The 72,089-nt window shown below is 41.6% G+C and overlaps 1 protein-coding gene and 1 pseudogene across 2 annotated transcripts; both read left to right on the plus strand.

The window, feature by feature from the left end:
• The first annotated feature begins 23,021 nt into the window (after nucleotides 1-23,021).
• Nucleotides 23,022-40,187, plus strand: Uqcrfs1 (ubiquinol-cytochrome c reductase, Rieske iron-sulfur polypeptide 1). 2 transcript variants are annotated; one of them, XM_063276184.1, is made up of 3 exons: nucleotides 23,022-23,152; nucleotides 35,563-36,105; nucleotides 39,296-40,187. In XM_063276184.1, exons 2-3 carry the CDS (start codon nucleotides 35,892-35,894, stop codon nucleotides 39,904-39,906), a joined length of 825 nt encoding a protein of 274 aa, XP_063132254.1. In that variant the 5' UTR covers nucleotides 23,022-23,152; nucleotides 35,563-35,891; the 3' UTR covers nucleotides 39,907-40,187. The 2 variants fall into 2 exon arrangements, with proteins under 2 accessions (XP_063132254.1, NP_001008888.1); NM_001008888.1 differs by lacking the exon at nucleotides 23,022-23,152 and having other exon boundaries at nucleotides 35,837-36,105; nucleotides 39,296-40,114.
• Nucleotides 27,716-30,391, plus strand: Gyg1-ps1 (glycogenin 1, pseudogene 1; annotated as a pseudogene).
• Nucleotides 40,188-72,089: the final 31,902 nt, after the last annotated feature.

Below are 72,089 nucleotides of genomic sequence, written 5' to 3' on the forward strand. Positions count from 1 at the left end.
CTCACTGCTACCTTATGAATGCAATTTTGCTACTGCATATTGAAAATATCTGATATGCAGATGGTCTTAGGCAACTCTCTGAAAGGATCATCCAATCCCTCAAGGGGTCAAGACCCACAGGTTGAGAGCAGCTGGCTTAGAAAAACACAGCCTGTTACTCGAAATATAAGCATTCCGTTCCTGGATGAATTCATTTTAGAATGTTGCCGAACTATACGATGTTTCACCAGACAAAACACAGTATTGTAAGCCACTAACAATAGGAATTCTGTCATTAGAAGCAAGCCCTAAATGGCAATTAGGCCAAATGACCCGAGATCCTCCATTCTGATGCCAAGGCTGAACTGTGCTGAGACTATAGTTCCTTTCTTGGGGGATATTTTAAGAACACAAGGGGGTGTTTTAGCAATTCTTTCTGTGACTTTCATAAAGGAAATGAAAGAAGCATGGAAATTAAAACGATTTTGCCAGGTGTCTGCATGGATTTGGGTTCATTTGAAGCGAGGTAGCTGATTTAGGCCCTATTTCCTTTGATTTTGTTTGTGCTAAAGACCTTATGCTATTACAAGGCAGTTTTTATTTATTTTGACCTTCCACACAGAAGGTCCCCCCCCCCTTTAACCCTAGCAACTGTCCCACATGTACTTTGAATATGGAGTGTGGTGAGTCGTCACTTTACCTCACTCTCTACACCCTTTCCATTTCCCTTATGGAAAATTGATTTTTAAAGCTAACCTCTATATAAGAAGTCCCCCAGCTGCTCTTCCTGCTTTTATATGAATCTCTTATGGTTTAACAGCTAAATGCTCAACAGAGAACTTAAGTGGTGCATTGGACACATTATCCCCCTCAAACCTGACTAGTCCACACAGGAGCGATTCTTTCCCCGACAGCTCCCTTCACTGTGCAATTTGGGTCCACTCCGCGCACCCCATCCCGCCATCTTCTGAGGTGCATCTCTTTGTCTGCTTGGGTTAAACGTTTACCCCATGTACATCCCTCAATAAGCCATGGTCTGGCAAGGACTAATTACCCTCCTTGACAAAGATATTGTTCAGCATTGGCCAGACCACGTTTCAGGTGTTTATGGTCTCATGGATACGCGCTGTTGAACCTAGAAACCCCCGTCCACTTTGACTCCTTCCAGCTTCACGGGAACGAATCCCATACACTTAACTTCTGTGCCTGTGAAATTGCATTTGGAGTTCAAAACTGAAATTACATTTGAAAATCATAGGAAAAAACTATTTGTAATTGTGGCGATCCCTGAAGTTTTTTTTTTTTTATTTGAAATGAATGTTACCATCTTCCCACTCTTTCTGATGCTTCTCCATGAAATCTAAGGGGCCAAGGAAAAATACTGCTTTTACTCTCATTTCTGAGTTTTCAGAACTTCAATTATGCACTACACGAACTTGTCACTACTTGAATTCATTTTCTATATCATTTCTTAGGCAACTTGAAGACTAAGACAATGCAATGTGCCAAAACCTAAACTCATGAATATTATGGATTTTGGTGGCAGCCATCGACAGGTAAAACCTGATTTTTGCCTTGGGGGTGGTGTCTAGGAATATATTAGTTCATCTAACTCTTAGTCATTTGTTCGTTCATTCATTCGTACATTCATTCATTTGCACACCCAATTTATTTATTTAGTTAGAAAACACTGAGCTCTCTTCCCGCATAATTAATTTTACACTTTCTGGAAGAGCCCCAGCAATCTTAGTGGATTCTTGAAAGGTAAGGGTGCTCAACAAAGACTGCAGTCCTGGGACACATAACACATATTTAGAGTGAGACACATTCCAGCGTATGGTGGCACATGTGTGCAGAGAGGTGGCAGATGATGTGCCTGGAGCCTGGATGTTGGCCTGATCTGATAGGTTAGGTCTAGGATGATGCTTAGGCGAAGCCCAACTGTATGGCTAGGAGGAATACTAAGTAGAAAGGCCATTCGCCACCGGGCACATGAAAGACAGCAAACAGGATTAGAGGCAGAATTACAAAGTTAACTTGAGATTGTCTCCAAGTGCCTACAGTGAGTAGGTTTGAGGACATTGGAGACAAAGTCTCATGAGACCAAAAGCACTGGATGCATGAGACAGTCTAAAGGAAGTCAAAAGACAGGGAGAGAACAAAGAGGAGAGGACAGAAGAGAAGACAGGAGAGGAGAAGGAGACGGGGAGGGGAGGGGAGGAGACGAGGAAAGAGGCTCAAACCAGAAGGGAGGTATGCAAATATCCTTGTTTTGCAGGAGAGGGGAAATTGACCAGTTTAAATCAATGGTCAGCAGATTGTGCATGGATTGAAGGAAGGCGTGCTTAGCCTTGATCTGTTCTGACTTTCCCGTTATGGAGATCCATAAGGAAAAAGAATCAGGTTAAGGCCAACACTTCCATATGGCTGAGTTCTGGGTGAAGAGGAGGGGTGACTAAGAAAGTCTCTGCATCAAGGCTTCTATAAAAGATTTGGGGGACTAGGGATCCAGTACCCAAGATGCAATGGGCAACAAAAGCTGCCAATGAAAATTCACCTTCTACTGGGAAGGCCCAGAGCTCATTACTCAAGGCAGGTGCAGTGCTGTTCAGAAGTCAGGCAGTCTCAGAAGTTCCCCTTCACTCCCCTTCGAGTGGGGGAAAAACTTGCTCAGGGCTGTAAAACATATCTGATCTGTGTTTCCAGAGAACACCTGGAGGTGCTTTGCAAGGGGCAGCTGTGGCCCATCTGGTTGACTTCTTTATAAACACGAATCTCTCTACTAACCATGCCAAGCCTGGCAGGTATGTCCAAGCATCCAACCTCATGCCAGACATGTGGAGCTGTTCTTGAGAATCCACTGTTATGCAAAACCCTTCATTCTCTTCCTTCTGTTATTTCCCCTTGTGGGACAAAAACGGAGGCAGCTTTCCACTTTTATTTGTGGGGGGATATTTAATAAACCAATGTAAAGAATGAATTCAGGATGAAATGTTTCAGTAGAAAAGTTTTAGTGCCCAGCTAGCTCAGTCAATACAACATGAGACTCTTAATTAATCCCAGGGAAATGGGTTTGAGCCTTAGGGCAGGCACATTGCCTTTGTTTACTTGGCTGTGATCAGTATACAGGTTTCGATAGTTCCACATTCTATCATTGTAGCAATTGCAAGTAAACCTATTTAAATTTTCCAAAGAGTGATAGCATGTTCATTTTCTTGCTCATTGTTTGTGCATTTATGGTTACGGTGCATATAGAATTTTGAAGCAATAATTTTCTGATATTTAGGGGTAGTGAACAGTGTTTTGACTTACATTTCCTTGATTGCCGATGACATTGGGGACTCTTTCACATTTATTGGCCATTTGTTTTACTTCCGTAAATTGCCTGTGGACATCATTTATTAATATGTTTAAAGAGGTCACGTATTCCATATTAACGTTAGGAACTCTATGTAAAATAGATAGCAGCCCTTTAACCAATTGTTGAAGTGAACAGTTAGTTGTCAAAGATTCAGTGCTTCCCTTCCTAAAACGCCACCTTTAAAATAAATTTCTGTGTATAAAGCTGATATAGAAGACACTTTGTTCTGTTGGTTGACTTATCAAAAAACATTTTTGTCTATTCTTGTATCCTCCAAATCTTCTCCCAATTGTTTTCCTAAACTCTGTATACTTTTATTTAGTGTTAAGTATTTTATGTCGGGATTGTTGAGTGGTTGTGGGCTTGTGGCCGTCACTTTACTTGCTGGGTTTTGGCTTTCAGTAGGAATAATACAGCTTCATAAAAGTAATTGTGAAGGATCTCATCTCTTTTATTTTCTGGGATGTGTATTAAGTTGGTATTAATTCCTTGATACTTTTTAACTCTACAGTATTATTTTCTTGATCTAGAATTTATTTTTCATGGTTATTAATATTTTTAAACCCAGCCCCATCTGTCCCACTCCCACTGCCAAAAGATTAATGCATCTCTCAGTTCTCATTGGAGAAGCTTTTTTAATCCTCCTCTGATGGTTAGTTCTGATCAAGGTGCAGAGACTAAGAGATAGTGGACTACTTTACTCTAGATTGACTAGTTATATCAGAATCCCAACAGTCAGGGATCACAACAGAAGAAGGGGCGGAAAGACTAAGAGTCAGAGGTTACATTTGCCACAAATCTTCATTTGCTAGGCACAACAGCGGTATGGCATACACGAATGCACCATGACTGTGTCTGCCCACACAAGACCCGAACAAAATCAATCCAGCCCAAATGTCATGGAGGATAGGGAAGGGCTTGTTGTTGTAAAAATGTAAAAAAAAAATTGTGTCTTTTACCTCACTAGGTCTAGCACCTCAGTGCCCCAAGATATCTGCTAGATATCTTTTTTTTTTTTTATTAACTTGAGTATTTCTTATATACATTTCGAGTGTTAACTCCCTTTCCCGGTTTCCGGGCAAACCTCCCCCTCCCCCCTTCCCCTTCCTTAAGGGTATTCCCCTCCCAACCCTCCCCCCATTGCCGCCCTCCCCCCAACAGTCTAGTTCACTGGGGGTTCAGTCTTAGCAGGACCCAGGGCTTCCCCTTCCACTGGTGCTCTTACTAGGATATTCATTGCTACCTATGAGGTCAGAGTCCAGGGTCAGTCCATGTATAGTTTTTAGGTAGTGGCTTAGTCCCTGGATGCTCTGGTTGCTTGGCATTGTTGTACATATGGGGTCTCGAGCCCCTTCAAGCTCTTCCAATTCTTTCTCTGATTCCTTCAACGGGGGTTCTATTCTCAGTTCAGTGGTTTGCTGCTGGCATACGCCTCTGTATATGCTGTATTCTGGCTGTGTCTCTCAGGAGCGATCTACATCCGGCTCCTGTCGGTCTGCACTTCTTTGCTTCATCCATCTTGTCTAATTGGGTGGTTGTATATGTATGGGCCACATGTGGGGCAGGCTCTGAATGGGTGTTACTTCAGTCTCTGTTTTAATCTTTGCCTCTCTCTTCCCTGCCAAGGGTATTCTTGTTCCCCTTTTAAAGAAGGCGTGAAACATTCACATTTTGATCATCCGTCTTGAGTTTCATTTGTTCTAGGCATCTAGGGTAATTCAAGCATTTGGGCTAATAGCCACTTATCAATGAGTGCATACCATGTATGTCTTTCTGTGATCGGGTTAGCTCACTCAGAATGATATTTTCCAGTTCCAACCATTTGCCTACGAATTTCATAAAGTCGTTGTTTTTGATAGCTGAGTAATATTCCATTGTGTAGATGTACCACATTTTCTGTATCCATTCCTCTGTTGAAGGGCATCTGGGTTCTTTCCAGCTTCTGGCTATTATAAATACGGCTGCAATGAACATAGTGGAGCACGTGTCTTTTTTATATGTTGGGGCATCTTTTGGGTATATGCCCAAGAGAGGTATAGCTGGATCCTCAGGCAGTTCAATGTCCAATTTTCTGAGGAACCTCCAGACTGATTTCCAGAATGGTTGTACCAGTCTGCAATCCCACCAACAATGGAGGAGTGTTCCTCTTTTTCCGCATCCTCGCCAGCATCTGCTGTCACCTGAGTTTTTGATCTTAGCCATTCTCACTGGTGTGAGGTGAAATCTCAGGGTTGTTTTGATTTGCATTTCCCTTATGACTAAAGATGTTGAACATTTCTTTAGGTGTTTCTCAGCCATTCGGCATTCCTCAGCTGTGAATTCTTTGTTTAGCTCTGAACCCCATTTTTTAATAGAGTTATTTGTCTCCCTGCGGTCTAACTTCTTGAGTTCTTTGTATATTTTGGATATAAGGCCTCTATCTGTTGTAGGATTGGTAAAGATCTTTTCCCAATCTGTTGGTTGTCGTTTTGTCCTAACCACAGTGTCCTTTGCCTTACAGAAGCTTTGCAGTTTTATGAGATCCCATTTGTCGATTCTTGATCTTAGAGCATAAGCCATTGGTGTTTTGTTCAGGAAATTTTTTCCAGTGCCCATGTGTTCCAGATGCTTCCCTAGTTTTTCTTCTATTAGTTTGAGTGTGTCTGGTTTGATGTGGAGGTCCTTGATCCACTTGGACTTAAGCTTTGTACAGGGTGATAAGGATGGATCGATCTGCATTCTTCTACATGTTGCCCTCCAGTTGAACCAGCACCATTTGCTGAAAATGCTATCTTTTTTCCATTGGATGGTTTTGGCTCCTTTGTCAAAAATCAAGTGACCATAGGTGTGTGGGTTCATTTCTGGGTCTTCAATTCTATTCCATTGGTCTATCTGTCTGTCTCTGTACCAATACCATCCAGTTTTTATCACTATTGCTCTGTAATACTGCTTGAGTTCAGGGATAGTGATTCCCCCTGAAGTTCTTTTATTGTTGAGGATAGTTTTAGCTATCCTGGGTTTTTTGTTATTCCAGATGAATTTGCAAATTGTTCTGTCTAACTCTTTGAAGAATTGGATTGGTATTTTGATGGGGATTGCATTGAATCTGTAGATCGCTTTTGGTAAAATGGCCATTTTTACTATATTAATCCTGCCAATCCATGAGCATGGGAGATCTTTCCATCTTCTGAGGTCTTCTTCAATTTCTTTCTTCAGTGTCTTGAAGTTCTTATTGTACAAATCTTTTACTTGCTTGGTTAAAGTCACACCGAGGTACTTTATATTATTTGGGTCTATTATGAAGGGTGTCGTTTCCCTAATTTCTTTCTCGGCTTGTTTCTCTTTTGTGTAGAGGAAGGCTACTGATTTATTTGAGTTAATTTTATACCCAGCCACTTTGCTGAAGTTGTTTATCAGCTTTAGTAGTTCTCTGGTGGAACTTTTGGGATCACTTAAATATACTATCATATCATCTGCAAAAAGTGATATTTTGTCTTCTTCTTTTCCGATCTGTATCCCCTTGTCCTCCTTTTGTTGTCTGATTGCTCTGGCTAGAACTTCAAAAACTATATTGAATAAGTAGGGAGAGAGTGGGCAGCCTTGTCTAGTCCCTGATTTTAGTGGGATTGCTTCAAGTTTCTCTCCATTTAGTTTAATGTTAGCAACTGGTTTGCTGTATATGGCTTTTACTATGTTTAGGTATGGGCCTTGAATTCCTATTCTTTCCAGGACTTTTATCATGAAGGGGTGTTGAATTTTGTCAAATGCTTTCTCAGCATCTAATGAAATGATCATGTGGTTTTTATCTTTCAGTTTGTTTATATAATGGATCACGTTGATGGTTTTTCGTATATTAAACCATCCCTGCATGCCTGGAATGAAGCCTACTTGATCATGGTGGATGATTGTTTTGATGTGCTCTTGGATTCGGTTTGCCAGAATTTTATTGAGTATTTTTGCGTCGATATTCATAAGGGAAATTGGTCTGAAGTTCTCTTTCTTTGTTGGGTCTTTATGTGGTTTAGGTATAAGAGTAATTATGGCTTCGTAGAAGGAATTCGGTAGTGATCCATCTGTTAGATCTTGGCGGAAACACATCCCAACTTAGCTGCGGTGACCCATTGTCTCCAGCCGCTGTATATTTTCCTACACTCAAACCCTCACATAAAAGAACACACAACACAATAATCTTAGATCCACTTGATAAGATATAATTGCCCACTTAAACATACAAAGCTCGGTACCATCCAGCCCTTAAGAACATTGATAACAACCTGTAAATACATAGAGTGGAATCTTTATGTCAGCCTCCATTGTCCTGCCACCACGGTTTCTTTCTCTCTCTCTCTCTCTCTCTCTCTCTCTCTCTCTCTCTCTCTCTCCCTCTCTCACCCTCTCTCTCCCTCTCTCTCTCTCCTCTCCTCTCCTCCCCTCTCCTCTCCTCTCTTCTAGTCTCCTCCTCTTCCTTCAAACTTCTCTCCCACCCATCCTTCCTTCTCCTCCAATAACAAGCCTCCTTCTATCCTGTACCTGCCCCTCACCTGTATTTTACAAATGCAATGGGGTGGTTTTGGTGAAGTCACCTGATTCCTGAGTATGTGACAAGGCAGCTGTCCTTGGGGCATTGGAATTAGCATCAAAATACAGACTACTCCAGGGCAAACCACCACAGGGTCTCTTGAAGTCCAACTTTTAGCTGAGAATCTGTTAGCAATTGATGTCTTGGTGTAGGGGGTGTCAGCTTTCTTATGTATGTGACTCCTAAATGGCTATCAGTAGCCAGCCTGGTTCCCATCGTCCCATACACATATAGGTAGCATTAAGTAAACTCTGTGTGTGTGTGTGTGTGTGTGTGTGTGTGTGTGTGTGTGTGTGTGTGTGTGTGTGTTTAAAGACCACTTGAAGGAAAAAATGGTGAGAGAGACGGGAAGAATTGAAGAGAGTGATAGGTGTATTTGGTCAAAATACATTCTATGTATGAAATTCTCAAACAATAAAAAGTTAATTCAGTTGTCTTAATAGTTGTAAGAATTTTCAAGTTACTTAATGCTATCAGGTCCTGAGAACTGTGTTCAGTGGATTACTCCATCTTATCGTGTGCCCCTTATCCGTCTCATGCCTCTATGGGATATAGTGGTTTCTCTTTTTATTGCTGATATTGGAAATTTGTGGCATCCTTGTTTGGCTCATGTTTGGGTCGTCATGTTGGTGGGACTTTATGGATACAGCTTCTGGCATTCCCAGGAGACACAATCTCACAGCTCACCTCATAACCTGACTCTTACAGCTGTTCTGTGCCCTCTTCCACAATGATCCTGAGCCCTAGGTGTTGGAGTCGTGTAAGAAACGTTAACCTTTGGATCTGGCCTCTACAACTCTGCATTTTGATAGTTTTTAAATCCATCTTTAAGTTATTTTGACAAGGTAAAAGATAGAGATCTAGTTTTATTTTTTTATATATATATATGGTTATCCAGTTCCCAGCATCATTTGTTAAGGAGTCTGTGTTTTCTCAAAAAAAAAGAAAAAAAAAAGAAAGGAAAAGAAAAGAAAAGAAAGAAAAAGAAAGAAAGGAGAGAGGGAGGGAGAGGCAGAGAAGGGAGGGAGAGAGAGAGGGAGAGAAGGAGAGAGAGAGAGGGAGAGGGAGAGAGAGAGAGAGAGAGAGAGAGAGAGAGAGAGAGAGAGAGAGAGAACACTTTCTTTGTCCGGCGGTTTCCTCCTGGCTCTTCTATTTAACGCTCTGTTCCCCTTTGCTGTGTCAGTGCCATGTTTTCTTTGTTGTTAAAGCTCTGTAGTTAAACTTGAAATCTCGTACTACAAAAGCTCCAGCATGTTTCTTTCTGCTCAGTATCATTTTGGGTATCTGGGATATTTTCAGATGAATTTTAGAGCTTTTTTCTAGATCCATGAAGAATGTTGTAGTAACTTTACGGAGTTGCATTGAACATAAAGATCATGTTTGATATTGTAGCCTCTTTTGCAGGATTAGGTGTGTCAGTAAATGAGCACGGGAGGTCTCTCTATCCTGTAGTGGGGGGATGGATGTCTTTTGGTTTCACTGTTTTATAGTTTATAGTTTTCCTTAGAGAGGTTAAGACTACAGCAAAGTATTCTTGTAAAGCTATTGTGACTAGAATTGGTTCCCAGTTGTCTATTAACCTGATCTTTATTGGCATATAGAGAAGCTACTGATTTTTGTAAGTTGGTTTTGTGTCGTGAAACTTTGCTGAAAGTGTTTGTCAATATTAACATTTATGTGGCTGAGTCTTTGGACTCTCATATAAAGTCACATCATCTACAAATGGGGGCAATTTGACTTCTTTCTTTCCTGTTTGTATCCTTTTTATTTCTTTATCTTGTTTTATCGCTCTTGATAAAACTTGAAAGAAAGAAAGAAAGAAAGAAAGAAAGAGAGAGAGGGAGGGAGGGAGGGAGGGAGGGAGGGAGGGAGGAAGGAAGGAAGGAAGGAAGAAAGAAAGAAAGAAAGAAAGAAAGAAAGAAAGAAAGAAAGAAAGAAAGAGCTGGCAGATGGAGAGATGGGGATCTGGTGCCACCTTCTGGCCCCTGAGGGCACCAGGCATGTTCATGGTGCTCAGACATACAAGTAAAAACATTTCACAGAAAATAAATGAGTCTCTAAAAAGACTCCAAGTATTAAATATGAATGGAAAAGTGGACACACTTATCTTGCTTCCAAGTTCAGTGAGAAGGCCTTGAGTTTCCCACTTTGTATAATGTCATTAATGACTCATCATAAATAACTTCTATTATGATGACATCTGATCTTTGTGTTTTTAGTTTCCTTTTTATTTATGATAAAGGATGGTCAACTTTTCTGCATCTACTGGTGACCACATGATTTCTGTCCTCGAGTCTATGTGATTTGTTATCTGTTATTTGAACACTGAAGTGTTCTTGCAGCTCTGGAAGAGAATTCACCTGGTCACAGGAAGTGATTCTTTTAATTTGTTGGATTAGGCTTACAAGTATATTGTTGAGAATTTTTGCTATTGTGTTCATCAGGAAGATTGGCCTATAATTTTCTTTTTATGTTGTGTTCTAATCTAGTTTTGGTATCAGATTTTGTGAAGTTATCCCAATAGTATTCTTTTATTAGTGTTGGCTCCATATGGCCTGATAAAATCCAGGGAATCTCTCTGGGCTTTTTAAGAATCACTGCTTCAGTGTTGTCATATGTCTGTTGATTATGTCCTCTTGAGTTTTTTTTTCCCACCCCCCTCTTGAGTTTTGATATGTCACATATGTCTAGAAATTTCTTAATTCTCCTGTTCCTTTATTGAGCTATGCATTTTCAAATCATGTCCTAATGGTCTTCTAAATTTCATTGGTTATAATGTCTCCCTTTTAATTTCTAATCTCATTAGTTTGGATCTTTATTCTGATTCCTTAGGTTGTACTAAAAGTTTATCAATTTTATCTTTAAAAAAACAATACTTTAATCTTATATAGTTCTTTCCTCTTTGTTTAATTAACTTTTGCTCTCATCTTTATGATTTTGAGAATATTTGTTTTTCTAAGAATTTGAATCGCATCGTTAGATTATTTAATTTCTCTGACTTTTAACACATCCCTTGTAAAACTATTTTCATTGTATCCTATAGGTTTTTACATATTTTAATTTTCAGTTGGCTTCAGGAATTTTTAAAATTCCTCTATTGATTTCTTAAATTTCAGTTTCATCGAATTAATAATTTTTGTAGCTTTTGCTATTGATTTCTAATTTGGTTCCATTGTGATAGGAATACAAGAAATTACTTAAAAATTCCTTTTGTTAAGATTTGTTTCACTTAAAATGTGGCCTACTGAGAAGAATGTGTGTTTTGTAGTGAGTGGAGTCTTCTGCAGGTGTCTATTAAGTCCATTTGACCTAAGAACATCATTTAACTGTTTATTAATAGGAGATCTATTTATTGCTGAGTGAATATTGACGTTTCTAACTACTTTTTTTTATTAACTTGAGTATTTCTTATATACATTTCGAGTGTTATTCCCTTTCCCGGTTTCCGGGCAAACATCCCTCTCCCCCCTCCCCTTCCTTATGGGTGTTCCCCTCCCAACCCTCCTCCCATTGCCGCCCTCCCCCCACCAGTCTAGTTCACTGGGGGTTCAGTCTTGGCAGGACCCAGGGCTTCCCCTTCCACTGGTGCTCTTACTAGGATATTCAATGCTACCTATGAGGTTGGAGCCCAGGGTCACTCCATGTATAGTCTTTGGGTAGTGGCTTAGTCCCTGGAAGCTCTGGTTGCTTGGCATTGTTGTACATATGGGGTCTCGAGCCCCTTCAAGATCTTCCAGTTCTTTCTCTGATTCCTTCAACGGGGGTCCTATTCTCAGTTCAGTGGTTTGCTGCTGGCATTCTCCTATGTATTTGCTGTATTCTGGCTCTGTGTCTCAGGAGTGATCTACATCCGGGTCCTGTCGGTCTGCACTTCTTTGCTTCATCCATCTTGTCTAATTGGGTGGCTGTATGTGTATGGGCCACATGTGGGGCAGGCTCTGAATGGGTGTTACTTCAGTCTCTGTTTTAATCTTTGCCTCTCTCTTCCCTGCCAAGGGTATTCTTGTTCCCCTTTTAAAGAAGGAGTGAAGCATTCACATTTTGATCATCCGTCTTGAGTTTCATTTGTTCTAGGCATCTAGGGTAATTCAAGCATTTGGGCTAATAGCCACTTATCAATGAGTGCATACCATGTATGTCTTTCTGAGATTGGGTTAGCTCACTCAGGATGATATTTTCCAGTTCCAACCATTTGCCCACGAATTTCATAAAGTCATTGTTTTTGATAGCTGAGTAATATTCCTTTGTGTAGATGTACCACATTTTCTGTATCCATTCCTCTGTTGAAGGGCATCTGGGTTCTTTCCAGCTTCTGGCTATTATAAATAAGGCTGCGATGAACATAGTGGAGCACGTGTCTTTTTTATATGTTGGGGCATCTTTTGGGTATATGCCCAAGAGAGGTATAGATGGATCCTCAGGCAGTTCAATGTCCAATTTTCTGAGGAACCTCCAGACTGATTTCCAGAATGGTTGTACCAGTCTGCAACCCCACCAACAATGGAGGAGTGTTCCTCTTTTTCCGCATCCTCGCCAGCATTTGCTGTCACCTGAGTTTTTGATCTTAGCCATTCTCACTGGTGTGAGGTGAAATCTCAGGGTTGTTTTGATTTGCATTTCCCTTATGACTAAAGATGTTGAACATTTCCTTAGGTGTTTCTCAGCCATTCGGCATTCCTCAGCTGTGAATTCTTTGTTTAGCTCTGAACCCCATTTTTAATAGGGTTATTTGTCTCCCTGCGGTCTAACTTCTTGAGTTCTTTGTATATTTTGGATATAAGGCCTCTATCTGTTGTAGGATTGGTAAAGATCTTTTCCCAATCTGTTGGTTGCCGTTTTGTCCTAACCACAGTGTCCTTTCCCTTACAGAAGCTTTGCAGTTTTATGAGATCCCATTTGTCGATTCTTGATCTTAGAGCATAAGCCATTGGTGTTTTGTTCAGGAAATTTTTTCCAGTGCCCATGTGTTCCAGATGCTTCCCTAGTTTTTCTTCTATTAGTTTGAGTGTGTCTGGTTTGATGTGGAGGTCCTTGATCCACTTGGACTTAAGCTTTGTACAGGGTGATAAGGATGGATCGATCTGCATTCTTCTACATGTTGCCCTCCAGTTGAACCAGCACCATTTGCTGAAAATGCTATCTTTTTTCCATTGGATGGTTTTGGCTCCTTTGTCAAAAATCAAGTGACCATAGGTGTGTGGGTTCATTTCTGGGTCTTCAATTCTATTCCATTGGTCTATCTGTCTGTCTCTGTACCAATACCATGCAGTTTTTATCACTATTGCTCTGTAATACTGCTTGAGTTCAGGGATAGTGATTCCCCCTGAATTCCTTTTATTGTTGAGGATAGTTTTAGCTATCCTGGGTTTTTTGTTATTCCAGATGAATTTGCAAATTGTTCTGTCTAACTCTTTGAAGAATTGGATTGGTATTTTGATGGGGATTGCATTGAATCTGTAGATTGCTTTTGGTAAAATGGCCATTTTTACTATATTAATCCTGCTAATCCATGAGCATGGGAGATCTTTCCATCTTCTGAGGTCTTCTTCAATTTCTTTCTTCAGTGTCTTGAAGTTCTTATTGTACAAATCTTTTACTTGCTTGGTTAAAGTCACACCGAGGTACTTTATATTATTTGGGTCTATTATGAAGGGTGTCATTTCCCTAATTTCTTTCTCAGCTTGTTTCTCTTTTGTGTAGAGGAAGGCTACTGATTTATTTGAGTTAATTTTATACCCAGCCACTTTGCTGAAGTTGTTTATCAGCTTTAGTAGTTCTCTGGTGGAACTTTTGGGATCACTTAAATATACTATCATATCATCTGCAAAAAGTGATATTTTGTCTTCTTTTCCGATCTGTATCCCCTTGTCCTCCTTTTGTTGTCTGATTGCTCTGGCTATAACTTCAAGAACTATATTGAATAAGTAGGGAGAGAGTGGGCAGCCTTGTCTAGTCCCTGATTTTAGTGGGATTGCTTCAAGTTTCTCTCCATTTAGTTTAATGTTAGCAACTGGTTTGCTGTATATGGCTTTTACTATGTTTAGGTATGGGCCTTGAATTCCTATTCTTTCCAGGACTTTTATCATGAAGGGGTGTTGAATTTTGTCAAATGCTTTCTCAGCATCTAATGAAATGATCATGTGGTTCTGTTCTTTCAGTTTGTGTATATAATGGATCACGTTGATGGTTTTCCGTATATTAAACCATCCCTGCATGCCTGGAATGAAGCCTACTTGATCATGGTGGATGATTGTTTTGATGTGCTCTTGGATTCGGTTTGCCAGAATTTTATTGAGTATTTTTGCGTCGATATTCATAAGGGAAATTGGTCTGAAGTTCTCTTTCTTTGTTGGATCTTTGTGTGGTTTAGGTATAAGAGTAATTGTGGCTTCGTAGAAGGTATTCGGTAGTGATCCATCTGTTTCAATTTTGTGGAATAGTTTGGATAATATTGGTATGAGGTCTTCTATGAAGATCTGATAGAATTCTGCACTAAACCCGTCTGGACCTGGGCTCTTTTTGGTTGGGAGCCCTTTAATGACTGGTTCTATTTCTTTAGGAGTTATGGGGTTGTTTAACTGGTTTATCTGTTCCTGATTTAACTTCGGTACCTGGTATCTGTCTAGGAAATTGTCCATTTCCTGTAGATTTTCAAGTTTTGTTGAATATAGGCTTTTATAGTAAGATCTGATGATTTTTTGAATTTCCTCTGAATCTGTAGTTATGTCTCCCTTTTCATTTCTGATTTTGTTAATTTGGACACACTCTCTGTGTCCTCTCGTTAGTTTGGCTAAGGGTTTATCTATCTTGTTGATTTTCTCAAAGAACCAACTTTTGGTTCTGTTGATTCTTTCTATGGTCCTTTTTGTTTATACTTGGTTGATTTAAGCTCTGAGTTTGATTATTTCCTGCCTTCTACTCCTCCTGGGTGTATTTGCTTCTTTTTGTTCTAGAGCTTTTAGGTGTGCTGTCAAGCTGCTGACATATGCTCTTTCCTGTTTCTTTCTGCAGGCACTCAGAGCTATGAGTTTTCCTCTTAGCACAGCTTTCATTGTGTCCCATAAGTTTGGGTATGTTGTACCTTCATTTTCATTGAATTCTAAAAAGTCTTTAATTTCTTTCTTTATTTCTTCCTTGACCAGGTTATCATTGAGTAGAGCATTGCTCAATTTCCACGTATATATGGGCATTCTTCCCTTATTGTTATTGAAGACCAGTTTTAGGCCGTGGTGGTCTGATAGCACTCATGGGATTATTTCTATCTTTCTGTACCTGTTGAGGCCCGTTTTTTGACCAATTATATGGTCAATTTTGGAGAAAGTACCATGAGGAGCTGAGAAGAAGGTATATCCTTTTGCTTTAGGATAGAATGTTCTATAAATATCTGTTAAGTCCATTTGGCTCATGACTTCTCTTAGTCTGTCTACGTCTCTGTTTAATTTCTGTTTCCATGATCTGTCCATTGATGAGAGTGGGGTGTTGAAATCTCCTACTATTATTGTGTGAGGTGCAATGTGTGTTTTGAGCTTTAGTAAGGTTTCTTTTACGTATGTAGGTGCCCTTGTATTTGGGGCATAGATATTTAGGATTGAGAGTTCATCTTGGTGGATTTTTCCTTTGATGAATATGAAGTGTCCTTCCTTATCTTTTTTGATGACTTTTAGTTGAAACTTGATTTTATTTGATATTATAATGGCCACTCCAGCTTGCTTCTTCCGACCATTTGCTTGGAAAGTTGTTTTCCAGCCTTTCACTCTGAGGTAGTGTCTGTCTTTGTCTCTGAGGTGTGTTTCCTGTAGGCAGCAGAATGCAGGGTCCTTGTTGCGTATCCAGTTTGTTAATCTATGACTTTTTATTGGGGAGTTGAGGCCATTGATGTTGAGAGATATTAAGGAATAGTGATTATTGCTTCCTGTTATATTCGTATTTGGATGTGAGGTTATGTTTGTGTGCTTTTCTTCTCTTTGTTTTGTTGCCAAGACGATTAGTTTCTTGCTTCTTCTAGGGTATAGCTTGCCTCCTTATGTTGGGCTTTACCATTTATTATCCTTTGTAGTGCTGGATTTGTAGAAAGATATTGTGTAAATTTGGTTTTGTCATGGAATATCTTGGTTTCTCCATCTATGTTAATTGAGAGTTTTGCGGGATACAGTAACCTGGGCTGGCATTTGTGTTCTCTTAGGGTCTGTATGACATCAGTCCAGGATCTTCTGGCCTTCATAGTTTCTGGCGAAAAGTCTGGTGTGATTCTGATAGGTCTGCCTTTATATGTTACTTGACCTTTTTCCCTTACTGCTTTTAATATTCTTTCTTTATTTTGTGCGTTTGGTGTTTTGACTATTATGTGACGGGAGGTGTTTCTTTTCTGGTCCAATCTATTTGGAGTTCTGTAGGCTTCTTGTATGCCTATGGGTATCTCTTTTTTTTAGGTTAGGGAAGTTTTCTTCTATGATTTTGTTGAAGATATTTACTTGTCCTTTGAGCTGGGAGTCTTCACTCTCTTCTATACCTATTATCCTTAGGTTTGATCTTCTCATTGAGTCCTGGATTTCCTGTATGTTTTGGACCAGTAGCTTTTTCCGCTTTACATTATCTTTGACAGTTGAGTCAATGATTTCTATGGAATCTTCTGCTCCTGAGATTCTCTCTTCCATCTCTTGTATTCTGTTGGTGAAGCTCGTATCTACAGCTCCTTGTCTCTTCTTTTGGTTTTCTATATCCAGGGTTGTTTCCATGTGTTCTTTCTTGATTGCTTCTATTTCCATTTTTAATTCCTTCAACTGTTTGATTGTGTTTTCCTGGAATTCTTTCAGGGATTTTTGTGACTCCTCTCTATGGGCTTCTACTTGTTTATTTATGATTTCCTGGAATTCTTTCAGGGATTTTTGTGACTCCTCCCTATGAGCTTCTACTTGTTTATTTATGATTTCCTGGAATTCTTTCAGGGATTTTTGCGATTCCTCTCTGTAGGCTTCTACTTGTTCTCTAAGGGAGTTCTTCACGTTTTTCTTGAAGTCCTCCAGCATCATGATCAAATATGATTTTGAAACTAGATCTTGCTTTTCTGGTGTCTTTGGATATTCCATGTTTGTTTTGATGGGAGAATTGGGCTCCGATGGTGCCATGTAGTCTTGGTTTCTGTTGCTTGGGTTCCTGCGCTTGCCTCTCGCCATCAGATTGTCTCCAGTGTTACTTTGTTCTGCTATTTCTGACAGTGGCTAGACTGTCCTATAAGCCTGTGTGTCAGGAGTGCTGTAGACCTGTTTTCTTGTTTTCTTTCAGCCAGTTATGGGGACAGAGTGTTCTGCTTTCAGGCGTGTAGTTTTTCCTCTCTACAGGTCTTCAGCTGTTCCTGTGGGCCTGTGTCTTGAGTTCACCAGGCAGGTCACTTGCAGCAGAAAAGTTGGTCTTACCTGTGGTCCCAAGGCTCAAGTTCGCTCGGGGGGTGCTGCCCTCGAGCTCTCTGCGGGGGCAGCAACCAGGAGGATCTGCGCCGCCGTTTCCAGGAGCTTCAGTGCACCAGGGTTCCAGATGGCGTTTGGTGTTTTCCTCTGGCGTCCGAGATGTGTGCAGAGTGCAGTCTCTTCTGGTTTCCCAGGCGTGTCTGCCTCTCTGAAGGTTTAGCTCTCCCTCCCACGGGATTTGGGTGCAGAGAACTGTTTATCCGGTCTGTTCACTAGTTTGTTTTTGAGGTGGATCTGTGCTTTACACACAGCAGTATGTAAATATGTTGGGGTTTTGTTTATATATGCTTAGGGCTGGAATATCCTCTTCATCAACATGAAGTGACCATATTTGCTACTTCTGATGAATTTTGCTATGAAATCTACTTTACCGCATACAGGTCAAGCCATTCCTGCCTGCCTCCAACTTCACATTCCTCACTATGGTGTTTCCCAGCCTCTCATCTAAACAGAGGCTATTTAGTTTGGTCAGTGAGGGGCAGTTCCTCCAGGAAAACATATTGAGATTCCATGATTCCATGCTTACTTCCTTTTTTTTATTAGTAGAGGCAAACATATGAACAGATGAAAGTTATTTTATAAATCAAACAAGGGCTGAAGTTGAATGCAATGTGGTACAATGGCACTTTAGGAAACTGAGGCAAGAGGGTGGTGAGTTCTAGGCCATCCTGAACTACATAACCACATTGCAGAATATAAGCAAAATAAACAACAATAAAACCTCAAAGAAATTGAGTAACAGTAGCACAACACAATAGGATTAATGTGCTGGGTGGAAAAGCACTCCGGGAGCTCTGACCATAGCTGGAGCCTTTTCCTCCCTCTAAGACCTTCTGAATAATAAAAATGCTGTCTCTGCTGAGGGGTTTTGTTTGTTTTTGTTTTGTTTTTGGTTTTTTTTCTTTTCTTTTTTTTTTTCTTGCAGGAATATGGTTGCTAGGAAGTGAACCCTGGGCCTTGCACATGTGGTGCCACTGAGCCTTTGTGTTTAAACTACTTCACCTGTTTTGGTTCCTAATAAAAATAAGGCAGCGGTGTGACAATACCAGTGATGTCCATCGAAGGTCATTCCGATGTGTTATTTTCAGTCATGTTCAGGTAGACTTCAACTGTGGTTTTCATTTGTATTAGTTCAGCTGAAAACAGAAGGCCAACCCTTCCCTGGAGCAGCTTTCGATGACAGATTCTGGGGCAGAGTAGCTTGTGGAACCTGTGTCGTGGGCCGTTTAGCTTCTCATGCCCTCTGCCTCCATTGTTCGCTTTTCTCACATTTTGAAAGTTACATATGCTCCAACACATGAACTGTGTTAAGGCACTAGATATATTGACTGGTTGGCAATTGTGGAAACATTGCCATAAGTTGCTACTCTAGTTTTATTTTATAAGATTGTGTGATGGGGATGTAAAGCATCTGTCCCTGGCTCCCTGCGTGAAGCTGGCAGGATGGTGCTCCGCTGGCTTTCCATGTCATCGCCTATCTACTGACCTCCCCAGCCACCTTCTTTTTCTTGCTCTTCCTCACCTTCACCCACCCCCATAACCCATGCCCTGTGACCTTAAGTTCTGGCAATGGATCTTGTCTCCAGCTCTGTCCATTTAGGGCAATAAAATGGGTGGTTAACCTATGAAGCTGACCTTGTCTATTCAAGAAGCATGGAGTCCTCAGCATTGGAAGGGTGACAAAAAGTCCCATCCAATGGAGCCTGTCTAGTTTATACCAGATGCCTTTCTTAGAGGAACAGCATAAGGTTATGAACACCTTAGCGGGAGCTGGCTTTGCCTAGGATCTTTTTCTCTGACTAGGAAGGAATACTATGTCATCCTGACTTAGAAGTTTGCATACAACCTGGCACTCCACCTCACTGATTAACCTCATTCACCACTTCCATTGCACTGACTAGGAAAGTAAAACTAAGCCTTGCTTTTTAGCCAGAACTAAGCTTCAGTCCAAGCGAGGTTAATCTAGAGGAGAAGGTGGGGTCTGAAGGCTCCTGGAGCATGGATATTTGGGAGGTCATGGCCTAGGTTGAAAGCTGCCTTGCCTTGCTGACTGTGTGTGGCACCTGTCAGTCATATCCTTCTGGGTCCCGAGAAAAGGTGATGGATCCACCTTGGATGTGGCTGTGCAGAGGAAATGAATTAATGTATAACAAGAGCCTGACAGTCAACAGTGAGGTGTGTTTGTGTGCTTCCAGAGTTAGATGACCCATCTCCCCCAACACACACACCAAAACTGGGCCCTAGGGAAAGAAAACAAGAACAGTACTTAATTTTGAGGAATAAAAAATTGAACATAGTCAGCAGGAAGAAGTCCTGCCCCAAATACAAAAGTCATAGAAGAACATAAACTTCCTCGTGTAAGAGAGAAAGGTTTTTTTGAGGAATAAAGGTATGGTCTCTCACAGATATCAAGAACTGTGAGCCCTGGAAGTTGCCTGGTCCTTCAGCATGTAATGGTAGATGCTATACGCAAAGCAAGTTGTGCTGAGGATAATGGTTGAGATGGACAAGGGATGAAGATGTGGATGGACATTAGCTTCTCCACTGTGGTCCTTATGAGACAGCAATAGGGGCCAGGACAGCTGCTGGTGCTGCAGAAGATGCTGCCTTGTTTTATCAGGGAACGTTGTAGAAATAGGAGTAGGCATAAGAAGATACACTGGGAGATGACTTGTAGGAGGAAGTACAGGAGGTACAAGAGCAGAAGGATCTTCTCCCGGTCAAGTTCAGGGTAGATCTCTTCCAGGAGGGACCCAACTTCTCATTTGATACCAGGGAGCCTTCCTCTGAGTCTCTTTCCATGGACATCATGAACATTATAGACTTCATCTCCTTGACCTGTTTTCACTGTAGCTGAGCCATGAAGACCGAAGTGTGCTATAAAGTCAAGGTAGAAGTTCCACGTTCCCAGTACTGGGGTGGAAAATCTTCTTCCAAAATACTTAATCAGGCACGGCAAAGTGATATTTCCAATGGCAGATGAAGTCTTCCTTAAGGCAGATCCAGGGGATGTGGGTACATACAACATCGAGCCATACACAAGAACCAGGCCAAACCATAGCTGCTGGCCAGCATGGTAGCCAGAGTCCATGCTGACAATTGAATGCATTGTAGGGATCAGTCAATCACTACAGCTGCCATGTTTTCAGCCTCTCAGGGCACCTGAGGAATTGTAGCAAAAGCAGCTCTTGCATGGCGCCCTAGGAAAGAGAGTGAGGCAAGACATCAAGAACAGAAGGCGAGAGCTGTTGCCAAGCATATTGAGCCTTTAAAAGGCCTCCTTAGCTCTTTAACCAGCATCAGCTCTGTCTTCTGTCTGCACAACTTTGTCCCTAGGCAAGATGTCATTGCCTCCCTGTGATGGGTGACTCCCACCTCTCCAGTTCAGCTTACAGTGGGGATCACCACTTCCAGTCACCTCTCAGCCCTCCTCTATTAAAATCACGAGTGTAGATCTTGCCTTTTCTTGATAGGTATGTATAAGGTGCTCAGGACCAGGAATCAAACCTTTTCCACATTTCCAAAGACTGTATTATCTAGCATGGAGCATGATGTCTGTGAGGACCATATGACGTTCGATAAATGAAGGAGAGGAGGAACAAATCCATTCAAAGATTAGCACTGTATCTGACTGTTCTAGAAATCTCCACAGTTTTCGCTTTTGCCAAGGAATGTCCTAAGACAAAAGGGAGAAGAGGTGGTACATCTCCTCGTGTTGCTTGCTGACAAGCACAAGGTGCATGTGGCTTTTCTTTCCCCCAAGCCTTTCAGGGTGCAAATGCTACCCCAACAATTTATAATAATGCTGACTGCTCACAAACTGTAGATACAGTAAGCCATGGACTGCTGAGATATATCAATATGGTTTTATCTCTTCCCTCTCCATTTCATATATATATATCTATATATATATATCTATATATATATATATCACCTGTGCCTCAAGTATGTGAAGTCAGTGCTGTACTGCAGAGCTATACCCTCCACTCCCATTTTTATTTTAAGAAAGGATCTTCCTGTGCCACCCAGGCTGGCCTCCTGCTCTCCATCCTCCTGTCTCAGGATGTGGAATGCTGTGATAGATAGGCATCCATTTCCACAACTTGCTGTCCCTTACATCTATTGTTTCTGTCAATGAGCAGTCATTTGAGGCTTAGAGCGGTTAGTAAATGTCACTGTGGTAACATATATGTAATGTAAAAAACGATCATTTGAACCATTTAAAGTGTGCAGTTCTGTGGCATTTAAGAACATAAACGTCTGCCTCAGCCATCCCCAGAACGCGTCATCATCCCCTATGGAAACTACGCACACATTAAAACCCTTTTCCCACCCTCCTCACTCACCCCATTCGACTACTCTAAGGAGTTCTTGAAAGTGAAATAACTCACAGCGCTGCCCCTTTTGACTAGCTTCTTTCTCTTAGTGTGGTGTCTTTGTGGTTCATTCACGCTGGAACACTTGTCAAAACTTTCATTTAACAATCTCTAAGGGAGAAACAGTACTTTTTTTCATCTTTATTAACTTGAGTATTTCTTATTTACATTTTGATTGTTTTCCCTTTCCTGGTTTCTGGGCCAACATCCCCCTAGCCCCTCCCTCTCCCCTTCTCTATGGGTGTTCCCCTCCCCATCCTCCCCACAACAATCACGCCCACTGGGGGTTCAGTCTTGGCAGGACCAAGGACTTCCCCTTCCACTGGTGCCCTTACTAGGCTATTCATTGCTACCTATGAGGTTGGAGCCCAGGGTCAGTCCATGTATAGTCTTTGGGTAGTGGCTTAGTCCCTGGAAGCTCTGGTTGGTTGGCATTGTTGTTCATATGGGGTCTTGAGTCCCTTCAAGCTCTTCCAGTTCTTTCTCTGATTCCTTCAACGGGGGTCCCGTTCTCAGTTCAGTGGTTTGCTGCTGGCATTCTCCTATGTATTTGCTGTATTCTGGCTGTGTCTCCCAGGAGAGAGCTACATCCAGTTCCTGTCGGCCTGCACTTCTTTGCTTCATCCATCTTATCTAGTTTGGTGGCTGTATATGTATGGGCCACATGTGGGGCAGGCTCTGAATGGGTGTTCCTTCTGCCTCTGTTTTAAACTTTACCTCCCTATTCCCTGCCAAGGGTATTCTTGTTCCCCTTTTAAAGAAGGAGTGAGGCATTCACATTTTGGTCGTCCTTCTTGAGTTTCATGTGTTCTGTGCATCTAGGGTAATTCAAGCATTTGGGCTAATAGCCACTTACCAATGAGTGCATACCATGTGTGTTTTTCTGTGATTGGGTTACCTCACTCAGGATGATATTTTCCAGTTCCATCCATTTGCCTATGAATTTCATAGAAACAGTACTTTTATTGAGTGCATTTTTCCTACAAACTGGCAGTGATGAACTTATTATTACCTTCTGTGCTAGACCAACCTTGTAAGATTAGAGTAAGTATTCTTGTTTTATGAAAAACAAAACCATGATCAAATATCTGTTTTGAACTTGTTTAAGAAGGCTGACTCAGCAGCTAAGAGTCCTGGCTGCTCTTGTAGCGAACCCAAGTTTAGGCTCCCGTGCCGCATAGCCACTGAAAGACAGCTGTAACTCAAGTTCCAAGTGATTTCATACCCTCTTCTGGCTTCCCTGGGTACCAGGCACGCTCAGATGAAGCCTTAGCTCTGTACTGGGAGCCTGTCGCCACTGCCCAACTGCCTTAGAATCCCTCTATAACTGCCAAAGGACCGTACCACCTGCCTGCCTTGTGACTTGCGTGAATAACCTCCTTGAAAAGTGTTCTCTTTGTCCTGCGAGGGGAAGGTAAGATGAGGGGAGGGGCCCAGATCACCCTCATTCTTCCATTCAGCCCACTCCGCTAATTGGGCCAGATCCACAAAAGGAAGGCTCAACACATAACCTTGTTGGCTCTCTGTGGCACCCGAGCCCCTTTGTAACAATGTGGGGTCCCAGGAGGACCCTCTTGCGCGATCACTCCTGCTTTTGAAAGTCTGCCCAGCCTGTGATCACGCCTCCCTGTACTAGCCTTTCTTCTTCAGGGAGACTGGGAGGCAACCCAGACATAGTGCCACTGCCAGGACACACAGAGGGAGGCATCTAGGGGCACAGAGGGGACTGGGACTCTGAAGGCTGCAAGCTTCAGGGACTCTGGCACACAAGATAGGCTTGAGTGTTTCTGACCAGTTCAGCGAACAGGGGGTGTCGAGCCAAAGTTCCAGGGCTCTTCCTCACTGCCCAGAGAGCTGACTGTGGAAGTCACCCGGTAGATTACCTGGGAACAATTAGGACATGGTGTCTCTAGAGTGTGGGTGCTCCCTGTGAGAGACACTAGGCAACTAGCACGGAGGTGGCTTTGCGAGTCCTGATACCAGCCTAGCTAGTTACTGATTCTCCTCAGGGTTCTGTGAGCTCCCAGTTGACTAGTCCAGAACATTGTGCTAGTCCACTTGTTTGTCAATATAAGAATGCCTTGCCTAGTGTGATACAGAAGTAGAAGGTTGTATGTACTACCAAAGTGGGGGGAATGCAAAAAACCCCACCCCCAAAACAAACAACCTAAGCCAAAACATTGTTCTCACCTCAAAGAGGAAAAGAGATTATTTTGCAGCCAAATACGAGTGTTGACTATGAATACAGATTTAATTTACCTCAAGTTCCACGTACCAACATGGTAATAGTGTCGTGACATTTCTATGGTAACACAAAAACAAAACATGAATCAACACTTTCAAGGGCATTGGTGGAAACCCCATATAGGTAATTTACAGAAAACTGGAGAAATCTGTGTTAAGGGCCCCAGACATTGTCTGATGACATTCTTAGCCTTCGGGTTAGTGAACCATAGAGATCTTCTCATATATCCCAGAAGATGATTGAGTCATGTACAGAGAAGCAGCACAGTGAACGGCTATTGAAGGGGCTAAGACAGCCTCAGGTATCAGGATCTGGATCTGCAGGGTTCCACATCCCCACACTCGCTGACACTCTAATTAGTCATCAGTCTTTCTAGAATGTTCTGTGTAGGTGTGGCCTTCTGCTTCTCCAGCACAGGTGGCCTGGCCCTGGAACTAGTTTTGCTCCTGTGGCTACTCAGGTTTTGTGACAGCCAGCCCCGTGCTTGACTAGGCAAAAGGCAGATGCATGCTTACAAAACAAAAAACAAAAGAAAACAAAATGAAAAACAACAGAAACCAACAGATAGTTGAAACTTTACTTTTTTCAAAGCCTATTTTTAGTGATCTTTGTTGTTGTTGTTGTTGTTGTTGTTGTTGTTGTTGTTGTTTAATGATGGTTCTTAAACACTTTGACTTTCCTTGTAACTCACCACCCACCAGAGGTGGAAAAGAAAAGATATGGGGGGGAAGTGGACCTGTTTAGAAAGATTCTTTGGAGCAACTCCCATCCGTGTTGTCTGGAAATCAGCAGTTCAGTTCCCAGGTTAACAGGCAGCGACAGTTCAGTCCACTCACAGACGTCTCATGGATGCACCAGCAGTCCTGTTCAGTAGAGTTGGGTTAGCAACCGTGGTGACATGGCCTAGAAGAGACAGCCAGGCTTCAGCCTCTGGACCAACAGGAACATCAGGAGGACTTCTCAGCTGTGCCTCTCTCAGGGAAGTGAAGACCAACAGAGACATGAGGCCCATAAGCCTTGCACAGCTAGCTGTTCTAGTAAGCCACGCTCTGTCCCTGTCACTCTGTGGAATCCTATCTATACCCTCCAAACACCACAAGTCCTCTTTGTGCCTTGCCTCAGCACGTGCATCCAATCAGCAAATCCTTGGAAGCAGCAACAAACTGCAGAACACCACCAGAAGCCTTTTGGTGCGTTTCTCTCTGTGGTGTTCTTACAAATGGATCTCAATTATGCAACGTAAAGTGGACATACATGCATGCCGTTAGCAAAGAATCTTTGATCACGTGTCCTTTCATGTGCTTGCTTTAGCAGAATATCCTTTCTCCTGTGTCTGCCTCAGCGAAACTATCTTCACGTGTCTGCCCCAGCAAAATACCATCCAACTGCCATCCAAAGAGCCCTTCAATTTCCACTTCAGACGGTTCTTTTCTGAGTCTAGTTCCCTGCTTCTTGCCAACCTGCTGGCTGTGGTCTAGCCTGCCCCTTATTCTGTTGCCAGTCCCTTCTGTTTCCACCAGAGGGAGCTAGATAACGTCGTACCTTAACAGTGGAGCCACCAGAAGACTTGATTGGTCAAATGAGGGTGAGGTGCTAGGAAGACCCCAGGTCATGGTGGTAAGAGTTGTGTGGCACTCCTCCCTGGGCATTTTCGGGAGAGCTCTTGGAGAAAGAGGTTGACACCTCATCCGTTGGGTGAGCTCACGACAAAAGTTTGCTCTTTGCAAAGACCTATGAAACTACAGGGGCTTAGGGCTGGGAAGTAGATTGGAGTGTATAGAGGAAGAGGATGTGAGATTGTCTCTGTTCCTCAGCTCACTCTTTCCCACAACAGGAAATGGATTGTTTTTAAAGGAAAGAAGAGCTTATTCTGACCCAAAGGTCCATCACTATGGGGCAGTTAAAGTGGCCTGGTTCCCCAAGGAAACTAGCTGGGGACCCCAGTGTCTTCTGGGAGCTCTGCTGGTATTTCATACTGATGATGATGGTAGTGGTAATGATGATGGTGATGGTGATGATGGTGATGATGATGGTGATGGTGATGATGATGATGATTTAAATCCAGGTTGCAGAGAAGGCCTGGATTTAAAAGCACTGGCTGTTCTGCCAGAAGACCCAAGTTTGATTGCTAGCACCCTGATTTTGCCTCACAACCATCCATATGTAACTCTAGCTCCAGGGACCTCACACCCTTTCCTGGTCTCCATAGGTACCAGACAAGCATGTGGTACAAAGACATACATACAGATGAAATATCCATACACATAAAATAAAATTTAAAACCTGACAATGAGTTCAAGTTTAAACATATGACAAGGACAGTGAACCATCCATGCAGGGAGGACTGGATTTGGCCCAGGGCCAATCATGTCCACTGCTAAAAATGAAAAGTGTCATTTCAGTAACCTTCAAGCAGAAGCATCGCTCTGCAGTAGATTTCTTGCTCTGGATAAACACGCTCCTGAGCTACACATCCCTTCCTCCTCTCAGGTGACAACCCACCGTGTACGCACTAGCACCACAGGGATCCAGAGGAAGTAGCTTGGAGAAGATCATGACTCCCATTTCCCAGGACACAGCAATGAACAAGTGACCCACTCTAGAGAGACAGTGAGATTCGATGAACAGTTTTCCTGGAGGTTTGGGTTGCAGTGTGGGCTTCCCACTGAGGGTAGGTAGTAGAGCCGTCTTACAACCCCAGCTCCCTTGAGGACCAGGCACACAGACCCCCTTGGAGCCTTTTTGCACTTTGGTCTAGGTCCTGGTCCAACTCAGATGAGCGATAAAATTCCATCCGGCTTTAGTTTATTTGGATTTCTATCTTCTTGAATAAGAAAACAAGTTATCAGGTCGAGGGTGCCTTCTTTTCAAAAATAAAAACAAATAAAGACAGACAGATGGACTATTGGCAGCTTCTTTGGCATGAGTGATTTGAACGCAATAAAATTTGTATTTATATTTAATCCCAAAGCAACAGCATTAGGAGGTCAGGGTTTGAGGAGCTGGTGGAGGGAACCTGTTCTTTTGTGTTACTTCATCTTCTACTGTGTAGTGGACACAGTGTCCCTTCCTACAGAGAACACAGCATAGGACACCATTTTGGAAGTAGAGAGTAGCACTCTCAGCTAACTCTCCCTACTGGTCCCTTGACTGTGGGCTTCCAGTTTCCAGATGTATAAGAAACAAATTTTTATTCTTTAAACATTATCTAGTCTACAGAAATTTTAAAGAAAATGACTGGTGAGATAGTTCAGTAGGTAAACGTGGGTGATAATCTGAGGTCTGTCCTCAAGACCCGTGTGATAGAAGGAAAGAACTGACCCCTACAAGGTGTCCTCTGACTTCCAGATGTACACAATGGCACACTTGTACTGTGGTGTGTGTATGGCAAATCACAAACACATATAACTAACAGATATTTTGTGATAACAGCACAACCAACTAAGGCAGCAGCATTAGGAAAGGAACCTACCAGGTTTCTGTTAGTTCTGAAAAGTAGGTGAACTGAACCCAAGTCAGAGGCCTGAAGCCCAAAGCTTGAAAACATCTTTCTGAAATGGTCACATTTCAGGAAGATGCACTGGCTTATCCTGGCTGTCGTAGGAAGTCCAGAGAATTGGCCTCTGACAACCTCAGAAACTGATGAGGAACAGACCTATTCCTGGCCCCGGATCGTCTTTGTTGGGCTGCTTCTCAGCTGAGGCTGTCTGTCCAGGACTGGCTCAGATGTACATGGAGTCACACGTGTCCTGGAAAGCTTCACGGTCCATCTCTGGACAAACACTGGCACCACCACCAGCGGTTGGTACCTAGCTGGGTATTCAGTTTCATCATGAGACAGGGCCACAGACAAGAGCAGTTTCGGGTGAAGAGTCCCATCTGGGGATTCAGCTGAGAGAAGAAAGTTTAGATTGATCTCTGCCATGTTAGATATTCACTCCTGGTTCCTTAGAAGAGATTATATATGGAATTCATGCTTCTTCTGGGTTATTCCAGGTCCTGTCCTTGGGGAGGCCAGGGAATGACACAAAAGGACCATTTTCCTCAGATGCATCTTTCTAGTGTTTATGCCACATGCTTACTCAAGCAGACAGAATTTGTGAGATTGTCCCCACTTCTTCTCTTTCCATGACTTGTACAGCCTGTCTTGTTTGTGTCTTCTCTCTGTCCCCCTCTTGCTCTTTTCTTCTCCTCCTCCCTCTCTCTATCTCACCCAATTCGGGGAACCTTCGTTGTTACTACCTTGAGCTTGTGAAAGGAGGGAGTATAAGGGTTTATTTCCTGAAAGACAATCCCGAGGGAAGTTTTTCACTGGCTTCAGCATTCAGAAAGTGCTGCAATTGTGGTCCACTGGGCCAGGTTTCATCCCAAGTTGACAGCAGTACTTGGCAATGTCAGCTACTTGGTACTGGCTTGGGGGACAAGAAAGATACAAGACTAAAGGGGTCATGGGTTCTTCCTTTAAGGTTTCAAAGAGCATTTGAAGCCAGGCAGTATGTGGTAGAGATGGACTTCCTGAAAGAAGGCCCTAGGAGGCCACTGAGTGAAGATGTAACAGGGAGTCTGGATTGCAGCAACACCCCCAAGATGTTGAAGACAGCAGAGCCATAAGACATCTGCCCATGAGAGCTGCACACAGGGAGTGCAGTCAGCCATAGTGAGTATGAAGGTCAAGCAACAAGCTGGAGGAGTAAAGTCATCTAAGTCCGTTGAAAGAGAAGCCTTAGCTAACAGACACAATCTCTGTGCTTCTTTAAAGTCTGATCCTGCTCATACTTTATGTTAAGAGACACACCATCCCCACTGGCCTTGGTCCCCTCTAGGTTCCTCTGATCCACCTCGTTGCACCAGGACAGATCACGCTTTGGTGACACTGACCATGAGCGATGCCTATGTCAATGATGCCCTGGTCCTGGACTTGTCTTTGAAACAGCACAGGACAGCCAGGAGGATGGGTTTGCTCAGCAGTCTTCAAGTCTCGAACTCCATGAGAAAAGTCGTAGAAGCTGTCTTTGATGAAGTCATCATGTGAGAGGTTTTGGACAAGTGGCAATCCTGCTCATCACACTGGGATGTCACATAAGTGACCCCTCAGCTGGGCATTTATACAGTCTTCCAAATGTGTGTTCATGGGGGCAGATACTCTGGTCCTCACAAATATTGATGATCTTTTCAAAAGAGAAGTATTGCCAACATCAATAAGACCCAGGGTGGCCTGAGTCAATTCTGGTGACTGTCAGCCTTCGATTGAACACATAACTAGCAGTTGCTCCTGAGCAAGGTAGTTTTGACGGTGGGGACTGGGACCTACTGAATGCACACCTTAGTGACTGGGCAACCACTGATATCAGGAAGCACATTGGCATTTGTATAACCTGAGCAGCATCTCAGTATACCCTCTCCCTCCCGACGTTTAGCGTGTGGTTCAAATGCAGAAGTTGTGTCATTCCTCAGTCGAATCAAGCTGTGCAGTTACACTTACAGTCCTCGAACCACAAGTGTCAAGTGTAAATCCTGGGACCCCACTGTTTGCCACCCAAAGCTTCTGAACTTATAGTGGAACACCTTCTCCACCAGTGCTTTACACGTGCTCCAACACTATGACCTTGTCAACAATGCCTGCTCCTATCTAAGGTCAGTAGCCTTGCCACGGCTGTCCCTTGCAGGACAGCCTAGCTACACCAAACCATCTGTGTCATCAGAAGAAAGGCATAAGAGGTAGAAACAAGGCTAGGCTGATTACATTGAATCAGATTCTTAGGAAAACATCAAGAGAAAACCCTACAAGAGAAGCCATGTTCCCGTGGACACATCCATGACTTGGGTACAGTTCTGACCCTGAGCACGTGAGGCTGTGGTAAAGTTCATTACAATTTGTGGTGGTTTGAATATGCCTAGCCCAGGAAGTGGCACCATTAGGAAGTGTGGCTTTATTGGAGTAGGTGTGGCCTTGTTGGAGGAAGTGTATCTGTGGCAGTGGGCAATGAGACTCTCTCCCTAACCATGTGGGAGCCAGTCTTCTGCTAGCAGCCTTCAGATGAAGAACTCTCAGCTCCTCCTGCACCATGCCTGCTTGGACTCCTCCATGCTCCTGCCTTGATGATAGTGGACTGAACCTCGGAACCTGTGAGCCAACCCCAATTAAATGTTGTCCTTATAAGAGTTGTCTTGGTCATGGTATCTATTCACAGCAGTAAAACCCTAAGTATGGCACCTATAGGATGTCAGTGGGAGCTGGCTTTGAGATTTTATAGCCTGGCCCTGTTTCCACTTCATGTTGTTCTATCTCTATTGCTATCTCTATTTCTCTATTTCTCTCTCTCTCTCTCTCTCTCTCTCTCTCTCTCTCTCTCTCTCTTTTTCTCACATATATATATACACACACACATATATATATACATATATGTATTTCTGTCTCTATATCTATTTTTCTATTTCTGATTCTCTTTCCTATATATGTATTTTTCTATCTTTCTGCATTTGATTCTATCACCTCTCTCTATATATCTCTATCTCTTTCTTTCTGTCTCTATTTCTGTTTTCCTGTCTTTCTTTGTCTCTATTTCCATCTCTACTTATCTGTCTCTATCTCCCTCCTGTATGTGGATGAAATGGAGTGGGATCTTTGTGCTTTTGACTTCCCAACCTGCCTCATGTCCCTTTTCCCATGCCCTTTCCACCGTGATGGACTCCATCCTTTTGATAATGGAAGACAAAATAAACTATTTCTTCCACAACTTACCTCTGGCTGTAACAGAATGCAGTTAATGCACTCATCCTTGATCTTGTATCCTCAGTCGCCTTTGAACTTGTGCAAGGAGATAAGCTGAAGGATGACCTCTTCTCTAGAGCTTCTTCCTGTCTAACTTCCATCTCCATAGACAGAATGTCCAAGCTTGGTACAATCTGTGGACCATGAGCTCCAGTATCCAGCCTTTAGCCTAGATGTGACCCTGTAATAGGTGCTCAATATTAACCTGATGAAGGGGTTTCTCTTAAGGCACAGCGTTCCCACTTGTAACTGGGAAATGAGTAAAGAAACTAGGTGCCATTTCGTGTAGGCTCAAAGTGACCTGAATTTGGCTGTTTTTAAATCTTTCTATCTGAACGGAATATCGTTTTTATACCATTGTCCATTTTGTTTCTAGTCAAAATATAGCCAGATAATTTTCCTTCTTTCTCTCTTCCCTTTCAAATTTGTGGCCTTTTGTTCTTCATTACCATCACCCCGCCCTACCCCCCCACAAATACATGTAAATACCAATAAAAATATAAATGCAAGATGCTGAGTTCGTTTACCATTGCTTCTCCGTGTATTTTTAAGGACTAACCATTTGAGAGTAGGTAACTTTTCTGTGGTGCTCATCTCTGGGAAAGCCTAATTCTTCTCCCTATAGGTTTTAATTGGCTTTAACTCTTCATCTAGGCGTGGTGCTCCATTTGATTTCCTCCAACCACAGTAGCACATCAACTGGTGCTGTCATTGTTTAGATCTTGCTCAGCCATATCATTGAGGTTTCATGGCTACAGGCTACTTAATGAATCTAGAAGACACAATTTTCCAGCAGATATCTGGTCCTCTGGATCTTGCAATCTTTGTACTTTTTGTAATGTTTCCAAGTCCCAGTTATAAGAGTTGTTTCAATGATGTAACAATTGTGGGTGGGTATTCCAAAGACATTTGTTCTCTGAATTTTGATAGTTGTGGCATTCTGCAATGGCCTCTGTATATGTCAACTTGATACAAGTTAAAGCCACTGGAGAGGAGGAAGTCTCTCTTGGAAAAATGCTTCCATAAGACTGTGCTGTAGGCAAGCCTGTAGGACATTTTCTTAATTAGCGACTAATGTGGGAGGGCTCAGTCCATTGTGGGTGGAGCCACCGCTGGGCTGGTGGTCCCAGATTCTATAGGAAAGCAGGCTAAGGAAGCCATGAAGAGCAAGCCAGTAAGCAGCACCCCTCCATGACCTCTCTGCATCAGTTCCTACCTTCAGGTTTTCCCCCTGGTTGAGTTGCTGTCCTGACTTCCTTCAATGATGAACAGTGATACACAACTGTAAGCCAGATAAAACCTTCCTCCCAAAGTTGCTTTGATCATGGTGTTTCATCACTTCATCATTAAGACAGTCTCTCTCTTTTTCATAAAGCAGCTTCTTTGATGAGGACTGAGTACTTACACTTATCTGTACATATCTGGGCATAAGAATAAGGAGTTAGAACTCTGTTAAGAATCATACTTATTTAGGAAACTGGCAGTAGTAGGTTCTCCTATAAAATTTATGTACGTAGTATCAGACACAATTTCCCTCTTGTTTAACAGGCCTTAAGTCCAATTAGGCAGGTGGTGGTAACTGCCAAGACGTAAGTGCCACCGTTACATCTTTAGAGATGCCGTGCTGGTCACTGCTGCGGTCATAGGTATCACAACTTAGTAGGAATATGGAATTATTTTCTCTCTAGGCAGCCTGTGTGGCTGTCCTTAGGGAGGAGTTATCGGGGCTACATCCAGGTTGATTCTTCCGAGTGCTTTGTCTGAAACGTTTGATGTCTTCAGCAATAGAGACCTACCTAGACTTCTGGGAGGGTTGCCAAGGGCAACAGCAATAGCTTACATTGTTTTGGAAATCTTTTGGACTCTCCTGACCAAGAACTCAAAAGTGGGTCCCTTATGACTAGTACTGGGGTCTTTGTTAGATAATCTATGGCTTTGGGAGAAAATAAAATACTAAATATACAGAAAAGAAAATCAAATTTGTACACTTACACTGATAGGTTTTAAATTATTATATTTTATTTCATATTGATTCATGGTATTTATTTTTTCTTTTACTTCCTAATAAGTGGATATACACTGAAAACAAACCCCTCACACCTTGTGTTCACACCCAACCCGTTAAAATCATCCATCCATACATCAACCATGACACGGAATGCATGTGTAGTTTAACATTTATCAAAAAATGGAAAAAAAGAATATTAAAGTAGGTTTTGAAATATTTTTGAAAGAGTAAATATTTTATTTAAAAAATTTAAGGAATGAGAAGTTCAAGGAAAAAATTTTAACCATGGTTCTAATGCATCAGTATTTTCAAGAGAAGGAGGAAGAATGCAGGAGAGGAGGGACTGTTTGCTATAGTTTGATGTTAAAAAATTAATTCTCTGTCAAAAAGGTGAGCAAAGGAGACTTCTGTGGGCCCTTATGAACATTGCTGTACACTGGTAGCCTCAGAGACAATAATATTGACAACTAAGTTATGAAGTTAATATTTAAGCATTAAAATTCAAATTTCCGGGGATTTAGTGTTTATTTCAAGGTATTTTAGAGATGAAAAATCAGGATGTAACTTAAAAAAAAAACTAGCATCTTGAAAATAAAGCATCTCACAGACTCGTTCCCCATATTGAAGAGTTCCATTACTGTGGCATTGTCTGAAGCAATGAGCATTGCCAGCTCTTGACACCACTGAAGACACAAATCAAGGTGGGACTGGAGATCTTCCCAGCATCCCTGGCGTAGGTGTGAGTGTCCATCACCCCAACTCCTGTCTCCCTCACTGCCATGACTCAGAAGTCTTTACTCTCCACATGCAGAGATCTGTAAATGCTTTGTCTTCATCTTTTGGACCTTAAAAAAAGTTATGATTCTTAAAGTAATACTATTTGATTTAACTTTCATTTGCTTAGTTTTAAGTGAAATTTTTTTCTAAAATACGCCCATTTTTCCCCATCTAGATATAAAAAACTCATATTTGCTATGTTTTATTATTTCACAGAAACATTGCTTGATAAATTTATTCACTGGGAAAAACAAAATAAAGTGGTTAAGGAAAACGATAAAGTGGTTAAGGAGGAATGTTCTTCAGGGTGTGCTCTGGCCTAACATGCCATCCACTGAGTTGTCAACAAGAGAACATCTATCTGTTATGTGAAACATAGACACATGCCTAGTCACTGCAGGTGGGTCACCACCAATAAAGCAAATCAGAGGTTCTACTAACGTCCCGCCCAGTGAACCCAGTGAGCTTTGCTTGACATGGATGACTCAAAGGCAGCTGTTTCACTGAAAATCTCACTGCAGCTTGAATGCTTACTTAAGGAAGCTGCAGTCCTGGAGCTCCCTGGAGTTTCAGACAGTTCTGCTGGTCAGAAAGAATCTAATTCCTTCTCTAGTCTTTACTGCTTTTATAACACTGGAGAAAGAGTGGCCTTGTAAACTGGTAGATTTAGGAATTTCCTGAGGCTTGTGAGTTGTTTCCTTGCTAAGTCTTAAAGAACTTAAAGAATACTCCATCCAGGATGGATTATTTCAAGTTAGAGCCTGCTGAACCATAAGGAGCCAACTTCCCTCCAGAATGGGCCATTTCAGTTGGGAGAAAATTGCTATGGAACAATTGCAGTTTCCTTAGCTTACAGCCCTCCCCATCCATCAGCACCCATTTCCCCAGACTTCAGAATGCATAGACTACAGCTCACATCCTTGGAACTAGGGCAGCTGCCTCTTTGCATCCTGATACATTTAACAGTGGGTCCAGCATTGTAGAACTGTGCCAACCCAAAGGCCCATGCTCGGAAGCCTCAGTCAGAGAGTTAGAATATAACCAAGTGAAATGACAATGACAAGAAAGGACCCAGACTAGCCAGCAAGTATCTTCCTTTGCTAAGGACCCCTTGCAATCATTCCACTGTGTGAGGACACAGATCTCCTGTGCTCTGTTTTACATTGCTACAACAACAAACATAGTGTCTTAAAACAACACAACTACATTGTTTCACAATTCCAAAAGTTTGGAAACCAGCCAAGGTTCTAAAGTCCACATATTATACAAACATATCACAATCATGCCAGAGTGTGCACTGCTTAATTTTTTTTTTTATTTTTTACTGGATTTTTAAACCCTAAAAGAATAAGCAAAGTATTTGGTATAGAGAAAGTTGTATGGGTTTTTTAAATTAAAGTTGTATATTTCTTTTAAAGTGAGTATCTCTAAACTCAGTTGTCTGTGTGAACTTGAAATCAAGGTCTATTCCCCTTCGAAAAGTGGGTTTCAAATGTAAGGGGGATTAATGTTTATTAGCATCGCACCGAGGCTTTGTTATTGGTGTAATCAGAACTGAAAGAGAAGTTAAAAGGCTCACAGGTGCAGTTTTCTCACTATGTGAGTGATTGAGAGTTCCCCCCTTTTGTACCGCCTAAAATATCACTTGGGAAAACATCTGGTTGAGAGAAAAAACTCAGGGGACTCCACTGCTTGCTGGCAATCCATGCCTGAGCAAAGGGTTTAAGGACCAGGTCCTTCACTGGTAAAATGTTGATATCATTAGTGTTATTTCCTCAAGATCGTAATTACAAATGAACAATGAAGGAAACTACCAAATCCAAAGCGTGGTGTATGATGAAAAATTGTAAGCCACGGATATTGTCAAATTTTGTATAAAGGTTTCTGGCCTTTTTGTTTTAAGATGATAAAATTTGTCATAGCAAAAGACAGAAAGTGGCTGGTATTTATTCTACATGATAGGCGTTAGGAAGTAGTAATAGCCTGTTCTTTAACTCTGTAATAACTTTTTCTCATGCCTAGGTCGTCCCTGATTTAAGTTTTCGCCGTAAACGAAGGATCTCAATCACGACCACAAGAAGTTGCTACTGACTTCTGTTTTCCTGGGGCAAAGCGACCAAGTCAGACCCCAGCGTCAGCGTTAGGTACTTCCCTTTCCCCTCCCGCCCGCAATTTGCGCCCGTAGCCACGCCTCCAACGCGGCAATCCTCCGGATTCGCTTAGCCTTACGAAATTCCCTTTCCGGCGTCGCGCTTACGTCACAAGTCCTGCGCCTCCCGCTCCTCTTCGGGCCTGCGTTCGAACGGAAGGTCGTCCCTGTGACCGACTAGGTAGTTGGAGCAGCTGTCGCCATGTTGTCGGTCGCTGCCCGCTCGGGCCCGTTCGCGCCCGTCCTATCGGCCACGTCCCGCGGGGTGGCGGGAGCGCTGCGGCCCCTGCTGCAAAGCGCGGTGCCCGCCACCTCGGAACCACCGGTTCTGGACGTGAAGCGACCCTTCCTGTGCCGTGAGTCGCTGAGTGGCCAGGCCGCGACCCGTCCTTTGGTGGCCACAGTGGGCCTGAATGGTGAGCCGGCTTCAGGGTGCCCCGATCTCGTTTCCCTGCGGCTCCAGGTCCGGGGCGGCGGCAGAGGGCGGTGCGCTGGGATGTGGTGGACTGGCCGCAGCGACCTTGGCAGGCCCAGCGCCTCTTCGAGCAGGCGGGCTCACGGTGACCGGATGCCGCTGGGATGCTCCAGGGGCCGCATCCCCCAGGCGTCAGGAACCAGTCTGCACGTTAGTCTGGGTTCCCTCGTCAGGCTGCAGTTGACTTCCTTGATTAACTTTAAGATTGGCCTCCGTCCATCTCGGCTAAGTGACGGAGATTATGTTGGTTACAGTAGTTTGACCTTGGGCAAGTTCCTCATTGCTATCATCATATTGTAGGGGTGCCGTGAGTCTTAGATGAGAGAATTCTATGTAAAACCACTGGTACAGTTTAGACGCTAAGTGTTCAAAATAGAAGTTGCAAGAAAACATGTAGGAAGTTGTCAGTGTACTGGTACCGCCGCTTTTCAGCATCCTGACTCCCCAGCAGCCCCATCCCAATAAACACAAAACCAGCCCTGAGGTCAGTTCCACTGTAGGGGGTTAGCAGTGGTTTCAGATACCTGGCTCTCTTGCTTTCATAACCTTAGTTGTGAAGACAGGCAGACGTAAATGATACTCTTTTTACAGAAAATAGACCACCAGAGGTGAAGTGGCCCACACAGTGGGAATCCATGCAGCATGGTCTCTTCCTAGTTTATCTAAGTCTGCGCTTCACATTCCCTTGTGATTTAAAAGTCTAGAAAGCTTTCTGGGCGTCTCCTGAAATATGGGAAGCTGCGCTGGGCTATTCGGTTTCTGCTCCTATAGTTGAGTATTCCAAGTAGAATGAACCTTGATTTCAAGTTCACACAGACAATTGAGTTTAGAACTGTCATTCATTTTAAAAGAATGAAGTTCGCATCCAAACAGCTTTCTCCTCTATACCAAACAAAGTCAGATACTATGATTGTTCAATGTATTACCTACTTGGCACTGTTCAGTGTTGAGTTTATGACCTTTCTACATGTTAATCAAATTTCTTTCTTGGGCAGCTTTTCCCTCTGCATTCATTCTCATTCTGTCTCTGTCTCTAGTTGAGGCAGGGTCTCATTATGTATCCTGGGCTGTGCCCAGACTCAAGATCTTCCTGACTGTCTTCCAAGAGTCATCACGGTTAGCTTTACCTGCAGATCCCCACTGGGTTTGCTACATATCTGTATTTAGCTTTTAACCTTAGTTCCAGGTCAGATTAAAAATTTTTACTTTCGCTGATATCTTTGTCATTACACCATGTTGACACTTTCCATTCTATTGTTGAGACTTCTGGTCTTGATTTTAAGCGGTAGAATAGCTCTTAATTTTTGTCTCCCAGTTTCAGATTTTGTATACGTTTGATCCAAGATATTTGGTGAAGGAGCACTAGTGGGTCTTGGAAAAACTTTTCAGGACAGAAACGTAATAAGCTACCTTGCTCTAAGTCTGTTTGGGTTGGGGGATCAGTAGGTGAGAAGTGAGGGAGGAGAAAATTGTAGAGGTGAAAAGCAATCTCCTATGTATGTCAGGTAGCTGAATGAAAGGCTTCTGATAAAAACTGGTAGCGTCCCTGCTTCATGAAAGCCTTTTCCAAACCAGTGTAGGAACAAAGCCAAAACCTTTTCTGAAAGCACACTTTACATTGTAGCTTAATTGCACATTAAAATCCATGTGGGTGGCTATGGAAAGATAGGTAGTGACAAATGGGTGGATTTGGACTGGAGGTGTGTGGAGGAGAAAGTCTGCATTGTGGTAGCCATCTCTTTCATGCAGATTTCATGCAGATGCTATACAACTACAAAAAGTTTACATGCCTTAGATTTCCTTTATTTTGAGGTGATATTTCAATAACTGCTCATGCATCAGGGAGGAATTAAATTAAGCATCTTGCTTAATGTAACTTGTGCAAATTACATAGAAAATGACTTTTGAAACAGTTTCCTAAAGGTTCCTTGGTTGGTAATGGTGATATGTAGCTTGCTGTAGAGAGAACAGTCGATAACTGGATTTCTTTTGTCACCAAAGCTCTTGCGAACAGGTCATTCTGTGTAGTGTTTTTAGTTACCTTGTGTTGTTAGGAGGTGGTAGTTGCGGGTCCTGTTGAATATGGACTGTGAACTTGGCTCCTTTCTGTTTTAGGTAGGCAACAAATTTTTTTAGTGTAATTCCAGGTATTGTCCTGGGGAAGTAATCCTTACTTGATTCCAAATGCCAGTTTGCACCATCACATTGATATTAGGTAGATTAATAAAAGTTTTTAACATCCTTCCTTTTTTCCCTAAAAAAGTAAATGTTGTAGTAGTTCCTAAAACATACATTTTGCAAAGATACATATTTTCATATATAATCATTATATTTATTATTTTGTGAGGAAATTTACTTTCTAAACATAGTTAAAGAATCATGCCAGTAAGTTCATTCTTTTTGTCAGCTATTTACAGATGTCAGGAGAGAGAGAGGATATGCCACTTATGTAAGTAGTAAGTATTGTTAAATGTTTTTACATTTCTCACAAACATTTGACCCATTTTATGATCTCCAGGAAAAGTGCCCTACTCAAAGAGTCTACAGTATGAAAAGGAAAGTTTATATATATATATATATATATATATATATATATATATATAGTCATGGTTACTCTACTGAAGGGGGAGATATATGAAAGTCACCTCTTTTTGTCCTTATTAAACTTAATAATTACTTTGCAGATTTTATTGAGTACTGCTGCCTGTTCTGATAGCTGTCATTCTTTGATACTAGAGGCTTTCTTTGAAGATAAAGTTATATCAATTTATGTCCTGGAATCTAAAATTAAGAACCCTTAAGTTTTCTATAAAGTATACCAACAAATCACAGGAGCCCTATTATCTTGTCATTAGTATGTTGTGAACTTTAGGAGTTTTTGCAGAAAGCACTTAGCAGAGATACAAGGCTAGGCCTTTGCTTTAAGATGGTCACACAGCAACTTGTTAGGTGGACTAAGTGTAATTTGTGTGGTTGGGTAGTCTATCCAAGCAATTGTTTTATTTTATTTTTTTTAACTTAAATGTCTGTTTATTGTGTTATTTGCCATTGTAACTCAGAAGTCTTTGCTGATGTGTACCCCCTTCAGGACATACTTTTAATCATTTTTTTTAAACCTGTTTGTCTTGCAGTTCCTGCTTCTGTTCGTTATTCCCACACAGACATCAAGGTGCCCGACTTCTCTGACTATCGCCGTGCTGAAGTTCTAGATAGCACAAAATCTTCTAAAGAGAGCAGTGAGGCTAGAAAAGGCTTCTCTTACTTGGTAACTGCAACTACTACTGTGGGTGTTGCATACGCTGCGAAAAATGCAGTCTCCCAGTTTGTTTCCAGCATGAGTGCTTCTGCGGATGTACTGGCCATGTCGAAGATCGAGATCAAGTTGTCTGATATTCCAGAGGGGAAGAACATGGCTTTTAAATGGAGAGGCAAACCTCTGTTTGTGCGCCATAGAACCAAGAAGGAGATTGACCAGGAAGCTGCAGTTGAAGTGTCCCAGTTAAGGGACCCACAGCATGATTTAGAGCGTGTAAAGAAGCCTGAATGGGTTATTCTGATCGGTGTCTGTACTCATCTTGGTTGTGTACCCATTGCAAACGCAGGAGATTTTGGTGGCTACTATTGCCCCTGCCATGGGTCACACTATGATGCTTCTGGCAGGATCAGGAAGGGCCCTGCACCTCTCAACCTGGAAGTACCTACCTATGAGTTCACCAGTGGTGATGTAGTTGTTGTGGGTTAGACACTTGGACTCAGGGCCTAGGTTTCTTTCGGTCTTCATGTCCCCTCAGAAGAGTTGAGAGTAAGCCTTGTGTACTTCTAGGTTGGTTGATTTAAAATATTTAAGAATTGTTAATAACTATTGGCAAACATTAATGTGAAGTAATTGAATTCACTGTTGAATATTATCAAGCATTAGCATAATAAAACCACTGTTGAACATCATTAAATTCAGTCACAGACTGGAAAGGTGCAATGTCTTTGATAGTGAATTCTAATAAAACATTACAGATTGTTGTACAAGATAGTTGTGAAATCTATAATTGGAGTTGTCATTATCTAAATTTCTTTTCATATCTTGGACTTGAGAAAAGGTGGGGACATCATTTTCTACTTCAAAATGGATGGGGAAATCATTTTTGATAAGTAATATTTTTCTGCTTTGATATTAAACTTTTCACAACTATGGAAGTATATAGTATTTTATTGAAATATTTTCATTTTTAAAGCCTGGATTTTACTCTCTAGCCAAACTGGCCTCAAACTTGAAATCGTCCTCTGCTTCTAAGTATAGGACGACAGGTGTGTGCCATCACTTCTAGTTTTTAAGTTTTCCCCAAACCAGAACTTAACAGGACTGCCTCGAAAGCCTAGACAAGACAAGGAAGGAGAACACAAACTCAAAATAGTCTACTCAAAAGGTGAACATTCCCGATATTTTGTGTATAGTGTCACAACAATTTTATAGAGATGCGTCCATGGGTCTTTCTTGATAAGAATTCTGTCCCCTGTGCAAAACCACATGAGATTTTTCTCCATGTGGTAAAGGAGAGGAAGCAGCTCAGGAGACTGCAGTTCCCACAGACAACGCAGCACAGCCATCTGCTCTCATGGAATCTATAAAGCATTTGATTGGAAGGGAGAGTCTTCAGGTAAAATAGATAAAAATCTCAGAGTATCGTAAATGCTGGCTGTGAAAGTCCTCAGATCTGCCTTTAGCCAAGCTTTCAGGTTGCTAATATTGTCTAGTTTTTTTTTTTTTTTTGTTTTTTTTTTTTTTTTTTTTGCATTTGGTGTGCCCCAAACCCCTTGTGTTTGTCCATGACAGAGGCCTATCCTGTCTTCAGTTTGTTGAACCAGCCTTCGGTTTTGCTTGTGAGTCTCCTAGCAAGCAGTAATCATGCTGCCAGATTTGTAGTGAGTTTTAGTAAAAACAAGTAGAATCATCCTTTTATGTCACAAGTGTTAAACACCCCCAAAACAGCGATTATTTAGCCTAATCATGTTAATAAACAAGCGTTAGTCACGCTGCCTATAGTCTGTTGATGTTGGAAAGTTCTTTATCCATCTTGGAAGTCTTAGTTTTGACAGTTTTCAAAACAGATTATCAGTGGTCCCATCAAAGGTGTCCATATTAATTCTGATCACATCAGAGGAAAGGGTTGTCTTGCTCTCATATATGTTCCACGTGCCCATTTAAATGTTTCCAAGTTGCTTCAGTGGGGTATTCCAACACCTGTATAGTTCGTCCGGAAGTTGGGCCCATTACCTGCTGAGAACCCAGGACAGTGATGCGCTGTAGGACTGAAACCATCAGCGCTGTGTGGTAAGCCTGGATTTCTATCCAGTAGCCCTTGGGGATCCACTACATATTTATAGACTTGGTTTTGAATAAATGATTGTATATAAATAATTAGAAACCCAAAAGAACAGCACTTTGACTTAGGGGACCTGAGACCCCACTTTGATTTAGAGACACTAGGAGGAAAAGAGGTGCATAGGATTTTTGCCTCCAGCTTTCATATAGCCATCATTGGACTATCTGTATCATGTAAGCCAATCAAGTTAATTCTTTTTGTAACATATATTCTCTCTACTGATTAGATTCTATAGAACGCTGTCTAATGCAGGGTGGAAGGATGTATTTTACTTCGTTTTCTAAGAATTGCAGTCCCTTGTGAGAAAAAAAAAGGAGTCTACTTACAGAGCAGCATGGCATGTACCATTTCAATGGCAAACATGATGCCGTGCATATAAAATGCCCTCAGAGGCTCATGTGTTTGAATCCTTGGTCTGAATTGGGTAGCTGTAACCTACCTGAAGGTGGGCCCTGGCTGACGAAACGTAACGTCGAGCCTCAGTCATGGTAATCGCTGCCCTCGCTTTCTGCTCTGCTGTCTTGTGCACACACTTGTCGCCATGGACTGAGCTGCTCCAGGTGGCTCCAGCTTCCATATTGTTTGCACTTTTGTGATAGGATCTAGGCATCCTGAGGTAGATCATTATGGTGTTTCTTGGTATAGATACCATATCTCACCTTTGTGGGTGTGTGTTTGGATCTTTGTCAGGTTGTGGGTCAGCCAAATGATGCTTGGTTTTCAGTGTTGGGGCCACTCTGGGGTTTGGTGTTCAGACTTCAGGTGGCACCACATCAACATGGTGGTCAGTAGTTGAACAGGTAAGCAAAAGGGTCTGGCTTTGGATGGTTCTAACTGGGGTTCTGAGTCTGTCTCCATGCTCTCCTAGGACCAGCATTGGGCCTGTGGCACACAGTTGCAGGGTTGATTTGGCTTTGAGAATCCTTACTTAAAGTTCTGGCTCAGACTCCAAGCTGTCCTGTCATAGATTGTCAAAGTGGGTGAGGGGGCTGGCTGTGGAGGGCTCTGGGTTCCCGAGTACAGCTCCACATGGTCCTGGACCCAGTTGTGGGCAGAGAGGCTTACAGTAGAGGGGGTGGGTTGACTTAGAACTGGCACTGGGAATTCCCATGTGAAGTTCAAACTCCAAAAACCATATTAACCAACAGGAAAAGTTAGGGTTACTATTGCTGTGATGAAACACCAGGACCTAAAGCAACTTGCAGGGAGGGGGATTTTTAAATCCATTCCATGGATTCAAAACACAGGGCAGGAACCCGGAAGAAGGAGCTGATGCAGAGGCCATGGAGGAGTGCTGCTTACCGGTTTGTTCCTCTGTCTTTTTTTAGCCTTCTTCTAGAACCCAGGACCACCAGCCCAGGGCAAGAGCCAGGGTCCTCCCATATTAATCACTAATCAAGAAAATGCCCTACAGGGTTGTCTGAAGCCTGATCTTATGGAGGCATTTTCTCAGTAGAGGCTCCCTCTTAGATGACTAGCTTGTGTCAAATTGATATAAAACTAGCCAGGACAGATGGGGCATCTATTGTGACTCACATCTAAATGGTTAGATGGACAGCTCATTATGTTGAACGAATTTCATAATGTGCATTGTTTCTTCTTGGGATTAGCTCTGTGTCATGCCATGGGTCATAGCCTGGGTCTGCTCTCTCAAGTGTGGAGTTCTTTATGGGAGTGTTGGGAGCCCTAAGACTGCAGTTGGGGCTTGTTGTGGTTAATTCCTTATCTCTTCATGGTGAGATAAATTCTAGCTGAAAGTTAACAGTGGCTTCGTTTTACTTACCCTTCCATGAGACAAGAGCAGTCATGTTCTAATGCCAAAATAGCTCACACAGCCATTGTCTCTAGATGGCATCTAAACATTTACTTAAGCCTCTCCAAGTTTATAAAAAGGAACATCGTCTGTTTGGATCTATTGATAGGTGTGACCCATTTTAAAATTGATAGGTGGCAAATAGACCATCACTTCTTGTGTCTTCACTGTATATTGTGGTTAGTAAAAATTTTTGACCAAGAAGCCAAAACTATACAATAGAGAAAAGAAGGCATCTTTAACAAATGTTGCTAATCTACAGTCAAATGCTCTACCACTGAGCTATACCCCCGCACGAAATGTTGCTAATCTAACTGGATGTCTGCATATAGAAGAATGCAAATAGATTGGTCTCTATCACCTTGCATAAAACTCAAGTCCAAGTAGACGAAAGACCTCAACATAAAACCAGATACACCGAACTTTATAGAAGACAGCGGGGAATAGCCTAGAACACACTGACACAGGAGATAACTTCTTGAGAAGAACACCAACAGCTCAGGCACTAAGATCAGCAATTAATACAGGGGACTTCATGGAATTGAAAAGCTTCTCTAAGGCAAAAGACACTGTCAAAAGGACAAACCCTTGACTCTCTGCTCCACCTCTAGGTTTTCTTGTGTCCTTGACCTCTCTGGCTCCTTCAATCCTTTCTCCGCCTCCTCTTCCCCAAACTCCACTTAATGTTTGTCTGTGAGTTTCTGAATCTGTTTCTGTCAGTTGCTGGGTGAAGCCTCTCAGATGACAGGTATGCTAGGTTCCTGTTTGCAAGTGTAGGACAATATCATTGATAGTATCAGGGTGAGCTCCTTCTCATGGCGTGGGTCTCAAGCTGGACCAGTCATTGGTTGGCCTTTCCCTCACAGTCTGCTCCATCTTTTACCCCTGCACATCTTGTTGGCAGGACAAAGTGTAGTCTAAGGTTTCAAGTCTTACCTGGTCACAGATGATCAGTTTAGCCTTCAGATCCTCCATTGCTAGGAGTCTTAGCTGGGGTCACCCTCATAGACTCCTGGGAGTTTCCATTGTCCTGGGTTTATAGTTCAACCTAGAGATGCCCTTTCCTAATCCAGTTATCTCTTCCAGTAGTCTTCTCTCTCCACCTAATCTCTCCTGTTCCTACCCCCACCCAGTCCCCTCCTTCCATCCACTCCCATGTCTAGTCTATTTTTCCTCAGTAAGATACAAGTATTCTCTCCTTGAACACTCCTTGTTACTTACCTTGGGGGTCTGTGGTTTGTAGCATGGGTATCCTGTATTTTATGACTAATATCTGCTTATAAGTGAGTACATAGCATGCTTGTCTTTCTGCGTCTGGACGATATTTTCTAGTTCCATTTACTTGCCTGCAAATTTCATTATGTCATTATTAATAGTTTAGTAGTACTCCATTGTGAAAATGAACCATATTTTCTTTATCCATTCTTCAGCTGAGGGACCTCTGGGTTGTTTCCAGTTTCTGGCTGTTACAAACAAGGCTGCTATGAACATGGTTGAGCAAGTATCCTTGCGGTATGATAGAGCATCTTTTGGGTATATCCCAGATGTGGTATAGCTGGGTCCTGAGGTAGAACTACTCAATATTCTGAGAAACCTCCAAATTGATTTCCAAAGTAATTGTACAAGTTTGCACTCCCACCAGGAATGGAGGAGAGTTCCCCATTGCTTCGTATCCTTGACAGCACGAGCTGTCACCTTGGTTTTTGATCTTGGCCACTCTGATGGGTGTAAGAAGGAATCTCTCAGTCGTTTTGATGTGCGTTTCTCTGATGACTAAGGATGGTGAGTATTTCTTTAGGTGCTTCTTGGCCGTTAGAGAAAATTCTGTTTATATCCGTACCACATTTTAAAAATTGATTATTTGATTTGCTGATATCTAGTTTCTTGAGTTATGTATTTTAGATATCAGCCCTCTGTCAGATGTGAAATTGTACGGGATCGTTTGAGTGATCCTGGGTTTTTATTTTTCCATTATGAAGTTGAGTATTGTTCTTTCAAGGTCTGTTAAGAATTGTGCTGAAATTACGATATGAATTGTGTTGAATCTGTAGATTGCTTTTGATAGGATGGACACTTTGAGTATGTTAATCCTACAGATCCATGAGCATGCGTGATCTTTACATCTTCTGAGATCTTCCTCAATTTCTTTGATGTTCTTATACAGATCTTTCACTTGCTTGGTTAGAATTACACCAAGGTATTTTATATTATTTGTGGCTATCATGAAGGGTATTGTTTCCCTAATTTCTTTCTCAGCCTGTTTATCATTTGTATAAAGGAGGGTTACTGATTTCTTTGAGTTAATTTTGTCTCTAGCTACTTTGCTGTAGTTGTTTATCAGCTATAGGAGTTCTCTGGTAGGATTGGGGGGGGGTCACTCATGTATATAATCATATCAACTGTGAATAGCAATACCTTGATTTTTTTCCTTTCAATTTGATCTCTTAGTTGTCTTAATAGTCTTGCTCAAGGACTATGTTGAATAGATAGGGAGACAGTGGGCAGCCTTGTCTTGTTTCTGATTTTAATGGAATTGTTTTTAAGTTTCTTTCCATTTATTTTGATGTTGCCCAGTGCTTTGCTGTATATTGCTTTGATTGTGTTTAGGTATGTGTCTTGTATTTCTGATCTCTCCAACACTTTTATCATGAAGGGGTAGGATTATGTCAAAGGTTTTGCAGCATCTAATGAAATGATCATGTGATTTTTTTCTTTCAGTTTGTTTATATAGTGTATTACGTTGATGGATTTACCTTGATGGTTTATATATTGACCCATCCCTGCATTTCTGTGATGAAGCCTACTTGATCATGGTAGATGATGCTTTTGATATGTTCTTGGATTCAGTTTGTGAGTATTTTATTGAGTATTTTTGCATCAATCTTCATAAGGGAAATTGGTCTGAAATTATTTTAAGATACTTTTTCAAAATTTAATTTATTGTATTTTTGAGACAAGATTACTCTGCATAGCCCTGGCTGGCCTGGAATTCACTATCTAGATCAGGCTGGTCTTGATTCACAGAGCTCCACCTGCTTCTGCCTCTCAAATGGACTACCATGCTGGCTTCAAAATGTAATTTAGAAGAAAATCCTGAAATAAGTCAAAAGAAATTAATAATTAATAGAAAACAAGGTTCTAAGTAATAATATACTTTGGCAAAAAATAAAATTAAACGTTTGTATAAGAAAAATATATAGTAAAAAGTTTATTCTAAATTAATGTCTGTGACAAAATTATAAGCTAAGTAATTAAAAAATAATTTATATAGTATGGTAACTAGATAACATCCTTGAAGACTTTATTGTATATCAGGGCACTCATCCATTTCTTAACGATAATAGTCCCTTTCCAAATCTGTAGATTTGGAGACAAAGCCTCCTTAACTAGAAAAAAACCTGTCAAATGAGTTACTAGGTAAGCTGCCTTGTTTGCACTTGCTGTTTAGTCTCTTGCAGGTAAGCAAAAGGAAGGAACACGCCATTGTGGAGAGTTCCCTTGTCCCTGCTACAGAAACAAAGGGACAGGAGGAAAGCTAGGATGAGAGATGTATGCATTGTGCAAGTAAGGGGGGCATTAGAAAAGGCTCGCCCCAGCCAACCTCAGGGAGAGGGGCGGAAGGCCAACATAGTTCCATCTAGTACCCTCTTAGGAAAGACAGAATCGATGGTGCCAAGGGACATTCGATTATCTCACATTGGCCCAATCCACATTTTCTTTGAAGAGACCTGGGTTAAACACATTTCTAAAACTGTTCTGTTTTACTCAGTATTAGGGTCTCATCTAACATGACTAGTAGGAAGTGTACTCTGACCAAGAAGGACTATAACCTAAGGTGGATATTGACACACTATCCATTGAGGCAAATTTCAATTGAGGCAAAGGATTTCTTGACTCTCTAGCCTACAAAATGTGTTCCAAGGTTTTGAAGCACTAATCTGTGCATGTTCCTGGACACTCTAGTCTCCTTTCAAAAGAGATCTACTAAATGGTGGGGCAGCCTGCACCACATGCCCACTCTTTAATATGCTGGAGACAGTAAGGAATCGTGGACAAGCAGCCAGATGTTATAGTGCTAGGTCTGGTTCCTAGATGCCCTCATCTGTGTTGAAAACCTTGTCAGACACTGAGCACAGTCATTCCACCTCCCGTGTCCCAAGAACCTTTAAAGTAGGATCACTCAGAACTTGATCAGATGAATGCAAAGAGAAAGACTAAGAATTGGCCTCATGTAAGAGCTGGATACTATGGCTGGTTAGCACCCATAACTCCATAACCCACTCTGCATTTGGACAAGACCACTCGAAGACCTTCCCATTTCCAGAATTGCAGCTTAAAACCTGAAATAATAGTCTTGACTCGGGCATTCATGTGAAAAAAGGTAATTTCCAAATATCCTTTCACAGTGATCCGTGCTTAATGGAGAGGGGTCAGGGGAGAGGGGAGGAATGGGGAGGGAGGGAGGGAGGGAGGGAGGGAGGGAGGGAGGGAGGGAGGGAGGGAGACTATTTTTTCCACCTGCTATGACAGGTTTACAATTTACCGGAAGCCACAGAACAAGGATATGCAGATCTCATTGTGAGACAGTTTAATTGATTCTATCCTGAGGAAGGTAAATGAGTCCCAGGTTGCCTCCACTGTCTCCATTGTGCATCCCTGAAAGGTTTTTAATTTCACATTTGTACCCGAGGGAAACAAAGTAAACGGAGGATCCCCCCCCCCCCCCACAAACACACACACAAAATTCATTTTCAAGAGGTTTTGGTTCCATACAAGTTCTTTTATTTCTGAGAAGAACGTCGTTGGAATTTCTATTGGGGTTGCATTGAATCTGTACATTGCTTCTGTAGAATGAGCACCTTCACAGTGACGTCAAATGAAAACTAAGAGATGATGAAGGACGCTTCATTCTAATGAAGGACCGTATCACGGCTTTCTCTCCTCCGTGCTCCATTACTTCTTACGTGTCATATCACCTTGACTATTCTGTTGTATTTACCTTCTTTTCTGAATCAGAAGGCCTGTGTCTTGATTCCTCTGTAACTTGGCAGGTTTTTGTCATACCACTGGACCACTCCAGAGTCAGCAGCTTCCCCTGCTGTTTGGTTTCCGTGGGAGTTCTGGACCACACTGTCTGCTTTACCCTTTCGGTCCAGTAGGGGGCAGCAGAGGACAGAGGGACGGATTGGTGAGGGTTCCCTTTCTGTGTTTCTGGGCAACAAGAGAATTAGGGTCTTAGTGAGCCTTCAGTCAGAAAGTCACATGATTCATTTGTCTTCATATTAACAACAGAATTTCTGTTTCCTACAGACTGTGGGGTTCTGGAAAGTAACTTCTGCCCCATTGTTAGGAATTTAGAAAGATTGACAATGACACAAAACTGCACACTTACGAACAGGACTGTTATCAGATCGTAGTTCTTCTATAAAATGTTTACGCTATATTCTCTGTAGTCCTGGATATTCCAGCTGATTCAGTATGAGATGGTGACTTATGTAAAGCTGGTACTTAAATGAGGGATGAGGGTTTTTTGTTTTTTGTTTTGTTTCTTGCCATGGAGGTATTTATGATACAATATCCAGATAATAGTTTACACACTGTATATACAATTAAGAGAATACAAAGGACTTGTGGTTAATAAAGAAAATACGAGGGAAATATATTTGGATAGAGTAATGCCTGCAGATTAAAGATTTAATGGCTAGTATTCTTTTTGTCCTGTACAATGTATTCCATGAAAGAAGAAAGACTATTTACATGGGATGTGTGCTTTCTTGCGGACTACAACCTACATCATTCCTGTCAGTATACACCTGGCACTTTCTCCCTCTCCACAGCCCCTGAAGACCCCTTGACTTCAATATCAAGCCCACCTTTTCCTAGCTAAGTGACCTACGAGAGCCATGCCATTTCTCTGACCCTCGATTTCTTTTTCAAAATGGCAACACTGGAATGTGCCCTTAAGACCTCTTTGGAAAATTAAATGAGACAGTGTTTATAAGTGTCAGGTACATCTTTTTTTTTCTGCTTTCTACCTCTGCCTCACCCTTACTACTTGTGGAAGTCACTCTTATGAATATGTGTCCTGTCAAAAGGAAGTTTGGCATGAGAAGGACAGAGGTCTCAGGACACAGTGTTGAGGTTTCGCCCTTGTGAAAATCACAGATGGTGTTCGTGTGGATAATAACTTGAGAAGTTCTAATTTGATATTTGCAGCCAGTTTTGACAGGCACAGTGTTTTTCCTTTACTTTGACCTGTGCTCAGTCCAGAGCTCTTTCTAGAGTGGATGGGGCAACTGCTGACAGCTAATCTGGGTGACTTGATAGGACTGAGAGGACCTTGGGACCAGGACACATCTCTGCCTGTCACCTTGCTCAGCACAGAGCACTCTGTCCCTTCCAGAGACATTTTCTCATCCTCAGCAATGACAGTGTTTAACAGTGGAACTGACCCATCTTCTCATGTCCTACAGCACATCTGTCTCTAGGGAGGAAAAGAAAAGTGGCCTCAGGAGGCCAGAGCTGGGGGCTTCAAAACATGAACTTTGGGGGGTATAACTCAAGACAGAATTGGGATATTCTGGTGAAGCAGAAGCCAAGTGCAGTCGCCACCCCTGATGCCGCTCGATAATAAAGGAAAGGGTGAAGAAGTGGAGTCCTGGTCTAAGACATCAGTCCTTTCCTGAGGAGACCTCCTCATAGGCACACAGTGCTTAACCTCATTCAGCCAGACACCAGGGCTTCCCAGACATCCATAGGTTACCCGTAAGGTCCCAGCAAGTCCCACCCTAGAGCTCTTGCCAACCCTTTGCCTGCTCCTATGGGACTGGTGAAGCCTGCCCAGGGTGTGGCAGAACAGGAAGTCTGGAGAACACTGTGTCCTAAAGAAGGGGTAACTGGTGGGGTTGGGGATTTAGCTCAGTGGTAGAGCGCTTGCCTAGGAAGCGCAAGGCCCTGGGTTCAGTCCCCAGCTCCGGAAAAAAAAAAAAAAGAACCAAAAAAAAAAAAAAAGAAGGGGTAACTGTGGGGGTTTGCAACCCCATAGGAAGAGCAACAATATCAACCAACCAGATCCCTCAGAGCTCCCAGGGAATAAATGACTAATCAAAGAGTACACATGGATGGACCCATGGCTCCAGCTGCATATGTAGTAGAGGATAAACTTGTAAGGCATCAATGGGAGGAGAGACCCTTGGTTCTGTGAAAGCTCCATGCCCCAGTGTAGGGAAATGCCAGGGCAGGGAGGCAGGAGGGAGTGGGTGGGAGGGGGAGCAAGCTCATAGAAGCAGGGGGAGGGGGAAAGGATAGGGGGTTTCCCGAGGGGAAACCAGGAAAGGAGATAACATTTGAAATGTAAATAAAATATTCAATAAAAGAAAAAAAAAAAAAGAACCAGCATCCTCTCACCCCCATGTGTTTCCAGATCTGCTGGGAAAATGCATATCAAGTCAAGTCTACTGAAAATCCTGTTAACCCAGCTAAGCACAATCAGCAACATGGCTGCTAGATAGTACTGGTGCAGGTTCTTCTCATGTCAAAAATATATCCATGTTCACAGCCTACCCTGGAGGACTACAGTGTTTTAAGTATGTTCACACCCTTGTAAGAATCATATATATATATATATATATATATATATATATATATATATATGCTATCTTTTTTTTTCTTTTCCTTTCTTTCTTTCTTTTTTTTTTTTTTTGAGACAGGGTTTTTATGTAGCCGTGGCTGTCCTAGAACTCCCTGTATAGACCAAGGTGGCCTTGAACTCTGCCCATGTCTGTCTCTCAAATGCCAGAATTAATGGCATATAGCACCATATCTAGCTTGGAATCTGAAATTTTAATAAGGGCTATTATGGGCATGTCAGTTATTGACAAGAATATAGACTTGTATGAAGAAATCACCTCTTTCACTCTGGTAATGACTCTCTCTGTCTCTGTCTCTCTGTCTCTGTCTCTCTGTCTTTCTGTCTCTGTCTCTCTCTCCCTCCCTCTCTCTCTTTCTCTCTCTCTCTCTCTCCTTCCCTCCCTCCCTCCTTCTCTCACTAAGGTAATAACTAATGAAATCACAGCCTTTGATCTTTACTATCCCACAATTACTTATAGAATCCCCTGTATTTGTTGTTCTTAAGATCCATGTTTCTACATTTCTACCTGGGACTTTGGATGATGAACTTTCTGAGTCTGTGTGCACACCTGACAGTGTATACCACATCTCTAGATTCAGCTGCTACTCAGGTTAGAAACAAACTTCTAAAGTCTATGGGCTTGGGAGTAGCACACTGGTACAATGCTGGCCTTTCCTGTGCAAGCCCCTGTGTTAAATCTTCAGGACCACCTACAGAAGATGTTCCAAGTTTCTGTTCTTCAGTACTCCAGTTCTGTTTGCCCAGACTTCTCACATTCTTGGCTTTGATGTTGAAGAAATTGATGCTTATTTCTTCAAGTTACTATGTATTTTTGTTGGCTCTTGGAATTTCGTTTTAATGTTATTTTTGATTAAAATGTATGTATAGGTTTTATTATGGTACAGTGGCAAATTCTCTTCCCATTCTTAGGGCTTTCTTTGCTTTTTCCTCTCTCACGATCTGCAGTAGTTGTCTTTTACCAATTCTTATACATACTGACTGTTTTACTTCTCAATTTTCTTCCCTTCCTTCTGCCCCAGAGGTGACCTTTTAGAAATGCATCCTGTCTTCATGACCTTTATTTTAAATCTCCTGACTCTATCTTTAAAATGTCTTCTGGCCTGTTACACATTTTGTTGTTGTTGTTGTTTTCGTTTTTCAGATCCTGGTGGTTGAGCACAGGCAAATGCTCCAATAAACTAAGCCCCAGCCTAGTGGTCTTTCCTTTACCTATGTATGGTTTTGATAGAACCTAAAAGCCTGGTAGTTGTGCTCTTAAGATATCTCATCCTTTAGGCTTATAATCACTTGCTTTCCCCCTGAGTTTTAGACTTCAGCAACAACACAAGGGAACACAAGAGGCAGTGAGGAATCACAGAATTAGTCTCCCTGTAAGACCTCTTCCACATACGTATCTATGATTGTATATATCTTAGGGTTGACCATAGCTTGTGTGACTTGTCTTCCTAGTAAGATCTGTAAATGGATACCCTCAATATTTCTACCATTTTGAGACTAATTTTCCAATATAAAGTAGCATGTAGTTTTGATTTTTTTGGAAAAAAGCCCAATTTTATGAGTACCATTGAAATATGTGAAATACTATGCACAATCCTTACTTATTGCATTTCTGATTTTAGCCACATAAAATTTCATTTTTAAAATTATTAGTTCTTTTCACATTCCAATGTTGGCTCTTTTCATTTTATGCTTTTTGTGTTTGTTTTAAATCCTACTAAACTTATATTGCTGGAGAATGTTTAGATTAGCTGCTTTTCATTGCTAGGGACTATGATAGAATCTTTATAAACGTATCCTTAAAACTGTAGGCTTAGATGTATAATGAGATTAGAAGACATTTGGACATTTTATGGGTTTTGAGGTACATTGCCAAATTCTCCTTTAAAGAAAGATTCTATTCAATTAATAATTCTCAATATTATTAATATTAAACTTCTAAAGTCTATGGTCTTGGGAGTAGCACACTGGTACAATGCTGGTACAATATTATATAATTAACTTCATATGAGAAAATTTTATATATAATCAGGCAAATACTCTTCTCCTTTTTATGATACTATGACTATGTTTTTAAGGGTATGTTAGATTAAAATGGTGATAGATGTTCTCATTAAAAAAAAAACAAAAGAAAACATGGGGACACGGTCCTTCAAGTTTCCATCTGTGCCCAGAGCTAAGTCTGTCCCACAGCCCTCCATATCCAAATCCTGCCTGGAGAGAGCTGGACTCCCAGGAGTGCTCTCACTGTTAAGCCCACAGGTGAGACCTCACTTTCTCTCCACTAACTAGGAGGGACCCATCAGAAGCACACAGGGCACAGGAACCACAGAGTAGCCTGGGACAGGATCCTTTCAGTTTCCATCTGTACCTGGAGCTAAGGCTGTCCTACAGCCCTCCATACCCATATCCTGCCTGGAGAGAGCTGGTCTCCCACAAGTGCTCTCACTATTTAGATCACAGGTTCACAGGCACACAGGAGAGACAAGCTCCAGTCAGCGACAGCAAGACCAAATAATGTAAGAGATAACAAGATGGGGAGAGGCAAGCGGAAGAACTTAAGCAACAGAAACTAAGACCCCTTGGTATTATCAAAACCAAGTTCTCCCACCACAGCAATTCCCGAATATCCCACCATACCAGAAAAGCAAGATTCTGGTTTAAAATCACACCTCATGATGATGATTTAGGATTTTGAGAAGTACATAAATAACTCCCTTAAACAAATACAGGAGAATAAGTAGAAGCCCTTAAAGAGGAAACACAAAAGTCCCTTAAAGGATTACAGGAAAACACAACCAAAACAGGTGAAGGAATTGAACAAAGCCATCCAGCATCTAAAAATGGTAATAGAAACAATAAAGAAATCACAAAGGGAGACAACCCTGGAGATAGGAAACCTAGGAAAGAGATCAGGAGTTACAGACACAAGCATCACCAACAAAATACAAGAGATCGAAGAGAGAATCTCAGGGGCAGAAGATGCCATAGAAAACATTGACACAATAGTCAAAGAAAACGCAAAATGCATAATGCTTCTAACCCAAAACATCAAGGAAATCTAAAACACAAGGAGAAGGACTAACAGAATGGATACATACACAGGATCCAGCATGGATAATAGGTATAGAAGAGAGTGAAGATTCACAACATAAAGGGCCAGTAAGTATCTTCAAAAAAATTATACAAGAAAACTTCCTAATCTAAAGAAAGCGATGCTCATGAACATGCAAGAAGCCGACAGAACTCCAAGTAGATTGGACCAGAAAAGAAACTCCTCCCATCACATAATAGTCAAAACACCAAATGCATAAAACTTAGAATATTAAAAGCAGTAAGGGAAAAGGGTCAAGTAACAAAGGCAGACCTATCAGAATTACGCCAGATTTCTCAACAGAGACTATGGAAAATAGAAGATCATGGGCAATGTCATACAGACCCTAAGAGAACACAAATGCCAGCCCATGCTACCATAGCCAGCAAAACTCTCAATTACCATAGATGGAGAAACCAAGATATTCCATGACAAAACCAGATTTACACAATATCGTTCCACAAATTCAGCCCTACAAAGAATAATAGATGGAAAACTTCAACACAAAGAGGTAACTACACCCTAGAAAAAGCAAGAAAGTGATCTTTCAACTAACCCAAAAGAAGATACCCACACAAACATAGTTCCACCTCTAACAACAAAAATAACAGGAAGCAACAATTATTATTCCTTAATATTTCTTAACATCAATGGACTCATTTCACCAATAAAAAGCCATAGACTAACAGAATGGATACATACACAGGATCCAGCATTTTGCGGCGTACAGGAAATGCACCTCAATGACAAAGGCAGACGTTACATCACAGTAAAAGGCTGGAAAAAATTTCCAAGAAAATGGTCCTAAGAAACAAGCTAGAGTAGTCATTCTAATATCAAATAAAATCAACTTTTAACCAAAACTTATCAAAAAAGATAAGACAAGATACTTCATACACATTAAAGGAAAAATCTACCAAGATGAACTCTCAATTCTGAAGTTCTATGCTCTAAATGCAAAGGCACATTCATAAAAGAAATTTTACTAAAGCTCAAAGAATACATTGCACTACCTACAATAATAGTGGGAGGCTTCAACACTGTCCTCAATGGACAGATCATAGAAACAGAAACTAATCAGCAACACAGTGAAACTAACAGAAGTTATGAACCAAATGGATTTAACAGATATCTACAGGACATTTCCCCCTAAAACAAAAGAATATACCTTCTCAGCACCTCATTGTACCTTCTCCAAAATTGACCATATAATTGGTCATACAACAGGTCACAAGAGATACAGAAAAATTGAAATAACCCTATGCATCCTATCAGATCACCACAGACTAAGACTGGTCTTCAAAAACAACAAGAAACTCATGTATACATGGAAGCTGAACAATGTTCTACTCAATGATAACTTGGTCAAGGACAAAATAAAGAAAGAAAGTAAAGAATTTTAGAATTTAATGACACTGAAGACACAACATACTCAAACTTATGGGACACAATGAACACAACTCTAAGAGGAAAACTCATGGCTCTGAGTGCCTCCAAAACACAAAACAAAACAAAACAAAACAAAACAAAAGGAAAAAACTGGAGAAGGAATACACCAACAGCTTGACAGCACACCTGAAAGCACTAGAACAAAACAAAACAAAACAAAACAAAAGGAAAAACTGGAGAAGGAATACACCAACAGCTTGACAGCACACCTGAAAGCACTAAAACAAAACAAAACAAAACAACAACAATCACAACAAAAACAACAAAGCAAATCCACCCAAGAGGAGTAGAAGGCAAGAAATAATCAAACTCAGAGCTGAAATCAACCAAGTAGAAACAAAAATAACTATACAAAGAATCAACAGAACCAGGAGATGGTTCTTTGAGAAAATCCCAGATAAACTCTAAGCCAGACTAACTAGAGGACACAGAGACAGTATCCAAATTAACAAAATCAGAAATGAAAAGGGAGACAAAACAACAGAAACTGAGGAAATCCAAGAAAGTTATCAGATCTTACTACAAAAGCCTATACTCAACAGAACTGGAAAATCTGGAGGAAATGGACAATTTTCTAGACAGATACCAGGTACCAAAGTTAAATCAGGATCAGATAAACCATCTAAACAGTCCCATAATTCCTAAAGAAATAGAAGCAGTCATTAAAAGTCTCCCAACAAAATAAAATAAGAGGCAAGACCAGATGGAGTTAATGCAAAATTCTATTAGACCTTCAAAGGAGACTTAATAACAATTATCTTTAAAATATTCCACAAAATAGAAACAGAAGGAACACTACCCAATTCATTCTATGAAGCCACAATTATACTTATACCTGAACCACACAAAGACACAACAAAGAATGAGAACTTCAGACCAAAGACACAACAAAGAGAACTTCAGACCAATTTCCCTTATGAATATCAATACAAAAACAATCAATAATATTTTCCCAAACCAAATTCAAGAACAACACATCAAAAGGATAATTCACTATGATCAAGTAGGCTTCATCCCAGGGATGCAGGGATGGTTCAATATACAGAAACCCATCAACGTAATCCATTATATAACCAAACAAAAAAAAAAAAAAAAAAAAGAAAAGGAAAGGAAAAAACCCACATGATCATCTCATTAGATGTTGAGAAAGCACTTGACAAAATTCAACACCCCTTCATTTTAAAAGTCCCGGAAAGATCAGGAATTCAAGGCCTACACCTAAACAATAAAAGTCATATACAGCAAACCAGTAGACAACATCAGATTAAATGGAGAGAAACTTGAAGCAATCCAATTAAAATCAGGACTAGACAAGGCTGCCCACTCTCTCCCTACTTATTCAATATAGTATTCGAAGTCTTAGCCAGAGCAATCAGACAACAAAAGGAGGTCAAAGGGATGCAAATTGGAAAGGAAGAAGTCAAAATATCACTACTTGCAGACGATATGTGACCACTAAAATTCCACCAGAGAACTCCTTAACCTGATAAACAACTTCAGCAAAGTAGCCGGATATAAAATTAACTCAAACAAATCAGTAGCCTTCCTCCACTCAAAGGATAAACAGGCTGAAAAAGAAATTAGGAAAATAACACCCTTCACAATAATCACAAATAATATAAAATACCTTGGTGTGACTCTAAATGAAACAAGTGAAAGATCTGTATGACAAGGTACTTCAAGTCTCTGAGGAAAGAAATTGAGGAAGTTCTCAGAAGATGGAAAGACCTCCCATGCTCATGGATTGGCAGGATTAATACAGTAAAGATGGCCATTTTGCCAAAAGCAATCTACAGACTCAATGCAATCCCAACCAAAATTCCTACTCAATTCTTCATAGAGTTAGAAAGAGCAATTTGCAATAACAACCAAGCAGATTCCCCCAGAGCTCCCAGGGACTAAACCACCAACCAAAGAGTACACATGGAGGGACCCATGACTCCAGCCATACATATAGCAAAGGATGGCATTGTCTAGCATCAATGTGAGGAGAAGCCCTTGGTCCTGGGAAGGTTTATTTCTCCAGTGTTGGGAGATGCCAGGGTGTTGAGGTGGGAGTGGCTGGGCGGGTGGGGGAGCATCCTCATAGAAGCTGGCAGAGGGGTATTGGAGAGGGGGGAACTGGGAAAGGGGATAACTTTTGAAATTTAAAGGTGTAAAATATTCCATAAAAAATCTCTTCTAGGAAAAAAAGCCATTACTTCCAAATAGCCTTGTAAAATCTTCATAATTCTAATTTTAATTTATTTACCTAGGAATATAAATATAACATACCTTAGATTCTAGTAATGTAGAGAACATATGTTAGTCATATTCCTCAGACCTGGTACTCAAAGCTTTAATTTGCTTTAGAAAAATATAAATATGCAACATTTTTTATATAGACAGTACTGCACAGTACCTCACAGCCACTATTAAAGACTGAACATTACCTTTGTAATATAGTGAAATGTAGCATACAGATCTTTTGTAATCATTATGGTTAACCAGGGCCAACCATTATCTTACATGCTGTGATGAGTATTTTTAATCATCAACTTTGTTTAATGCAAACTCATGGAGAGTTTCAGGGGGCACAATGAGGGATTATCTAGATCACTTTGACCTGTGACACTGTATTAGAGAACATTCTAATTGATGTGGAAAGATCCAACCTGACACGGGTTGTACCATTTCCTAGTTGAGGGGCCTGAACTGTGTAAAGGTCAGAAAGCTAGTCAAGCATTAAGCCTGCATTTGTTCATTTCTCTTTATGCTCCTGATATGGACGTCATATGACCAGGTGTTTTAGATTTCCACTGCCTGGCTTTCCCTGCTAAGATGGACTGAACCATGGAACTCTGAACTAAGATAAACCCTTTCTCCCCTAACTTGTTTGCTACAAGCAAACAGCTCAGAAAGGAAACTATGACACATTTTTAAACATGTAATCTTCATATTCATTTTTGCTACATAGCGAACACTTCAAATTGGGGTTTATAATAATAAATACTTTCCCTCCATCATGCATCTATGCTGCAAGCTTTGAATGTGGAATGTAGGCTCATGCATTTGACCAGTTGCTCTTAGACTCTGTTTGGGAAGGTTATGGAGGTGGAGTCTTGCAGGAGGAAGTGAAGTGTGTCACTGAGAGTGGGTTTTGAGATTTTTACAGCTTAGCTTTTTCCTCTCTGCTTCCTGGCCATGCAATGTGACAGGTGATTGCCTGCTCCACCTGCCATGCCTTCTCCATCATGATGGACTATCCCCTCTGAAACTGTGAAGAGAATAAACCCTTTCTCCCTTAAGTTGCTTCTGTCAAGGTATCTTATTACAGCAACAGAAAAGTGACTAAGACATATAGGTTGTCAGCTGAGCTCCAATTGGTTGGCCATGGCTCCAGTCTGTGGGATTCTATCTGCTCAACCAGCCCCATGAAGCGTGTGCTTCTTACTGAAAAGTACAAAAATGTAAGCTGGCAGGCCAAGCCACAAAAGCATGTTTACACATCTGCCAAAAAGGCATTGCATTGCTAATCAGTTACCCGGCCAAGCTCAACAACACAGCTGGCGCAGATATTCATCCATATTGGAAGGATCCACAAAGCCACCCGGAGGACACTGGGTTTGTAACTATTAAGAAGTAAATACAAAAATTGAGAACAAACATCTCATGTATCCTAATCCATAGAGAAAGTTGCTAATTCGCCAACATCCTTATTCCTTATTGTATTAGAATTAACACATTTTAGGGGAGGAGCCGGGAGAGAACACTGCTCAGCGTCTCTTGTCAACAGAGCACTGGATAAAGTCAGTGAGTCCAAAAGCAGAAAACTAGGAGGAAAGCGATACTTTGCTCAGAGGTCGCGGATGCTGTGCAGATTAACCTCAAAGCCTTTCCTCTCTTCAGGACATGCAGCCATTTGCCCTGCCTTCTTGTCTTGCTTAGTTTAGGTTACATCAAAAGAATAGCCAGAGACAGGGGTGTAGATGCAGAGTGAGCTCGAGAAGAGCGCGGGCCTTCAGAGGCCTTAGCATCAACCTTGGGGGCACTTACTGTCCTCAGAGCCAGCTCCAGGCTCAGGCTCTCTAAGGTAGAAAAGCCAAGACTTTCTCACTGCTTGAGATAAAGAGGGGGTGGTGAAAAAAATTACTGCTGGGAAGTATTGTGCTGTTTGTATTCTCCTAAGCAAAAGCACATTACTGCCAGATCAAACTACAGAGTTGAGACTCTCTGGTTTCGCAGCTCTCCATCCCCAGCCTGCTTGCCTTGCCCTCTCCGACATCTGAATGGCATGGATGTGGCTATAACCAGTGTAGTGTTCCAGATCATTCCAAATGCTCACAAGTCGCTCCAGACTGTTGTCAGCTCGGAGCAAATCAAGACCAGTGTCCATTCCGAAGCCTTCCGAGAGTCTGCCTTCATTTGGCAAAGCTTAGTCGTTCCTCATTCTATTCTGCATTGTGGTCATTCCAGGAAGACATTGCTATTCCAGGAAGCCTCGAGTCAGCAACATTAGCCTCACTATTTCACACATATGCTGGTGTTTGGGCGAACAAAAGGAATTCCATGTGATAACTGCTGATTTCTAGGAGTTTAGCTATAGTCTATGGCAGTTTGCCATGTTAGCAATTCAGACTCAGACGTGCTGAGAGAAGAGGTCATGCACATGCTTGGAACCTTTTGGGAAAATCCTCACTTTTTGTACAGTGTCCTAAAGGTCCTTAGAATTTGAGAGGTGGAGCTGTGCTGGGAAGCAATTCTGAGGATACACGCTTTGTGGCGCCTGTGACTTTCAAGAAATACTATTTTAAAATGTGATTCCTGCCCCCCTTCCAGTAATAAATTGCCAGTAAGTTAATTGCAGTCCATAGACCTAAATGCCACGGTTGCAGAGTGATAGACTGACTAATGCTCTTGAGGTTTCTTGGGTACACTGGGTATGAGTAACTCAAGTGTCTGGGAGCAGATCTAGATAAGGAACTAAATAGAAATAGTTGAGCATATAATGGGGGGAAATCTGGCTCCATGGGGGACAGCCAGCCTTAGCTTGGCTTATGCCTTTGGGTTCAATCCATTGCGTCCAGGAATTCGTTTGGGGAATTGGAGTTGTATGTGGTTGAGCATCTCCTATCTGGACATGTATCTAGTCGGATCATGCCTCCCTTTCCTTCTGTGTGAAGGAAAACGCGAAACTCTTTGGTTGTTGCCTGGGCTATAAGGGGAGGCATTGGTCCAGGCCTAAGGTGTTGTAGGAACACTGGCTCATCCCTCTACTTTAATCCTTTCTGGGGTGTCTGTGTGGCTAGTCTTCCATGTGATAGAGAAAACGTTGTTCACTCTCTGTTCCAGAGACTTTGGGTGATGCATGGCATAGCAGTTTGAGAGAGACTGGCCCTCATAGGCGCACATGTTTAAATAGTCTGCTATCCCCCGTTGGTGGAAGTGTTTGGAAGGATTAAAATTTGTGGTCTTATTGAAAGAGATGTGTGACTGGAGGCTCTGAGGTTCAAATGCCCACAACGTCCCCAGTTAGCTTTCTCTGCCGTGTGCTTGTGGCTCAGATGTGTGACCTCAGCCACTCCTCCAGCACTATGCCTGCCTGTGTGCCATGTTCCCTGCACTCTAGAGTCCCGTGGACTCTAACCCCCGGAAACTGTAAGCTGCAATAAGCCCCTTCTTTTTTAAGTTGTCTTGGTTATGGTTTTCATAGCAATAGAGATTAACCCAGACACATGGTCACTTTGAGAAGGAAATGCACCTTAAAGGTACAAATCACAAGACTGCCATTTTCTGAAAACCCCAGGTAATTCTCTTCAATTAGTTGGGTCTGGGTTTTCTTTTCTATGAGAAGCGGTGAATTGTGTCTGCTTCGGAGCAGTGCCGAGTGATTCAAAAAGAGCATGATACATAGCACCCGGTATGGAGCACCAGAGACGTACTGTTGGGATTCCATACTGGTGATGTGACTTTCTATGAATAACTTACAAGTTGTCATGGCTGTGTACGTGCTGGCAAAGATAGTGTCCACAGCTCTATAGTGGTCCCCTCTTGAAACAACGTAGCACCTCTACTATAAGACCTGTTACTAAAAGCCTTAGAAAATCAGTTTAAATGGAATGAGAAAGTAAGGTACAGCACACAATAAAGGGGACAGCATGAGGAGAACACTTAGGTTTAAGATGAGTAGTTTTGTAGACATTATAGCCTTACTACTTAATACAGTTGTTTGAAGCCACAATTAGTTTTACATAGAAAGACACCACATAGAAGGCGGAACCTCGTTATAGAGGCGAATGAAGAAATGCAGCTAACTAAATATGTGATTTGGCACAGATTAATTACCCAGTGTTGTAAAAATATAAAAAAATAAGTCTTTTTATCCCCCACTAGGCCTGTCACCGCAGTGCCCCAAGATATCTGCTAGACATCTTAAGTCTCAGTCAGCAAAGCCTCTCACCCGCTCTGCTCCATCCCATATCACACTGCCGAAGGCCTCTCTCTGAGCCTTACAGCAATCTCTCTACCCATCTAGTTCCCAAGGCAGGTTTCCATGCCGGAAGCACACATCCCAACTCGGTGGCAGCCCAGACCAGCCGCCGCACACTTTCTTAAACTTAAATCGCCACATGAAAGAACAGACAACACAATAACTTTTGATCTAATTGATATGATGTAATTGCCCACCTAAACATACAAAGCCCTGTACACATCCATCCCTTAAGAACATTTGCAACAACCTGTAAAGGTACAGAGTGGAATCTTAACGTCAGCCTCCATATTGTCTCTGCGGCGGCTTCTCTCCCTTCTCTCCTCTTCTGTTCCCGTCTCCTCTTCCTTCAAACTTTTCTCCTGCCCATCCTTCCTTCTCGTCCAAATACAGGCCTCATTCTATCTTGTACCTGCTTCACCTATGACATCATTCCACAACCCAGCATATTTTTGCACATAAATATTTACTCTGATAGGCTAAAGCTGTTACATGAACTGGATCTGCACTGTCGCTGAGGCTGGAAGTGGTAGTCCGACCTGTGGCTGAGGCTGCCTTTCATCCAGGCAGTGATAATGACTCCATCATGCTGCACTTCCTGTGTCTGTTTGCAACCTGGAGGAGGATCTCATGCTATGCTTTCAGTGTTTGCTAAGATGCCTGTTACACTATTGCTGCTGAGGCCCTGGTTTTGAAAACACATTAAACACTTGATGTTCAAAACTCTGAATCTATGCTACCCATAAGAAGTGAGTTTCCTAGTAATGAATTTCTCATATTCCAGCTTAAAACCCCAAAGTTGAACAGTACACAAATAAACCAACCACCACATTTCCTCTCAAAGGAAGATGAGATGCCTTTTACACACAATCTTCAACACTCAAAGGCTGTAAGGAGGAGGCTTACTGGGAATTCAAAGCCAGCGTGAGCTATGCTATGAGTCCCTGTCTCAAACAAATGAACAAAAGCCAAAGTGGGCTGGAGAGATGGCTCAGTGGTTAAGAGCACCGGCTGATCTGTAGAGGATCCTAGTTCAGTGCCTGGCATCTGTGTGGTGACTCACAACATTCTGTAACTCCAGTTCCAGTGAATCTAAAGCCCTCTTCTGGCCCTGAAGGCCAGTAGTCATTCAAATAGTACACATACGCACTTGTAAGCAAAACACTACAAATAACATAAAAAACTAACTAATCTTTTAAAGCAAAGCAAACAATGTTTCTTTAAAAAAATTTTTTTTAACCATCTGGGCAGTGGCAGCTCACTCTTTTAATCCCAGCACTCAGGAGGCAGAGAGGCAGACAGGTCTCTGAGTTCAAGGCCAGCCTGGTTCTATAGAACGAGTTCTAGGACAGCTAGGCCTACACAGAGAAACCATGTGTTGGGAAAAACACAAAAGAAAAACATGAAAATGAAAAGAAAAAGCTTTGAATCAGGAAATATTGTGTTAGTTGTATGCTAAATAGTTATTTATGAGGGAAGAAAAGAAGCAAAGGAACAGCCCACTTTAAGAAAGTTTATTTCCATCTCAAGCTGCTCGCTTAGCTCATGTAAGTGCACTTTTGGGACCAAAGTCTGGCTAGAGTTTTAGCACTCAAATATGGCTTCAGTTCAATGTTTGTTTCATTTAGGGACTCTGAGCTGTGGGCATTCTTTCTAATTAGGAGGTGGAATCAGTTTTCTACAGCTCAAAGTTCTAGAGCGTTTCCCTGTGTCAGAGCCTCAGGGGATGCAGCCCCTCTGCAGTGTCAGTGCAGACTCCGGTGAGGCCCCGATGCGGCTCTCCCAGGCTCCCACGTGACCATCGGTCTGTTTGGCTGCTTGCGTTTGAATGGGCGCTGTAAGCCCTTTGAGCCTTATGAAGGCGAGTAGGGCATTTAATTACTTTGCTTCCATGTTGCCCTCTCTCCGGATAAAAAGTATTGAAGTGGTATTTAGACCTTAGGCGTATTAAACCTGAGGGCTTCTTTAAAGAGCATTTGATACAATTGTCTTGAAATATTTAAGTCAATAGTAAAGTAATGGCTTTTAATAAAAATTATGATGCATTTTGTTTGATGAAAATAATATCTTGGCAATTGAAACACAGGGAAAATAGTATTAATACTTGTCACTTACTTGAGAATTGTTGGAATGCAATTTGATGGCTAACTTGTCCAGGATTGGTTTATCTCTGTAACTCACATTCTGGGAAAACTGTCAGTTTTGAGCATACTGGGGACAGTTGGTGACACATATTTTCTACACTTAATTTTTATATGTATGGCGGATTTGCCCACATATAATCTATGTACCATGTGCATTGCATGGTGCCTGCAGAGCCCAGAAGAGGTGTTGGATCCTCTAGAACTGAAATTACCTAAGGGATGGTTCTGAGCTGCTATGTGGGTGCGAGGAATTGAACACTGGTCCTCTGGGAAAGATGCCGGTGCTCTTAACCACTGAGCCATCTCTCCAGCTGGGTATATACCAACTTTTAATCCTCACAATAATCTTTATAAATAGGTAGCATTGCTGGATTTCATAGCTGGGTTGGTAGATCATACTTGATAAGTGAAGTCTGCCTTTGAGTGTCTTAGAAGTTCCTGTGTACTCAACCGCATATGCTATACATTCAACTATTGCTCATGTGTTCTTTGTTAATATATATTAATATAATATTATATAAATAATATAAAATATATATGTATCAGAGGAATTGGAGGTGTATTGGAAAAGTTCACTGGTGAGAGTATGTAGAATATGTATGACCTATGTTCAATCTACACACACACACACACACACACACATTATACCTGAACTGTATTTGCTTTAGGATAGTATAAGGAACGAGAAAACATAAACATCCACAAAGTTATGTCATCAGAAAAGCAGTACAGGAATAGGAATGTGATGCACAGGCTAGAGTGACTAGGCTGCCCAGGCCAAAGTCTCTGACTTCCCTTCTGTGTTCAAAGGGTAGGGAAAGCAAGGTCACCATGAGATTCCATGCAGAATATTCAGACAGTCCCGGGCCAGAGTATCGATTTAGGAAGGAGATTAGGGAGAACTGGATTTTATTTCACTTTCCTTCCTGTTTCTTTCAAGTCATCTGTCAGGATGACGGGCGCCTACACATTATCTTTTCTTCCCTTATCGTTGAAGAGGTCTCATTGAAGCAAACATTTGAGCTCTGTCAGGAGCAACATCAGGGCTGTCTGCCCTCCCCTTATCCTTCTACCTGGCTCTGTGGGAGCACAGAACAGTATGGTTGGAAATGACGAGAGTCACAGAGCCACGCATTGCAATTCTCCCTTTGTTTTCCTAAAGCAAGAATTTGGCATAAAAGTTCCCAGTTTTCCTGTTAAGGGAGTTGTGTGCTGACACAGAAATTACTGTAACGTCTCTAAGCGAACGTTTCCTTAGCAGGGTGCAGTCATAGGGAGTCAAGACTTGGCATGAGGTAGGGTTTTAGAAATGGCTTTGGAATGTCTGTGAAATATCTTGAGTTTAATAGACATTTTGTCTCATATTTCTTAAGCATAAATGTCTTCATAGGTAAAGTTCAGATTTTTGTGAGGAATAGGAGGTGTCTTATGTATTGACTTTTCTTTTTGTGTTATTTTGCTATTTAAAATGAGTAGAAAGTTCTGTGGTCTCGAAAAAGTGAATTTGGATATAAAATTTAAGACTAAAAGTAAAATCACTTTAAGATTCAATAAATTAATGCATAAAACATTGATAATAAAATTTTAATTACAATGTGTAGAACTGAAATTTCAATTGTATTTCATTGTTTCCATATATTTCTAAATTATTTAAATGTTTGCAGATTTGCAATGTGCAGGGCCTGGGTTTGAACACCTCACTTTGGTTTTTACATGTATTATTTTCAGAAGTTAGAAATTGAAAAGGAAATGTTATTCTTCTTTCATCTGTTATGAATTTGCATGCCCTTTATGTTTGTTTTTGATTTTGGTTTGGTTTGGGTTTTGTTTTTTTTTTTGTTTGTTTGTTTGTTTGTTTTGATTTTTGGCTTGCTTTTTAAACAGGTTCATACTATTTGCCCTGGGTGTCCTGAAACTCACAATGCAGACCAAACTGGCTTTGAGCTCATAGAGATCTACCTGCCTCTGCTACCTTAGTGCCAAGATTAAAGGCTTTTACCACTCGGCCCAGCTTGATTTGTCTGCACTTTGAATTGAAATTAAAAACTGAGTAAATTACTTTTGCTAACACTTTTCACAGCTGAATGAGGATGACAAAAATGGCTGGGAGTGGGGGGAAGGGAAACTGTTGGGGCTCACAGGGTGGAACTTTGCTACACAAAACAGGGAGGTTTAGTTCTTGGGTCCCACGTGGATGAAGAGAATGAGCTCCCCAAAATTGTCCTCTCATTTCTACATGTGTGCTTTTTTATGCAACTCACACACACACACGCACACACACACACACACACACACACACAAACACACACACACACAGTAATACCAACAACAGTAATATTTAAAAATCTAATCACTGAGAAATAGAAGATTTTAGAATTCCTCTGTACCAGTCATTCTTTTAAAATTTAATTTTTTTTTTTTTTTTGGTTCTTTTTTTTCAGAGCTGGGGACCGAACCCAGGGCCTTGCGCTTCCTAGGTAAGCGCTCTACCACTGAGCTAAATCCCCAGCCCTAAAATTTAATTTTATGTTTTACTTGTTCACTTTACATCCCACTGACTGCCCCCCTCCCGGTCACCCTTTCCAAAAGCTTTTGCTGGTGTGTGGGATATGTTCTACCAGTCATTCCTAAAATGTGGTTCCTGGTCTGTCAGCAGAAGCATCACTAGAGAACTTGTGGGAAAGGGAGTTTCATGCCTCCTCACAGGTCCCCAGTGTACGTTAGTGACCTGTCAAGTGATTCCAATGTGGTGAGAAGCCCTGGTCCAGACCACATGGCAGAGAGAACAATGGGGACTGGTGTGTGTGTGTGTGTGTGTGTGTGTGTGTGTGTGTGTGTGTGTGTGTGTGTGTGTATGTGTGTTGTCTTAGCCCTGGCAAAGCTTGAGAATTAGAACTTGAGTCAGTAATTGACAAATCATGTAATCTACCTTCAAAAGAAATGACACATGTTGAAAAAGTTGACAAGACAGAAAAATCCCTTCAGATTCCCTTGGTTCATCCCTTAAGAGACCTTGTTATTTTCACAGAGGACAGAAGTTCATTCTCAGTGTTCAAATCAGGCAGCTTACAACTGCCTGTAAGTCTGTCTCTACAGAGTTTAGTTTTCAATTTGCGTTAAATGTGAAAGTCACTAAAGCAGGTTGGGCAATATTTTATACATGTGAGACTTGAGTAATGGCAGTGACTTCCACCTCCTTCTCAGACTCGAGATCAATGCACACGTGACACAGGGATGATCTTGTGCGACTCATGATCAACACTCGCATGGACACAGGATGATCCTGACTGTTGCACTATGGTAACAACACCCACATCAAAAATGTAATTATGTCCTGAAATGAAAGGTCAAGGCAGAAATTTAGATGAAATGGAGACTTTAAGGAAGAAAAAAACCAGAGTTCTTACCAATTGTCCTATATGGCAAATAGTATACGGGGTCTGTTTCTTTGTTTCACAGTATCTTTTAAGCCTTTAAGCCCAGAACATAAAAGCAATCACTAACACATGTCAGCGATTCTTTGGCAATGATATTGCATGCGGAATATAATATTTAAATCATAGTTCTACATTCTTCTGGTTTAACATGTCTTGACAGCTGTGAGCATGAGGTTGTTAGTGAATGCTGAGTGAGAAGAGAAGTTGAAATGACAGTGGGCCCATTCCAGGTCTGATTTTCTGAATGGGCAGCATTTAGCCTGTGTTCACCTGAGAATGTTATGGTATCATTATGATAAAATGATAACGCTTGGGTTGTGAAGATGAAATTCAAGAAAATCTCCCAAAAGCTTTCTGGAGAAAATCGTGAAGGAGCTTATACAAATTTACAAGACACTCCTAAGGCTGGGTAAGATCAAAAGATGGTTCATCCCTTAGGAGACCTTGTTAGTCTCACAAAGGATGGAAGTTCATTTTCAGTGTCCAAATCAGGTAGCTTACAATTGCCTGTAACTCTGTCTCCACAGACACCTGCACACACACACACACACACACACACACACACACACACACACATGCACACGCACATATATACACACATATACATACACATCCACATATATACATACACATATATATGTACACATACACAAGCACACAAACACACATATACATACACATACACATATACACATACATATACACATATATATGTACACATACACAATCACACAAACACACATATACATACACATCCACATATATACATACACATACACATATATGTACACATACACAAGCACACAAACACTCACATATACATAATACACACATACACAAACACATATATACACACATATACATACACATCCACATATATACATACACATATATATGTACACATACACAAGCACACAAACACACATATACATACACATACACATATACACATACATATACGCATATATATGTACACATACACAATCACACAAACACACATATACATACACATACACATATATACATACACATACACATATATGTACACATACACAAGCACACAAACACTCACATATACATAATACACACATACACAAACACATATACACACATATACATACACATCCACATATATACAGACACATACACATATATGTACACATACACAAGCACACAAACACTCACATATACATAATACACACATACACAAACACATATACACACATATATACACACAATACACACATATATACACACAATACACACATATATACATGAATAAAACAAATATTTTTAAAAGAAAATATATTTAATCACAAAATACAATTGTGTTTAGAAGCAAGATATGTAAAGACATAATCTTTGAAATACTGCTTTGATGGCTTTACACTCTATTTAGTCTCACTATTTAGAAGGTGCTACTTTACAAAACCACTTTATTTTTCCAGTAATATTTAAGTTTTTATTGGTCCACTTTGTATTACATAATTCAGATAGGCATGATATAAAAGATTAGCACCTTGGCCCAGTTGATATAACTGCTATTAGTAGTCGTCAACACCATTTCCTTTAGATCAAATCTAAGTGCAAGTCTGTTTGATAACACTGAATTTATTTTTAGTGTCAAATGACTACACAAATATTAGCTTCCATGGCTCTAGGAGTAAAATGAAGTTTAAAATACTTTGTCAGATTTGTGTATCATAAAGGTATATGGCTGGAAACCTTTCCAAATGACTATCTCAAGACATCACAGTCATCATCTTCCTGGTTCTTTCTTTTTTTTCAACTTCCGAAAAATTTTACTTATTGCTGTCTGAGTTAGGGTTTTACTGCTATGAACAGACACCACGACCATGGCAAGTTTTACAAAGAACAACATTTAATTGGGGCTGGCTTAAAATTTCAGAGGTTCAGTCCATTATCATCAAGGCAAGAGCATGGCAGCATCCAGGCAGGCATGGTGCACAAAGAGCTGAGAGGTCTACATCTTCATCTGAAGACTGCTAGTGGAAGACTGACTTCCAAGCAGCTGGGGTGAGGGTCTTAAGCCCACGCCCACAGTGACACACCTACTCCAACAAGGCCACACCTCCAAACAATGCCACTCCCTGGGCCAAGCATATACAAACCATCACAATTACCATTTACAAGAATTATGTAACTTTTATTCATTTGAATCATTTATTCAGTCTCTGTGTTTACTATGGTCTCTATCTCTTTTTCTTGAAGTTAAATATTTTTTATTATATTTATTTATATTCCAGTCATTGCCCCCCTCTCAGCCTCCCCTCCCACAGTTTCTCATCCCATTCCTCCTCCCCCTTGCCTTTAAGAGCTTACCCCACCACCACCAGACCTCCCCCTTCCCTGAGGCCTCAAGTCTCTCAAGGATTAAGCACATCTTCTCCCACTGAGGCCTGACCGGGCAGACCTCTGCTCTATTTGTGCCAGGCGCCTTGGACTGGCCTGCATATGCTCCTGGTTGGTGAGTCAGTCTCTGGGAGCTCCCAGGGGTCTGGGTTAGTTGAGACTGCTGGTCTTCCTATGGAGTCATCCTCCCCTTCAACTTCTTCAGTCCTTCCCCTAATTCAACTATAGGGATCCCCAACTTCAGTCCAATGGTTGGGTGTAAGTATCTTCTCTCTCAGTCAGCTGCTGGTAGGGCCTCTCAGAGACAGCCATGCTAGGCTCCTGTCTGTAAGCACACCATAGCATCAGTAATGGTGTCAGGCCTTGGTGTCCCCCCTTGAGATGGATCCCAAGTTGGGCTGATCATGGACTGCCTTTCCTTCAGTCCCTTCTCCATTTTTGTCTCTGTAGCTCTTGTAGACAGGAACAGTTCTGGGTCAGGAATTTTGACTGTGAGTTAGTAACCCTGTCCCTCAGCTTGAGGTCCTGTCTATCTACTGGAGGTGGACTCTTCGAGTTCCCTCCCCATTGTTGGGCATTTTGACTAAGATCACCCACATTGAGTTCTTAGAGTCTCTCACCTCCTGGGTACCTGGTACTTTCTAGAGGGTCCTGCTACCTCCCTTCTGCCCCACTCCCAGGCTGCTTATTTCCATTCATTGTTTTGACCCTCTGGGCTTATCTCCTATTCACCCCCATATTTGATTCTGCTCCCTTTCCCCCTCCCGCTCCCCTGTACCACCCAGGTCCCTCCCTCCTTTTGCCTCCCTAGATTATTTCCTTCCCCCTTCCAAGTGGGACTGAAGCATCCTCACTTGGGCTTTTCTGCTTGTTCCACTTCTTACGGTCTGTGGATTGTATCCGAGGTATTCTGTACTTTTTGGCTAATATCTACTTACCAGTGAGTACATACTGTACTTGTCCTTTCAAGTATGAATTACTTCACTCAGATGATACTTTATAGCTCCATCCATTTGCCTGCAAAAATCATGGCGACCTCACTTTTAATGGCTGAATAGTATTCCACTATGTAAATGAACCACATTCTCTGTATCCATTCTTCGGTTGAGGGACATCTAGGTTGTTTCCAGTTTCTGGCTATTACAAATAAGACTGTTATGAACATGGTGGAGCACTTGTCACAAGAACACTTTAGATGGGAAGGGGTCATGTAGTTTTCCCTGTAATTTCAGTTCTACCCATATATTTTTACATGCTGCCAGTTAGTGAAAAGGTGGCATCACTTGCATTAGATGCAGTCTGAACTTCATACTGTCTCTTCATGTTAGTTTCTGTCTGTCAACTTGACATAGAGATCACCTGAGAAGAAGAAACCTCAATCAAGAAAATTGTTCCCTCACATAAGCATGTAGGCAAGTTTGTGGGAGTATTTTTTTTATTAATTATTGGTGTGGGAGGGTCTAGTCCACTGTAGGCAGTGTCAGTCATAGGCATGTGGTCCTGAGAGGTGTAAGGAAGGTGGCTGACTGTGGGCCTGTAGACTGAGCCCGGTGTGGAGGTAGCAGGTCATGCTACTTTCCTTTGTTTAGCATGGCTATTAAACCTAAGTTTGCAACACACTTCCTAGCTTCCTTTATCCACTAAAAGAATCAGGATCACTGGGGGTTGGGGATTTAGCTCAGTGGTAGAGCACTTGCATAGCAAGCGCAAGGCCCTGGGTTCGGTCCCCAGCTCTGAAAAAAAAAAAAAGAATCAGGATCACAAACTCTCAAGGCCGTTTTTGTAACCGTCAAGAGATCAATTCTTCTGATTATTGCAGATTCAATTATTTTAAGTTAATGTATACTGTGTTGATAAAAACCAGACAGTATTTAAAGAATTGATATTCATCTCTCTATGAGCTAGCTTATTTCCTGTAGGATAGATATCCTTTGCTGTTTTTAAAATACCAAAAATATGTGTACTTCTATCAAAAAAGAATTCAAGTCAAATTACACATTTGAAAATTGAATATATCTTCATATTATCAAACTAATAAGAAGCATTAATCTTGGTTATTGATGCTAGTCAAAAGTCAAAGAGAAATGTAGTTTTTCAAAAACACTAAGAAACATTTGTAG

This window comes from Rattus norvegicus, chromosome 17 (assembly GCF_036323735.1).
Source record: "Rattus norvegicus strain BN/NHsdMcwi chromosome 17, GRCr8, whole genome shotgun sequence".
Lineage (NCBI taxonomy): Eukaryota > Metazoa > Chordata > Mammalia > Rodentia > Muridae > Rattus > Rattus norvegicus.

What these genes read in the sequence shown, in the direction of transcription:
- Uqcrfs1 (XM_063276184.1), top strand. Translation starts at nt 35,892, where the DNA reads ATGTTGTCGGTCGCTGCCCGCTCGGGCCCGTTCGCGCCCGTCCTATCG. An exon ending in GGCCACAGTGGGCCTGAATG is followed by an intron (nt 36,106 to 39,295) that starts GTGAGCCGGCTT and finishes TTTGTCTTGCAG; the next exon opens with TTCCTGCTTCTGTTCGTTAT.